Source organism: Tiliqua scincoides, chromosome 4 (genome assembly GCF_035046505.1).
Source record: "Tiliqua scincoides isolate rTilSci1 chromosome 4, rTilSci1.hap2, whole genome shotgun sequence".
In the NCBI taxonomy this organism is placed as follows: Eukaryota; Metazoa; Chordata; class Lepidosauria; order Squamata; family Scincidae; genus Tiliqua; species Tiliqua scincoides.
In genome coordinates, this window is record NC_089824.1 from 79,400,105 (window position 1) to 79,469,950 (window position 69,846).

Below are 69,846 nucleotides of genomic sequence, written 5' to 3' on the forward strand. Positions count from 1 at the left end.
AATGGAAACTTTTTATTACTAAACTTTTCGGAAAACTTATTTGCTTCTCAGCTGCTTTGACATCGTTTCCTTAACTGTTTTCAAAATATCAAATAATCAGAACAAACCAGATTATCTCCTTCTAATTTGTCTGGATGACCTACTGTATAATATTAATAAAGGGCTATTTTCCGCCTGTAGTCCTGTTTTCACTGCAGAAAGCTATGTCAGTCCCATTAAAATACTTTTAATCTATTCAGCTCATGATAGCTGAAGTGCCAGAGCCTTCTGGGCTTTGTAATATAATAGCACCCCTTTATCACGTTCAGTGGTTTATTGGAACCAGCTTGTACAGATGATTTAGTTTACCACGGTGAGGCCACTACTACAGGGCTTAGAAAGCTCAGTTTGGGGATTCTTCTGTCATTTTTAATGGTTGAGAGTTGGGGATGGGAGACTCCTTGCTTTCCGTTGCCCTTTTCTATTGGTTAAATGAGAGTCTGTTTGATTTAAGAGCTGCTTGCATTGTTTATTACTTTGATTCAGCCTTTGCACATGTTGGGAGGAAAAGGAATTGAGAATAGTACATTCTGGGCTGATTGAAACCTTCCAGAACCCTCTATGTACAGTATCCCCCATAAATGCAACCAGGTAAAGGAAGTAACTCCTGAATCAATGTTACTTTACTGATAGGTGTCCTTCCCCAACAGCAAGCAACATAAGCATGGTAGTCCCCCCTTTTTTTATTCCCCAAATGCATACAAATATATATATCAGGCTTCCAGTGTGGCTGGACCAGATAAGGTGTTATATCTTCCACATATTTGCATTCATGGGGAAACTTTGTGTGAAGAGTTTTAGAACCTCTGAATCACACCCCCCCCCCTTTCATGCATGAATACACTCACACTCCATTTTATGCATCACGATCACTGGATAAAGGCACAAATAGAGCATGAGTCAAGCTAGCTGCTCTACTAACTTCTTGGCACTTTTAGCATTTGAAATGCCTCACAAATATGGTAGGATGCACTCACACACTCTTTGATTCAAATCAAATGCCCTCATTATCTAAAATCACTGTCTCTCTTGGTCTGCAACCTTCAGTCTCGAAAGACTATGGTATAAGCCTACAGCACCCGGTATTCCCATGCGGTCTCCCATCCAAGTACTAACCAGGCCTGACCCTGCTTAGCTTCCAAGATCAGACAAGATCGGGCATGTGCAGGGTAACGAAGACACCACTCTTACCATCAAAGTATTGTACCATCTACAACATCATCAGCTGTGAGGAGCTTGGCCAGCAGTCTGTGTGATCCACCTAGCCAAGGACCTGGCAACCAGGAGAGCTCAACAGTTCCTGAAGTGAAATCATTATCAGATCACCAAGGCTAAAGCTATATGAGTACATAGAACAGCATTTTGCAATCAAGGAAACCCTATATTAGATTAGAGAAAATGAGAGAAGATTAGAAGGAAAGAAATCAGGCAAGAGTACCAGCAGTAATAGACCTGGCCCCATGGCACCCCGGGGCACAGGTCTGTGACATGTAGCATGCCACTCCCCCAGGGGATACTCTGTTACTCAGGAATAACAGAGCCTCGCACAATGCTCCCCAGCACTCAAGCCTTCTGAGTCTTCTGGCATGATCTTAAAGAGTTCTTCCAGTTTCCCAAGAAAACCAGAAGTACTCTTTGAAATTGCATTAGAAGCATCAGAAGGCTTTTTGCACATTTCAGAGTGCCATGCGGGGCTTTGCCTGCCTGCAGAATGGCCCCAACAGGCAGAGTGGCACAGCAGGTGGAGGCGACAGCGGTGGGGGCGCAGTGGGTGTGACCCCTGGGCTTTTGTCCCCCTGCCCCCCCCAGGCCCACCATTGAGTACCAGTTACGAGGTCCTACCAGATTGGTCAGGTTTGTACCAAAACAGGAATAATTTCTATATGGTTTCCAGCCAACTGGGAGCCCAGGTATAGCAACCAGTCAGAGACTGGCAAGCCCTTGAAGGAGAAGATCACAGACGTTTTCCCCTTATCTGCAGGGGGATACATTCCCATTCCTCGCAGATACCAAAACTGCAGATTAAAGGGAACCCTATACTTACTGTGGTGCATTGTTTCTCATGTCCTTCACAGCACTTTCTGTTCCAGAATGCAGAATGCAAGAAGCCGTCAGCCAGAATGCTAAAGGATGGAGAGAGCCAGAATGCTTAAAGGAAAAAGGAAATTTCCTGCTTCCTGTTGGCATTCTCTTAGTCTCCCTCCTCTAACCTTCTGGCTGATTGTTTCAGACACTCGTCTGCTAGCGTTCTGTAACAGAAAGGCTGCAAGGAAGGCAGGTAAGTACAACGACCGTGCAGGTGGGTGGGGGTGGGGGACTGCGGATAAGTGAATCTGTGGATATGGAATCCGTGGATGGGGGGGCACCTGAATAAGTAACACTGTGTTATTTCACTTGGAAAAGTTTGTGGATATCTGGCATAGGATATTGCTCTACAAATGGTTTCAGTAGCTGCAGAAAGAATCAAACAAAGTAAGAATGAATTGTACAAATGTTGGGGGGAGAACCCACATGTTAACAAAGTTACAGTAAATCATTACAAGTGTTCATACAAATGAAAATATTACCCTTGCAATGATGCCAAGACCAATCGGAGTTTATGCCATCTCCTTTATAGGCAGATATGTTTCTTGTGGTCTTGCAGAAGCTCATATTTAAATGCACAGTATATTGGAAAATATATTATCATCAAGTGCCCTTGATCTTTTATATCGAGAGGATCCAAAACAGGGTGGACTCTGCCAAATTCAGGGAGTCAGGTGTAATGTGTATAAATTTGTGCTGATAACATGTTGGTAACTGTGTCTACCAAATGGATTACTGTAGCCAACTCCAGCTCTATGTAAATCCAGATTCACAGAGGGAAAAGACAAGTACATAATTCCACTTGACCACATAGCCTCAAGAATGGAAATTAGATTTGGCCAGCCCTACACAACAGAGCTATCAGATGAACTGGTGAAACATACCATAAGAAATCAGATACATCAGCCTGAAGTGAATTACAGCTGGTTTGCCACATACTATAAATACAGATTTGTTGACTTAAAAAAATTATCCTTGCCAGTTACCCAATTGTGGGAAATTACAGAAGAATGCTAGCTTATGGCTCACATACCAACGTGTTATTCTTCAAGTTAGAGCATATGGAAATTATTATGGTTTTAGGCTATACTTCATCTCTCTTTTTTTATCCTAATCCGTAGACCACAGAAGGTCCTATGATATCCTTTCTGGTGACTTTTTTAGGGTCCAAGCCTATGCCTGTCTACTCAGAAGTAAGCCCCATTATAGTCAATGGGGCTTACTCTCTGGTAAGTGTGGATTGGACTGCAGCCTTAAAGAGATAATTGTTGAAGACGCCAATACTTCCAACCTATCCTTTTCGATAGGTTGTTGTTATCCAGTAAAGCCTATACGTTCTTCCACACCTGCTCAAATACTAACAGTCCAAACCTAACGGGACTGCCTGTGCCACGCTACAGTGGTGCCAAAATGGCCACCACCGTATCACACTTGGGCAGAGAGGCAACTGGAGGTCGCGCTAAGGTAAGGAAATGTTTGTTCCCTTATCACAGGGCTTTTCAAACTGGGGTGTCGCGATGCCCCGGCCTGCGGGCACTGGTCCCTGCCACCTTAAGGGGCGGGGGCAGCCTGGAGGCAGGGAGGAGGCAGCGATGCAATCCCCAGGATCCCAAGCCCCTGCAGCCCCCCTGTGTGGCGCGATCCTGGGGATCGTGCCGCTGCCTCCCCCCCCCGCCCACGCAAGAACTTAGTGGCTCTCAAACTCTCCCAGAAAGTTTGAGAACCACTGCCTTACCCCATGTCAAGTTTCAGCAACTCTCTGGGTGTACTCGGATCTGTGCCAGCTCAAGGGCTTTCAGGTCCAGAACAGGGAATAGGATCTGTTCTTTGATGCATCTGCTGTGACATACGCATACATCATCTTAAAACAAAGAATGCTTTTTTTTTTCCTTAAAAACAACATACTGACATGCACATTAAATTGATTAATCAATGAAAAATCCATATGATTCTAAGGCATCTTTAATCAAGTGACAGCTCTACTGAAAATATATTGGAAGGGTGCATTTTCTGAAAATACTTTCCATAATTACTGTTGCCATACCTAAATGATCGATTATCAAATCTGAAATGAGCTGTCAGCCCTCAGATTCTTCTAACTGCCTTGGCAGGAAGATCTCACCAAGCCAAGGACCATCTCCCCCCACCCCCAACTTCAATGGGTTTTGGATTATGTTCTCAAGCTCCAAGCTATTTAAAAAGGGGTTGGCTGCTGGCCAAGGCGAAAATGACTGAAAAATTGCTAAGGGGTCCTAGGGATTGTGAAATGACAGGGGCCATGCTTAAGAATCCCCAGGTTCCCAACGGCAAGAGATTCACTTTACCGTACAGTTGCATTGTGTCTAGCACTCAGTCAAAAAATGAAAATGTAGTGCATTATAACTTTCTATTTATTGTAGCTACTCTATTATGCCTTGTTAAAGTGACTGACTCTTCATCTCAATTGAAGCAAGAGCTTCATCACTAGCTAAAATACACAGCAAATGCAGGTTAAAATGCCTTCTCTCTTCTTTGAGATTTCATTCTAATATGGTAGATTACTACCTTTCATTCAGGAAATGAATTGCGATGTCAGAGAATATTAATATACCACTACCACTTGAACTATCAAACAAGTCCTTAAATAGAGACAATAATACTTTGTGAATAAGAAACACCACCTTGTTGCATCTTTTCACATTCATTTAAATGAACAAAAATGTCAAATAGGTAATTGTTAATTGTGGATTATTGTGTTTTTTATGTATCCCCTGGGGGTTGGGGATAAGAATAGACCCTCAGTTTGGCTGTACTTGTCGTAAGAGGCGACTAAACAGCTACCGGGTAGATGGGACTTGTCAGCCTGGGAAGGCAGCTCATCTGAGAGAAGGAAAACTCTGATCCCAAATCTCCACTGCCTTGTGGCTACATCCAGTTATGGAAAAGGCTTCAGGATCAACCTCGAGGCAAAATCCGGAGCCAGAGTCCCTGAGGCAGTTCATGGCTGAACACAGTCACGTTCTGGCAACTCCTGCGACGCCACTGGAACCAACCGTATTGGCCTCTGCCTTTCCATTGGACCATTTCAGGACGTGGAGAGGGGGGATTTGCTGCATGGGTAACAGCCTATCCTCCATACCTACTTTACCCAGGCTTCGTGCTCTGGAGAGGACACTCTGTTCCAGAGCCACCATTCAGAGGATGACACCATAGTCTTTCGAGACTGAAGGATGCCAACAACTATGTGTGCTTGCAAGAGAAAGAAGCACAAAAAATGAGCATTAGTTGTGATGTGTGATATCTTCCCAGTGCAGTATAGTATAATATCCTTATTTTTATGTTTGTCGGTGTCAGAGCAGGTTGACAAGTTGTCTGTCCAAGGGCTAGCTATGGTCCTGCAGACTATCTTCCTTGTCATGCTCTGTGTTGCCCCTTGTTTTTGACCTATAAATCCCAGAACACTTGGGCCCTCCTCTCCTTCAGAACCATCACTTTCTTCTCTACACACAGTCATGATCACTAAGATTGAGGATAGGAAAATGGTAACTTGTGCCTAATCTTTACCCAAAGGTATTTTTGTCCCTCTCCACTAGTCCTTTCAAATTTTAATCAAGGTGTATTTAAAAGCAAAATGAATTTGCCCACTGTTTCACTTGGAAGGAAAAGAAATTTGATTTTCTGTCTTGGGCTTCTGTGTCTAGGAGAAGCAAGTAAAAATCTTTTTTTCCTTACCTCCCTTTAGGTTGTCCGGCCTCCTCAGACCTCCACCAGCTGTTTTGCTGATATAAGTCTGAGGAGAGTCAAGGCGCAGTATATGGGCCAGGAAGGGGAATAGGATCTCAGCATATATAAATGCTGCTGAGATTCCCCCCCCATCCCTGAAACACTCCTGGCCTGGTCTTTACCCCCAAACTGCCCACAATCCTGAACCACCCCTGTTGCCAACCAACCTGCTCCAGTGGAGGATGGGAGAAGTTCTGTGTGCGAATAGCATGCACATGTGGCCTCCATGAATGAATGAACCCACAGAATGACGAGAGACTTTTGCACTATCATTCTAGTCCAGGGGTGCCCAAACCCCGGCCCAGGGGGCACTTGCGGTCCTCAGGGGCTCCCAATCTGGCCCACAGGGAGCCCCTCATCTCCAATGAGCCTCTGGCCCTCCGGAGACTTACTGGAGCCTGTGCTGGTCTGATGCAACTGCTCTCACTGTGAGGACGACTGTTCGACCTCTCTCCTGAGCTGTGGGATGAGGGCTCCGTCCACTACTTTCTGTTTCACATCTGTGATGCAGCAGTGGCAGTGAAGGAAAGGCTGACTTTGCTTTGTGCAAGGCCTTTTATAGGCCTTGAGCTACTGCAAGACCTTCATTCATTCATATAAGTTCCATCTCTAATATATTCATTTATGTGAATTTATTCAATTTTCAAATGTAAATTAATTTTTTTTTCCTGGCCCCCAACACAGTGTCGGAGAGATGATGTGGCCCTCCTGCCAAAATGTTTGGACACCCCTGTTCTAGTCCTTACAGAGGCAGATCATGAAATCTAAAAGGGATGTAAAGAAGAAGCTTGATGAGTACTTTTCCCCTTTCAAGCTGGTTTTCTATTTTCAGGGAGATTTGGGTTTCTTTTTTAGATGTAAGGGAACACCGAAACATTCGATCCACTACTTGTACTCTCTTAAGCAACAGATAGATATCATGGGACTGCTGATTGTACCAGTTAACTGCAAAATTCTATGCAAGTCTATTCAGAGGTAAGTCCTTTAGTGTTCGATGGGGCTTACTCTCAGGAAAGTGTGGATAGGATTGCAGCCTTAATTTTGTGAGAAACAGCAACCAGAACACAAAGCCCACTAGGAAAAAAAGAATTCACTAAGCTATCATCCTGTCCTAACATCATTTCAAACACAATTTTTTTCAACATTCATATGTTTACCCCAGAATCATCAAGTAATGTACATGCGTGTTTGAATCAACCCTGAGAAATTGAGGGAAGTAAACAATACAATATAAATTCTCCAGAGGAGAATAATATTAATGGGAAAGGAATAATGCTCAGGTATATTTTCTTTAGTTCTTCATAGTTTCAATGAATTTGTCATCTAACTTGGGCGCAGGATCCAATAAAATTGTACCATAGTAACTGGTGATATTTGCTTTCTCAGCAAACTACATAGAGCAGCAAAATAGACTCTGAAACTAGGTCATCCTTCACAGTCATCCTTCAGTAAATTAATTTTAGAGCTTTAAGCTGATGTTCAGACATGCTTTTTTTAACATGAGAAAAAATTTTGTTTCCATCCTTTTATGGAGCTGCCAAGCAAATGTAACCAATACGTTGCAATGGTTCAACTTGCTGACATCTTACAATACAGATTTCTATGTTTTAAGAACTCAGTTTTCTCTGTTAGATAGGTAAAAGCATAGGGGGGGGGGGAAATCAGGGGATCAGCATCAGGTGTCAATTTCTGGAATCTGGGAGAAATGGAAAAGATGAATGATCTTAATCTGATGCCCATCTGCAGCTGAAATGAACAAAGAACCAGCAGCTCAACAGAATTCTACAGTTTCTTGGAAGAGTATTTTAATTTGCTCATCTACCTGACTGGTAGATAACTGTTGAATAAATATCTGTAGCCTGGAATAAACGTCTTTATTCTAGATTGGTGTTTCTCAACCAGTGATCCTCGTACCGCTGGTGGTACTTGTGGTGGTGGTCTGGTGGTACACGTTGCAATGCAACGTGACAAGCAGCAGTGGGAGGGTCAGTTCAGCAGACAGAGCTGCAGTGTGTACTTTTCATGTGCTTTCCTGTCTGCCCTGAGGCTCTTACCAGTGTTTTTTATGTTGCATATAGCCTTCCAATCTGGATGTAACTGGCATTGACATTATCACCAATTGCTTCCAGTGGTACTTCCAATAGGTAGACCATGCAAAGTGGTATGGTGGGGGACAAACCTTGAGAAACACTGTTCTAGAATAATATGGAATGGATCCAAGGTAGGCTTGGATGAAAACTTTGACTTCTTTTTGAGTGCCATATCACTATCTCAAAGTTTAAAAAGTGTGTGATATGGCATGGGGATCCATCACTTGAAAGAAGGAAGTCAGTCAGGGCACTGGGCATGCTGAAGCACATCTCTGGATCCAACCCAAGATCTGGATCCAAACCTATGTCTTAAAAATGGCGCATAAATGTCTTCAGAACACTGTGTTGCTAGACCACAGCTCCTTGGCTACAAACATTGACAATCATAATTTAAAATTTAATTGCACAATCCTATTGTGCCTCTGCACTGGTGGAGCGAGTGCTCCACCAACGCAGACCATAACAAACATGTAAAGCACATTGCAACAGCTTAGGAACTGGCAGCACCAGTGGGAAGGCCTGTGTCATCCCACTGTAGCAGATAAGCTCTGCTCTGATCAGTGGAGGGAAGGGGCCAGAGATGGGTGGATTGGGCTATACATGGGCTACATTAGCTTGAGATCAGTGACTGACATAGGATGAAATGTTTGAATATGAAGCCAAGAAGAACATTAGAGACCCTACCTACAAAGTAGGGGCAGAAAACTGCCCCAACTCCAAAATCATTTAGGGCCCAATCCTATACTGGCTGAGCTCTGGCATTGAAGTCTAGTACCAGTGCTGGATGTCACAAAGCACCCAGAGAGGAGGGACTGCTGGTATTTCTCCAGATGCTGAGAATCTTGGGATAGGGCTATTAGTTGGCCAGATACTACAATCAATAGCATCAAACATCAAAGAAGTCCTGAAGAATCAACAGATGCACAATTGTTCTAGTTCACTCCAAGTGAAGATAAGTGCCCAAGGCAGTTTTGTCACCAACCCCAGGACAGAAAAAAAAAATTGAAATTGATCTAAAAAATCCATTTTACCCAACAGAATCTGGAGCTGCTCAGCAAAAGTAAAAAACTGGCCTATAGTTGTTAAGTCAAAAGGATCAAATTGTTTTCTTTTTTTTTCCACGAAAGGCATATTCCTTACTTCAATGCTTCCTAAATGTACCTTTTCACACCCTGGCACCTGGAAGGAAGTGGCAATGACACACAGTGCAATTGCATGATGACATCATTACCAGATATTTTCAAGTATGGTCCTACAAACAGCAGTGAGAGGCTCTAGGCGGGCAGGAGGACTTTTTCCAGAATGCAAAAACTGCGCACAGGAGCCCTTTCTGCCGAGTCTCCTGCCACTGATTGTAGGGTTGTGTTGTGGTCCCACTGCAAGGCAGCAGGAAGTGCCTTGTGACACCCCAGGGCATACTGATGCACACTTTGGGAACCTCTACCTTATTTTCTACCGTACAAATAAATATATTCTTTCAACAAGGCAATACAAATCTTCTGATCCAGACAGCCCCCTCAAAAAATTCCCTGACACCCTGACACGAATTCATTTAACTGCTGTGGGTTCCGGAACAGAACCCCCACAGTTGTGGGGACATGCCTGTACTCTGCACATTACTCTGACATCTGCCTGTTAACAAGGTATGAAACACTGGTTATATATAACCAAGCAAAGAAAGCAAGGAAGAGCTACCCTTTTTGTTTGCTTAAGGCAGCCATAAGTGGGTTAATGTAAAGGAAAGTCAAGGTATAGCTGGGTTATCATCTTAAACAGATTTAACTCAAAGCCTATAATCAGCAGGATGCTTGCAAACACAAATAGCCTTGAAGGGATAATCGCTGTTTGGAAGTCAAGTTGTGTAAAACACATTTCCTCCTGTGTTAATGCTTCAAGTTGTTTGATTGCACCTAGTACGTGTAAACACCACAACATTAGAGAAGCTTCACCCATCCTGGTTTAGGTTCTGTTTGTTGTAATAGCTACTTAGTGTTTTCAAGGGTTTTCTTGCCTTCTTCCTTTGGTCTTTCTTCATGCAGGTAAACGCTGATAGGACAAGTGTAATTGAGAGAGGGTGAAGAAGCAAGAAGCCAGTTAAAACACTGCCAATTTTTCCTCCCTCAAAATCAAACACCAATGGTGTTGGCACCTGCTAGTCTTTTCCTAAGCAGTTGGTCCAAATTTATCATCAAAGGATGAGCTAGGCATGCAGATTGCACACATATCTCCTTCAAAGGCGAAGCTTGCAAACCTAGATAACTTCACAGTAGCACTTTCTTTTAAATTGCAGATCAAATGAAGGCAGGGGGAGGGGGAATTCCATAACCAAAGAAACACTGTATCTTATTACAGTGTGTAAAAAAAAAAAAATGAAACTGTATCCCCCCCCCCTCCCATTGTTTACAATATCCGCAACACTACATAGAATGGGGCTGTAAATCCTAGTCCCACATACCTGGGAGAGAGCTTCATGGGACATGGTAGGATTTCCAAGTACATGTACATAGAACTGCAAATCCAGTTTCTCTTCGGCCTGCTTGCAAACTGGATGTGAGGTATAGGAAAAGTTTAAAGGAGCCCTTCTTTAGCAAATGGGGGATTTAGCTGGGGGATGCACCTTGTTTGGAGAGCCACTTTGATTACCCATAAAACCATATCAGAGCTGGCTAGGTATTCAGAATTCCTACCCCACTCCATGGAGTTCGAATGCATCTTCAAACAATGCAGTTTGGAATGAACATTGTATATGTTGTTCTACACTGAATGTTTCCACTGTGCTTTATGCATGCCAGGGTGTCAGTGAACTGAATATGACATTTTGTTGGATTCTGTATGAAATCAATCACAGCAATGTCTAGCTCCGTGATTTTTTTAGCCAGTGTTCCGCAGCACTTTGGTATGCTGTGCTGTGAAAGATCAGCTGATGGGACATAGGAGTTTGGAGCACAGCAGCTGAAAATAGCTGAAAAACTCTTCTAGGTTCTGCAGCTCTGTTTCTAAGGCAACTGCCTGTGGTAATGAATGGTTTGTTCCTCTTCCTCTGCCGGCTCTAAGGAGCTGGTGGAGGAAAAGGGACAGATGAGGCATTACTACAGACAGTTCTACCCTGTTCTACCCTAAGAACAGAGCTGCACAACCTGGAAGAGACTCCCAGAAGCTGGAAGTGACATCACAAGAGCAAAGACAATAGAGAAGAGCAGAGTGTGCCATTAAAATTGCTTCTATGGGTCAATAAGGCTGCAATCCTAACCACACTTTCCTGAGAGTAAGCCCCATTGAACAAGGTAGGACTTACTTCTGAGTAGACCTGGTTAGGATTGTGCCCTAAGTGTTTTTGACCCTACTTTACATCTTTCTTACACTCATATCTGTTTCTGTGGTTACCTTTCTGAGAATTCTGTCCATCTTCAACCATGTAAGGGACAAACTACGCATTCCTGTAAATGTATACTTTGCCCGTGTGTTTGTGTTCCTTTCAAATTTGCAGTCCCAGGGTTGGGGGGGGGGGGAATCAGGACTGCAGCATGCAGAAGGAGCAATTTGTGCCTATGGTGTGGTCAGGATGAGAATCGCCCCCACCCAAGCTGCTGTCTTCTCCACGAGGGATGCTGTTGTTGGTTGTACTGCATAATACAGAGAAGGAAGGAGGAACTTGATGCATTTTATTGTTTGTCATTTTTTATTACAGTGCCAGGTTTTGCAGTTCCACCCATTCATTGCTATGTACATTCCATAAGAGGCTGGTTTCTTTTCTTGTAAACATGCTTCCATGTCTAGCACACTTGGTGCTACATCATAACAAGGTGATAATGTATAAGAGAAAAACACACATGCACACTCTACCAGCACAAAATTATCATTGCAATCATTAACCATGAACAGAAAGCCCAGCCTCTTCCATTCACAGAAGTGCAATTTTCTATCTGCAGAACAAGCTGAAATGGTTGGAGGACATACAGTTCCTCATTAGGAAGCAAGTCCTCGTGTCTAGAGCAGCAATTTTCAACCTTTTTCATTTCATGGCGCACTGACAAGCCTCTATAATTGTCAAGGCATACCATCAGTATTTTTACAGTTGACAACACACACTGCACTGCCAGTGGGGAGGTCACATCCCCCATTGGCCCTATTAATAAATGACCCACCCCCAAATCCCACAGCACATCTGCAGACCATTCATGGCACACCAATGTGCCGCAGCACAGTAGTTGAAAACCATTGGTCTAGAATGCATGCAGTTCCCCATTGCAAAGTACTTGCAGCAGTCTCATGAAAGCTCAGCCACTTTAAATCTTCTAGCCAAACCATTGGAGTTGGAAAGGCTGCATTGCATTGGGGAACTGCATGAATCCCAAAGGGGTATTAACACTTGTGCAATAGCTTAAAATAGCACAACTCCTTCTTGCTTCTTCAGATCCAACCCAAGGCCACAATGAGATGTAGCCAATCAGATTTGCCTGTGTGATAACACCGTATGCTGGTTTCATGTTTGTTTTGAATAACGCTGCTTTTCCTAATTTTGTTTTATTAACTGTTGTATTGTAAAAGCCACCTTGAACTTTTTGGAGCGGAAAGGTAAGGCAGAAATCTCTTTAATTAAAAATTAACAAATAACTGATAGGCTAGTATCACGCAGGGCCAACAAGCTTCCCTACCTTCCTCCCACCCTCCCCCATCCAGTGTTGTTGGGATACTGGATGGGGAAAGTGGGGGGAAAGCAAGGAGGTGCAGAGGCCCAGGGCAGAGGCCCAGCACTGACTGGCACTTGCCTCCCTACTACCTCTCCCCTTACAGCTGCTGCAACATGCCTTAGGACACTTTTGCCGCCACCCTGGAATTCAATTGGGTCCTAAAATAAGAAGTCTGCAAGGAATGACATCATAATCAAAGAGGGTGGGGCCCTATTGAAATGCTTATGAAATAAAATTGTGTGTCGTTCTGGCTGAGTTCAACCTCTGGGTGAATGAATGAATGTCGCTTGTATCTCGTTCTTCAATTGTAATAGTGTTAATATCAACTGGTTGACGTGCAAGCGTCAAGCATTTTTCTTGGTTATAGAAAACGGGAATATCTAAAAATCCAATCCTAATGAATGTTTTCTCTTAGTTCTGTACTTTTTCTAAGAGATTAGCAGGCGTTTCTGGGAGAGGCATTGAGAGAGCAACTGCCCAACAAGTTCCACGGAGTCGGCTTCTCCTGAGATTAGCCATCCACTAGCAAGTTTGAACCAGTTGACAGGTTTTTAAATTATGAACTCCTTAGGGTCACATTACTTAATTATAAAGTACATTCAGGGATATGCACAGGGGTCTTTTATGGTAAATGATATGACTGTCTTAAAAACTCATTAATATGTCATTAACCAAGCAGACATTTACTAATTAAACAATTAGCACTTTTCTCATATTCCTTTGTTCCTCCCACAGATACTCAGTTATACAGATCATTAGTTAGGGTTTCTGAATACTTCTTTTCCAACAAAACTATACATATGTCCATGTAAAAGGTGAATATTTGTAATGAATATGTGCATATTTGTTAAGGACAGCTGATTCTCATGATCTTATTCCCAAGTCCTCTGTTTTTACAAGTTTTGCATGTACCAGTCATGTGTTAATTTACCAAAAAAAAAAACAAAAAAAAAACTGATAGTGTAAATCCAGCACAACACTTCCTTATTGTTGGTCCAAGGAGTTATCTAATGGCCCAATCCTATGGTCTGCTGGCATCGCACAGTCCAGCAGAACTGAAACGGTCACCGCTGTCTCCAGAACAACAGCTGGAGGTCTCCTCAGGGTAGGTGAACATCAGTTCCCTCACCCCGTGTAGAGCCCTAGCCCCCCCTCCCCAATGAGTGAGCTGCACCAGTTATTTCGATGGCACAGAACTGAGGAGACTTGGGTTGGGCTCTTAGGTTTAGGACAGGATTTAGCAGCAACCTCTGCTGCCGCCCCACGCCCCTCCTGGACCTAAACTGCCCTCTGGCCTGCCCTCCCCTGTTCCTGACTGGGCAGGGGAGGGCAGCAGAGGGGTGACACCCAAAAACCATTTGCACATGGGGAGGACACATCACTGATCTCTTTCCCAATAAATTTTTGGCAAAAATGCCAAGGTGGCAATTAACATGGCAAGCCAGTTCTAAAAGCATTGTGATGTTCCCAGAATATACGAGAAACATTTTTCAATAGCAACCATATTACTGTGGTGACATAAAATGTCAGTTTAAGGTTGCATGTTACACAGTTACTTGGGAGAAAGTCACATTGAGATCTATGAAATTTACTTTCGAGTAGACATGCCTAGGATTGTGCTGTACATCAAGTTTCTTCTCATAATTCTGCCTCAGGTTTAGAAGTCTACAATCAAAGGCTGTGGTCTAGACATATTCTTGCATATTTATATTGAGTCTAAGAAATGATATACTGGGGGCCGATATTACATTTCACATGTTCCTTTTTTTTTTTCTTTTTAAGAGTACACCTATAGCCTTCTAGCTTGCCAGATACCTGCCTGACAATATGTAACGGTAATGATGAATGACAATGTACCGATAATATATCAAAGTACTTAACTTCATTGAAATGGCTAATGCGCTTCAGTATCTCCTGGGCATTGTTAAGTTGATTTGTGTCCATCTCACTTGCATTTTCACAAAGATGAATCAATTTAACATAAATTAAAAGAAGTTGAATTATATCAGTTAAAGCAAATGATGGGATCTAAAAACCTAAATGAAGGCACATTAATTAATGCAAATTGAACCGTTATGCAGATACACACTAAAGAGGGTTAAGTAGTTAGCTTCTGCAAGTGGTGATGGTAAGATGCAGTGGAGCCAGTGTGGCTTCTCAGCTTGGTCACTAAAGCATGTTCCTGTATGTATGAGAATTGTGGGTGTGGTGAGGCCTGGTTCAGCCAGCCCTCTCACTCTCTCCTCCATTTCTCCATGCTTTGTGGCTCAGGGCCTCTAAGAGGAATCTTATCAGGGGGTACAACATTTCTTTAGGGCCCCTTCCCAAAGAAGGAGGGGGTGAAACACAGTTGCGTGCCTGCCATAGACTTCCCTGGGGCAAATACCCCAGGCACTGGCCGCTAGGTCCCCACGGAAGCCTTTCTGAGGCTCCCAACAGGGGCAGAAACTGTGCTTCCAGTTTACCAGAAACACCATTTATAGCACCAGGGAACCGCACAGGGGTTTCCCCGGTGTGGGAGGAGGTCACGCGAGGCTCCGTGAGCCTCTGGTAAGTAGGAGGGGTGGATTTCTGCACGGAGGGCAGCAGTAGCCCATGGGGGGTGCCATCACAGAGCTTTGCCCAGGGCGCGGGGCTGCGGAGGTCCGCAGCTGGTGAAACAGAGTGGGGGGTGGCAATGGGAGTGAGCAGAATAGGGGGCTAGACAGGCAGGGGGAAAGTGGCAATAGCCAGAATAGTCTTTGGAGCCCAGGTCTACTAGTCTTCCCAATGCAGAGCTCAGGTCTACTTGCCTGCCCGGTGTTGGCTGCTAGATACAGTATGTTTTGCCAGACTCTCAGTCCAAACCACTTAGAGAACCTATGCCCACTCTGAACTAATTAGCGCCCCTTCATCCCCCAACAGTGGCCCAGTTCTCCCCTGCACCACTCCTGGACCCCACCATCAGGGTAGCTCGCCTGTTCTGCAGAGATTCTCCTTCCTCCCCTCTCCTGCCAGCAGCTTTCCCAGCCACCACAGCACTAATGGGAGGGTTGCAGATGGGCGGGGCTCCTGCTTTCCTATGAGTGCGCAGAGCAGTTGCGTCGGGGCAGCGAGGGCTCCGGTGGGTCTCCAGCGGGCCAGGTGCCCATTGGGGAGCTCCCGGGGGGCCTGATTGGGGCCCTTTGTGGGCCACCAGTGGCCCAGGGGCCAGGGTTTGGGCAGCCCTGCTCTAGAACAGCAATTCCCAAACGTTTTAGTGCCATGACTCACCTCGATATCCTCAGTAAGGTGCAATGTGATACTCCTTGTATTGGTCACTCCATTGGCCTCTGTGGGTCCCAGAATGCCCCACAAAAGTGACTTCAGGTCAAACTGGAGGTTGTGTCCACAAACCAGAAGTTGCTTCTGGTCACTTCCCTGGGGCATTCCAGAGCCTGTGGAAGCCAATGGAATGGGTAGTGGCCCTGGCCTGACCTGGCAGCAGCCAGGTCTCCCAAGAAGAAATTACAGCACTACAGGGAGCATCATGTCATGGCCCAGCACATGGGTTTCAAACCCACCACACATGGGGTTGTGACCCGCCAGTGGGTCGCGATCCACAATTTGAGAAATATTGCTATAGAATATGTAAAATGTACATGCTTTCCCAAACAGAAGCAGGAGGGATCTTTAATCATTGGTTCATGGAGCACCTACATTGTGTAATGGCACTTAAGGAATTAAAAGAAGAGACAGGACTCAAGAGTAACTGGTACAAAGTAATGCTGGTTTTTGAGGGATTAATTGCACTATAACAGAGGTGGAGGAAAAGCAATAATGTCAAGAAGAAGCAGTAGAACACAATACATTTTCAAATGAACAGGCAATATAAAAAATCCCTGTTTTCGCAATGGACTATCCTGAGGTAAAAAAAAGAATGCACCAAAAATTCAAACTGGGTCTTCAGGCTGGAGCAATTATAGTCTTCCTCTGTTTGGGCACATGTTCTATTGGTGCTGGCTGCTGCAAAGCAGCCGTAAAGCACCATCTGGCAGCATTGGTAGGAAGGCCGGAGTTTTCCTGCTCATGCCAGCAGATCCATAAAGACCTGTTGGAGCAGGTAAACTGTGCAGGTGTAGTAGAACAGGGCAGGGGAGAATGAAACAGGGAAGGGGTGGACAGAACAAGGTGGTGACAGGTGCAGGGAGGAAGGGGATCAGGCCCAGGGGGGTGGTAGGTTTAGTAGGCAGCAGATCTTCTGGGCTTGGTCCATTTTCATGAATCAACTCGGAATTGCATCAGTGATCAAGTTGGCATAAGCCCACGTTGACCTGTAGGGGCTGCTGCAGCTTACCCTGGGGCAAGGGGACAAATGTTTCCCTTTTCCCAAAGAGACCTCCAGCAGCCAACATTCCCCTGCAGGATACAGCAGAGGCTCTGCCACCACAGCTGCATTGTCACACTGGGAGTTAGTTAAGATCGGGTTGTCATTTTAGCTTTGATGACAGGATGTCACAATGTTTCTGCCATGTGTTTTGAGTCCAGATAGGTCTTCAGCATGAGGTGAAACCACCTTTGAAAAATTTGATCTTCCATGTGGTTTTTCATGAAGATGAGGAAGGGAGGAGAAATGGCTTTTAATCAGTGCTCTCCTGGCATTAATTCTAGTTCAAAAGACACATGTCTGGTGCCCCAGATGAACAGGAAGGCTATATAACAGTTCTTACCACACTCAGGACACCATCCAAAGTGCCCTCTCAGCACTAAGTGTTGCAAAAGTGCCATAAAGCATTTTTGTGCCACTCTTGGGGGAGATAGGCTGGTGCGCAGATGTGTGCTAGCCTCCCTGTGCTGATGCAGGCCCCGGGGCAGGGTGAGTTCACGCCGGCTGAGTCTGGCTAGCGTGGGGGTATGCGGAGTGTAGGCAGGAGGGAGGCATTTCGGGGTGGGGGGAGGGTGGGCAGCAGGCAAAACAGTGGGTGGGCAGGCGGGGAGCAGGATCCAACCAGTTATGCCGAATCCTAGCCCCATTCCTGGACAGCCTGGGTCAGCCCCAGGCTGCTCAGAATTGTGCCATTGATTTAGGTGGTGTGGATCAGAGTAGCCCCATTGGGGATGCTGCAGTAAGGCGTAAGGGGAATTCCTGCAGCCTGCTGGCCTGCCTATTCCAGCACAAGTCAGAATTGCGCTGCCTGACCCCAATCCTATTAGGGCCTTGCACTGTTGGAACTAGTGTTCTAGCAGGTTGAGGTCTTTTGTGGGCCACTGACACAAGCGGGCAGTGGCACTGCTCATACAACAGTGGCTCCAGAGGCCTCCATCTGTCCTGGTGAATTATCAGTGGAGGCATGTCATGGGCACGGAGGGGGAAGGCAGGGATAATTTTGGGAAGGATTGGGGAAAGGCCAGGGCAGGGATGGGGAGGGGGTGGATCTCAACTGCTTCAGCATGCACCAGATCTTCTCCGCTCTTTCCCAAGCCAACCTGTCGTTTTTCTCTCCTTGGACATACGCCAGCAAAATGGCTGGTGTATGTCCAAGAAGATCCATAGGCAATTGGGCAGCCTACCAGGGTCTGAGTAAAAAGTACCTCCTGGTGGCTGTCCAACTGCCCACTATCACCACTGGATGTAGAATGTCCTCGGCCAGTGCGGCTGCATCAACGCCAATGGTGGGGGATAGGACTGGGCAGTTAATTATATATTTTCAGAAATGTGTAGAATGGTATTTACCTGCAAATTGACTACACATATGCACACACAATGCCAATAAAGCCAATTTCAAAATGCAGAGATTAAAGACTAGGAAGTGATAATTCTGAATCACCATATGAAGTTAAACTCCAAAGCAATGCACTGTATTGTTGTCTTTGAAATTCAAAGGGCTTTTAATAATTTTACACACTGTGTTTTCTGCTGATAAATTCTGCTTGATCATGTTTGATGTGTTTTAGCTGCATTTAATGCAAAGATGCAAAGGAGAATTATCAAATACATCAGGCTACAATACAGCAAAGAGCTTGGGGAAAACAAAGTTTCCCCATCCCATCCTAGATTTCTGCTCTCTCCCCCAGAAGTGCTATTTTCTAAACAAAAGATATTAACTGTTATTCCAGTTTGTGTTGTTAGGTAGAACCCAGCACACATTTGTCAGTAAATGTAGCTATTACAGCTGTTAGGGCTGCAGGGTTTAATTGACTGAACTGATAGAGTAGTCAACTAAAAGCCCAATCCTACCTAAATTCCTGCACAGTGATGCAGCGGTGCTGGCACATTTTCTGCTGTATCCCGTGGGGGATGTTTGGCTGCTGAAGGTCTCCTCGGTGTAAGGGGACATTTGTCCCTGGGCCTTGAGGTAATCCTCAGCAGCTGCAATGGGTTGACTTGGACCTGAGCCAGTGATCTCACTGGCACAAGTCCACATTGATCCATGAAAGCGGATCAGGCCTGGGAAGGGCCAAGCCCTCCTCCCTGATCTGATCCACCCACTCCCACCCTACCCATATTGCCACCCTGTTCTGCCCTCCTCTTGCCCTGTTCAACCTGTTCCCCACCCTCCCCCTGCCTCTCTGCTGAATGTATCCAATCTGGTAGACCTTCCCACTGGCGTGCCTAGGCCTCGCACTGTCGCGAAGTGCTTTACAGTGCTTTTGTGACAGACTGTGACAGCAGAATTCACATTTGGCCAGCACAGGCCCTCAACAGGATTAGGTTGTAAAACTTTAGTTGATTAACCATAGAAAAAGATTGTAATCAATACATTTTTCTTTGTGGTTTATTTAGCTTTGTTTTAAGAAGAGTCCGTAACACTTGCACAGCTAATGATGAAGGAATGGTGGGGTCCTATTTTGAAAATATTCCTCAATTCTGATCTCTATTCTACATCAAAACTGCTCTCTCCAATTTCATTTTTTAAATGTAACCTGTAGCACAAATCACACATCACATTTGTAAGTCATACCTCCCTCTAATTGTGACTTACTAGTTGAAATACAGACCATAAGTACAAATTTACCACTTTCTTCCCTAAGGTGGACACCATCTACAAACATTAACAGAATATAAGACATTAACAGATCCCTTTCCCTTGGTCAGGGGCTGGAGGACAGACTAGGCCCTCTTTCTTCACAACAGCCAAAAGGAGGTCAAGAAAATCAGACTTGTTCTTGTAAAAAAAGACAGAAATCTATAGACATTCCTGCTATGATTGAGAAAGAGGAAGATGTTAAAAGTGGAAAGCGGGGACAGATGTATAAATGGGCTTGAGAAGGAGAAGATAAGAAATACCCAGAATACGATTCCTTTCACTGGCTGTTTGGTGGAGTCACTGAAGAGGCTGAATGAATTGAGGTGTATTAACACTACACAATGGCAACAAGTTGTTTTCTTCAATTGTGACTGTCACATTCACAATCATTGTAACAGTCTGTTACTGGCCAAATCAGGAAGTGAACTTTTGATCCTTTGTATTCTATAGAATTACTTCCAAGCTGTGTTCCAGATTATCCTTACAACAGTCCTGTAGGTCAGATGGGGTGAGAAATTGGCCTTCTGCAGTAACCTGGTGAGTTTGCCACATTTGTTGACATTTGAATGGTAGAACTGGCACTGAAATTTCAAACAATAACTGAAATTCAAAGCAAATTTCAGCGTTCCTCTCAAGGAGAAACAGCTGAGAATTTTCAAGGGGAGCTGAACAAGTTTCTAGAAAACAAGTGAAATTTCTCAGTGAGGTTCTGTACATTCTTGGTTAGATGGTGTCGTGTCCCTGCTGAAACATGAAATTGCTGTTACCAATAAGTGGTCAGTAAACAGTAAACAGTGAGGCTGTTGTCTACCATATTTACTGTATAGGAGGACAATGTTCCACCTTAACCACACTACAAAGACAGAGGAGCCAAGTGGTGTTTGCGTGAGAAACATTTTCATAAAGGAAAGATCAATCCCCCTTCCACTAACTGAAGAGAAAATTAATTACTGCATTTGGCAGAGGATAAATGCTTTCCATTTACAGAGTTGTGTAATTATAGCAGCTGCAGAGTCAAAAACTGGCTGCTAACTTTGAACCTCAACCCCAACATGACATATCTTTCTTGTGTTTAGTTCTGCCACTTGTGTGTGTGCCTGTGCGTGTGTATGTTGAAAGTCCTCTCGCTGTGTCATCATAATTATACCCTGGTTCAGAAATAATCATCGGCTCCCATTGCATCCATGAAACCTTATCATCTGGTTAGCAAAAAGGTATGTTGTGTTGCCTTTGAAGTGTCGAAATCCCCGCAGTAGAAAATTTATTAGGAGAAAGTGATGTTATGGCAACACAGTTAATTCTGCCACAACATGTCAAATTAACTGCACTTTTTGGGAATTACGAATTCAAAGAGGAGTTCAAAAGAAATAAGAGTTCTTGTGTATCAAAAACGACAAAGTACAACCTTTGGGTAAAGCCATCCATACATTGTTTTAAAGAGCCATTTCACCCAGCCATGAGATTATTAAGCAGAGAAAGAGAGGGAGAGAATTGTTAAGGAGAAAGGGATATTTCTTTTTCCCAATCAGGAAGGGAGATTTCCATAATGTGTGTATGGAGAATTCTGTTCTCTTTTTGAAGGTAATAGGAAAATTTTAATCTCATCTTTAACTTTAATCCTTTCAAATATGTAGGAGACTTAGAACTGAACAAGGTAAATTTGGCAGGAGATTCGAGTTATGAAAGGAAGATAATTTCTTTCAACTGGTGATTGCCAAGGGAGTTCAAAGCTTGCCATTTAAAACTATCAATCAATTCCACATGCAAGCTGCAATCTTTCCACATTTCCCTCTATTGATCAAAACTATTTGGAAAAGTCAAGCTCCAGCTGCAAATATGTGAGATAATGCAATTAATTAGAAAGACTTTCTGCCCTGCCCCAAATTACACAGGAAGGAAAGGAAAGTTTTCTAGTAACATACCAAGTACAGTCTTACCTTCAAAAGAGCAGGGAATACATTTTGGAAGTCTCATACTCCATGAAACAGCACACTCGAGACATCATTTCTTACGGGGCAGGAAACTGGCACTGATTGACTTGCCACTAACCAGAATGCACTGCTCATGACCTTATTGAAACATCTGCAGTGTTTACCTGTATATTTCCATGAACGATTCAAAGTGCTGCTTATTATCTATGAAGCTCTTAATGATCTGGGTTTTGGATTTCTGAAAGACCATCCCTCCTCACATGTGTCTGCCCATCATGTGAGATCTTCTTGCTGTATTAGATATGTTAGATTAGATCTAATCTAAGATTCATATATATTACAGATATATTTTTTCAATACCATCATCCATTGATCATATAAAATAGGGTGCCCTGGTTCCAACGAGCTCTAAGCACATGTGAATCATATTTATTTAATGACATCAAATATTTATAAACAAATATAGCTGACTTTTTCTTTTCATTTGACTCTAAAATCAACTGTAAGAGTGGTGGTATCTCAGATGCACTGCCACTCTAACTAAGCACTGCCAAATGTGAATTGAACAGCAAAGCTCATGTACATATGCACTGAGGAATTTAGGGGGTCCTCAAGAAACTGCTCTTCTATATGGATAGGCCCTAAAAATTGCTCCACCATCTTGATACAGAGCTAGTCTCAAGGATCAGTAGTGGGCCCTTGGCAGCTGCCCAACAATACAAACCCTTGACACTGGCCCCATACTCATGCATACAGTAATTCATCACTGCTTTATTCATATTCTTTAGACAGGATCAAAGGAAGCTTCCCTATACAATTCAGTCCACCTAGGTCTGTATTGTCAACACAGGTTGGCAGCTATTCTCCAGGGCTTCTGACAGGAATTTTTCTCTGTTCTACCTGGAGATGAACCTCGGATCTTCTGCATATGCTCTTTTACTGAGCCACTGCCCCTCCCTTTATAGGAACACATAACTTGAACAATGGATAATGCCATCTGTCCTCATGACATTGCTTTTATTTTTAAGGCCAGAATTGTGTGCCCAAATACACTCCAGTTCTTCTGCAGAACCATTACAGAGATCTATAATTCTGCTAACTTCAGAAGTTAATACCAAAGTACATAAGAAATCTGGACTCAGTCTTCCAACCATTTTTAGTGCTTTTATTGTGTGTTTACGACAACATGTGCCGCAACTATTCCATATTGCCCACTGCTAAATCCTGAGGCATGCTGGAGAGGTACACTTAGCAGCAAATAATCATTTAGAACTCTTACCACAGAATCCTCCGGAGTCCCATGAAGATGTTTTTACACTCCACGATGGTTGCTTCCCAGGGCGCACATCTACGGTACGTCTTGTTTTTATTATTAGAAGAAAACAGCTTAAGCAGACAAAGGGCAAGATGGAAATGTCACACTCCCATGGATTCAGGTCATCCTAATGCTAACCATGAAGCAGCAAATGTAATACTCTACAGGCTTCAAAGCTGAGTTATTTTCCATTTTGTCACCAACTCAAAAACTGGTTTGGCTTTTAATGTTTCAATGAAAACGTGACCAATTTAAGCAGGATGTGTCAATGTGAAAAACGAAAACTTAAACTGACTCTAATCTCCTAAAATTCATGAACGAACATTTCTTCCCCCTCCCCACCCTCACCAACAGACACACACAGTGCAGACCCCAGGTTACTGGGGTCCCTGGGGCCAAGTCCACCTCTGCCTCACAACATCCCCACCTGCTCCCTGATGATGCATTGGGTGCTACTGCTGCCACTGGTACTGAGTGGTCAAGGGACATTCTTGACCAAGCCCAGTCTGGCCAGCTCCTGATGCCATCCCTGGACATTAACAGCTATGTATTCTCACATAATTGAGCTTTCTTACATTTCTTCTCATGCCAACATTTCATAAATATATTTTTATCTCTCTCAGTAGTGTGAGCAGGGGGGACGGGACCAGCAAGTACTGCAGGTGCCGCAATGCACCATGTAAATGTCCCCTCCCACTCACCGTCAGAGCCATTTCCGGTAGTAATGGCAACATGCAGGCAATACATTTGGTTCAGCAAGGCTCTGCCAGTTGCCATCACTGCCCAGGATGGCTCCGATAGTGAGTGGGAGGTGCTGCTTACATAGCACACTGTGGTGCCTACAGTACTGACAGTTTTGCACCCCCTCTAGCTACACTACTGATCTCTTTCATTTGCATATACATGTCTTTCTCACCTAACACCAACACACAGGTATACACCTTCCTCTCGCAAGCTGTTGTAGCTGTTGTTGTTTGTGTTGTAGAAGCAAACTACATGTTACATGTCAGCGCAGGTAACGAACCTCCAACAATGGTTCCGTTGGCTTGAATTTTTTGCTTTTTTAACTGCAAAACTGCCCAAGAGACTGTGACATTGAGGTGAGGAATGGGATGAGGGAACAGACTAACCCTTTCCTTGTCCACTACACGTCCTTCAAAACCCAGCTGTGTTGCCCTCACAGGGTTCCTAGTCACACCCATTTACCAGACCCATACACCAGACCCATCTGACTAATCGTGGTGCTTGTAATTTAAAAATAAACAAAAATATTCAGTTCTTTGGACCCAGATGCTTCAGGTCCTGGGGGGACGGGGACCTAGACTGGTTGCAACCCCAGGAGCAGTGAAATTGATCATAGTCACAACAACAACAAAAACTGCTGGGACCATCTAATGGTTGAAGGAAGACTTTTGTAAGAATGCAACCCTAATCTTAAAAGCTGCCCCAAAGCAAAGATTACAAGTATGCAGCATCTTAAGATATGCGGACATAGTTGAAGTTCTCATTCCTTTTCAGAAGGGGAAAAAAGATTAAACTTTGACATCAAGTCTTGCATTATTTATAGTGCAAATAGTCTAGGCTTATTTGAAACCTGGAGCAGATGTACATGCATGCCATTATGGGTCCTCAATCCAAAGGGCCACATGGCCATCTTTGAAGAGCTGCAGCTGCCTGTCTTTCCCACAAGAACCATGAGCAGGGTGATAATGTGGGATTCTAAAAGGAGATCACAAGGAACAGCTGGGAAAGGTGGCTCAGCAGGACTCAGATGTTATCTGGCATGTTTGTTGGATACGTGTAACGTGCACATGAGGGTGAGATGACAAGCTGCACTTGCTGAAATTCTCTCTTCTACACAATTGTTAATGGTCCAGGAGCCCTCAAGTTGAAAGGTTGGTCATCCCTGGGTTAAGGGCAAGGGGGCACATAATGAGACAAACAGAGGAGGAGAGAGAGAAGAAGGGACATAGGGAAATCAGGAGGGTCTATCAGGGAAATAGAGGTGGGGTGTGGTAGCAGGAGGAAAGGGAAAGAAGAGACAGGCCAAGAGAAAGGAAAGTGGAAAAAGGAGAGGCATGAAGGTACCAGCAGTGGTGAGAGATTGTGGTTGAGTTGCAGTTCTCTGAATCTGAGCTACAGGCAAAGAATGGACCCTTCAGTGGGCTGTGAGATGACTTGGCTCATAAGCAGTGAGAGGTCTAGTTCAGTTCCTCCCACTGACCAAACTAGCAGGTTCTCCAGGAGAGCAGGCACCCTGGGGGAGGTCCCAATTGTTTAAGTAGCTGGAGTGCCACTTAGGGGAGCCCGTCTGGCTTGAGGCCTGGGGTTAATCTCAAACCTCCCCCTAAACCAGTGAAAAAGACCAACAGACCAAGTCAAAAAAGACACATAGCATTCACACAAAGGGAGAAAAGATAATGGCACTAAGGGTGCAAGCCTATCTACATTTACCTGGGAGTCATCCTCATTAATTATAAAGGGGCTTACTTCTGAGTAAACAAGTCTAGGATTTGGCTATAAGTGTGCCTCCAATTAACTGCACTCAAGACAGTGTTGATAAAGACCAAGGTTACCTATCTGTAGTGGTGTACCTGGAGTGGAATACCTTAGGGCAGGGCTTTTCAAACCAGGACGTTGCAACGCCCCAGCCCCCTTAAGGAGTGGGGGCAGCCTGGAGGCAGGGAGGAGGCACTGCTCAGGGGGCTGCAGGGGCTTCTATTAAGTGTGAGCAATGCCTCAGCAAAAAGGCAAATTCTCCCCAGCAATCCTTTTTCTCAAAGAGACAGCCCCTTCCCATCTTCTCTACAAGTTCCCAGTTCAATGGGCTATACTGGTCTGAGACTGTTAAATAAACTACTACTACTACAGTTCAGCCCATAGCCAGGGAGACACACTAGGGACAGACTGCACTTGCTCCCAGTGTGGAAGGGATTGTCACTCCCGAATGGGCCTTTTCAGCCACACTTGACACTGTTCCAGAACCACTTTTCAGAGCGCAATACCATAGTCTTCCGAGACTGAAGGATGCCAATGAAGGACTACAGTTCAATGGGCTTTCCTCTTTGGCAAGTCAACTGCTACTCTGTTTTCATGTAGAGAGCAAAGCAGTTTAGGTTTATTGGAGACATCTTGGAAATGTACATCTATTGTGAACTGCATGTTGCTATGACTTACAAATCATCTCCCTTTTAAGAAGTAAAGCACTGAAAGCTCTGGGAAGCCTGGTAGACCTGAGATCTGGAGACTTTTCCGGCTGACAGTGCCCTCCCCCTGCCCTGTTTCACCCCATCCCATTCCACCTGCCCACATCAAAGCCTTCCCCCCACCCTGCACTGACACCACCAAACCCTATTGACACCACTGGTTGGTCCTTCGGCAAAATCTTTTTACATCCTACAGTGACCCCTCATTGCCACAGTTTAAGAAACAATCTCTATTAGTGGTGTCTGTAGGTTTCAGATAAGAATGTATGAAGAACCTTCCAGAACAAAATTCACTAAGGTTTAGTGGCATTCATTTGTTTCACCCCAAATTCCTCAGGTGTCTCTCATAATTAGGAGCCTTTCAATTCAACCCAACATTTCACTTTTACTTGAAACGTGGTGACAAACTTATGGCACGAGAGCTGAGATTCATGTCAGAACATACACTGATCACACCAAGAGAAGGAAGAGCCAGCTACTCTTTTGCTGCCACTCATAAGTGTTGCCCTGCTGCAGCAATTTCTAGGAGGGAGGGCATTGCTTCAGAAAAATAAATGCTTTAGAAATCCATCTCTCCATCCCCTGCCTTGACATTATTGCCTTCCTTCATCAAACTCATCTGTGAGGTAATCTGTTTTTGTGCTCTCCTAGAGTCTTTTGCCCATCCTTTATCCACCACAAACAGTCTTAAACTTTAATAGTCTGCAGGACTTTGATTTCCTGCTTCTTTTGTACATTCCTGGGCAAAACTTTTCCCTTGTTTTATGGTCTAACACCAAGGTGATTTGAAAACATGATTGTGGAAGATCGGAAAGCCATTCGCCTTTCATTTACATCCTATGCATATGAGGCCCTAATGCTATTTAAGCTGCAGTTAAAATCACAGCCTTTCAAACAGCAAAGCCATCTATTAAAAACATTGCTCTAGGCAATGTCACAAGGTTTAGACTAGCTTTTTTGGGGGGGCATGACAGTGTAAGGGATAGGCAAGGTTGGGTCATCAAAATGAATGCATTTCACTTCTTTTATTGCAGCCTGGATCACATTGTTTTCCTTTAAAGAAGATTTTGCATGCAAAAATATTTTCTCAATATATGATTTTTGTAATGGAAGTTCACCGAACACTGTAACTTTGAAAGGGGGGGGGGATGCTACACGGAAGAAAGAACAGCAACTAAGATATTGTGATTAATTTGATAGACTTCCAGTAGGAAGTATTTAGTTTATCGGCACATAGTAAATGAATATTAAAATATGCATACCCTCGGGCTGTCAATGAAACTAGATAACAGCTGTTGGTCTAAAATGTGGTTTCATTATGTAGAGATTGGAATAAGCTTGTAATTATGAATTAAAGCTAGATCAGTTAAAAAAAATACGACGATATAGAGGATGCTTGTTCAAATCCATTTAGAACCAGTTTGTTGTTAATAAAATAAAAATAAGCCCCCATCAACTCAAACGAATGTTCCATAACAACTGACATCCTTCACTTCAACTTTTATATCACACTGCAAAGCACATTTCTTCAGATGCAAGTCCCAATCGAACCTTCTCCTCAGCAAGGATACTTACTGCACAATCCTATGTGTGTCTACTCAGAAATACAGGAAAGTATTCCACAGGGGGATGCCATCTTGGATCTTTGCCCTGGGACACAAGGCTGCAGAGACCTGCCACTGAAAAAAAAGCTGAGGCATACAACCTTTTTTGCCATGTTTGCACAGTGCACAAAACCATAGTGTCATGCGTTGGACAGGAAGAGACCACCTAGTCCAAATTCCTCCCTCTTTTTCTTGATGCTAACTTGGATTAGCATTGACTAGGCTTGCTAGGAACAGAACTTCAGGGAGACACCATGATTCACAATCTGTTGGCTGCATGCAAGGCCTTCAAACCAAAGAAAGGGTATAGCTAAGGCTTTGTGTTCACCACCAGAGCTAACAAAGAAAGCATTGGTCACCAAACATAGCTGTCTGAGAAAAAGAAGTTTCTAGTCATTGTGTTTGTGAAAATATGATCAAAGGTATGTGGACAGTGCCTTGCTGAAATCTCAGACCCAAACTGCATAATATATTAGATCAGTGTTTCTCAGACTGTGGGTCAGGACCCACTAGGTGGGTTACAAGCCAATTTCAAATGGATCCCCATTCATTTCAATATTTTATTTTTAATATATTAGATTGGTTTGTGACTGCATTTGGGGAAATGTTACAGACCTGTACTTTTAACAAGCTACTATGTATATTCTTTTAACAATGATAGTAAATAGGACTTACTCCTTGGTAACTGTGGGTAGAATTGCAGCCTAGGAGTGTTAAAAATTTTCCTGCTTGATGATGCCACTTCTGGTTATGTCATCACTTCCAGTCAGTCCTTTCAAATGCCCATTCTGAAAAGTGGGTCCTGGTGCTAAATGTACAAGAACCACTGTATTAGATACATAATTGGCCCTGGTATGTTTGAGTTTTCTTTAACAAATAGCAGTCACACTTGACAATGGATTAGAGATTTATTAGAGATTAATTTGATTTATTCTTTATAGAGAAGATGTATAGTTTGCTGCTTTTGTTGCCGGCTGCAGGCAGTCCATTCTCTACCCTCTCTGGTGGTCTGCAGGTCTCCTGAGTGAGAGCTCCTGCACAGACTACCTGAGAGGGCAGAGAATGAACTGCCCACAGCTGCAGTCGACACTTCAGTACCAGCTGTGGCTGCTGGTAGTCTGTTCTCTGCTCTGTCTGGTGATTCATGGGCAGGACTCAGGAAGTGATCGGTGAGACGCAGGAAGTGATCAAAAGTTATTTTTTTCCCCTGAGACATCACAGGGCACCTGTGCTCCAATTTGTCCATGGACCACAGATTGGGAACCCAGTGGTCTAGATTTTGCTTATATATGGTGTGCTGTACAAGGATGTTGCTGGTACATGATCTTGCCCAACCATGCCATTCCTGTATCAGCATTGCTTTCACTGTTGTGGTAAAAACACAGGTGTTTGTGTTACAGTTATTAAAGTCTTGCTGAAGATAAGGCTGCCTGCAACTTAGAAAGTCAATAGAACACTGATGGAATCCTGAATCAATGGATGTGATCATAGGCAAAGTTTCCATAGAGCAGTGGTTCTCAAATTAGTGGGTCACGACCCACCAGTTCATGTAAAGGTTCTCTTAAAGGGATGGGGAAGGGGAAAGACAAAGGGGGTACTTATGGGGGGCAAAGGGGGCTGCTTTCACTTACTTTATGTAGGTGGGGCTGCAGTAGGCTGCAGGAGGTGCAGGAAGACCTGTGCAGCCCTCCACAGTGCTCCCCGATGCTTGGAATCATCAGTAACAGTGGGTGCAAAGCACTTCTGTTTTGCAGGAGTTGCTTTGCACCCGCTTTTAGTGAACATTCCAAGCTTCGGGAAGCACTGCAGAGGGCTGCGCAGGACTCCCCACACCTGCTGCAGCCCTGCCTACATAAAGTAAGTGAAGCCACTCCCCCTTCACCCCTCCCATAGGGACGTGATCCTGGGGATTGCGTCGCTGCCCTAGCCCCTCCTCCACAAAGACTTACTGAGGGAGTAAAGCTCCTTCAAAGTTTGAGAAACACTGCCGTAGAGACTTACTCTGTTCAGGATATTTCAGGAGCCAAATCAGGGGGTGAATGATATTACAGGACAAGGGCAGGATGAAAGGTGCTCATCAGTCAATCCAGACTGAGCAGGATTTAAGAAGAGGGCAAAGCAAAGCAAAGCAAAAGGAACAAAAATAGTCTAAAGCAACACCAAGGAACTCAAAGCAGGAGATCGTGATCACATGCCAGCAACCTCTTCTTGGTTCTTTTTTAAGGAACAGATTGAGTCAAAAGGGAGTCAGAGAGCTCAATACTTAAAAAAAAAAATAGATGATTTTAATGAGTGTTTTTTGTGGGGCTTTGGGACTCTGAAGATAAAGTGAGATAAAAGCACTTTAAATAATAAACGGTCATAAAAATAAATTTGCCTAAGGTGAGGTTGCATTCCAAGGCAGGGTGTAACTGAAAAGCTGTTCTTGACAGAGGGGATGAGGTTGAGGAAGACTTTTAAAATCTTAAAATTTTTCCCTTAGATATTTTTGGGGGAGTACTTTTGAAGCACATCACCTCAGTAGATAACTTAGGGAGAAACTCTTAAATCATTCTGTGCAGAGGAGATGAGAACATATCCATTATTTAGCTCAAACCTGGTTGATTATGATATCGCTTCTGCAAATGAATGATTTGTACATGAAGGAGACAAGTTTATCTTTACTGATAAACAAAATCAATTAGCCATTTATTATTCGGGACTGGAAAGTTTGCTCTATTGGATTGTTCTTTCCAAATGATTGTTTGATTAAGTTTTCTGCAACAGAAAGGAAATACAGTGATGGGGAATTAAATTACAGAAAAGTTAGTAAATCTTCACAAGTATTTTACAAAATACCACTCTTTACTTAATAAAGGGCATGCAACATATTTTATGATTTCCGCATTCATTCAACAAAGCTATGGTGTTTGTAATTGGGTATATAAAGCCATCCGTCTTCCAGTGCTGTCTTTTAGCTGAGCGAGCCCCAAAGCATCGTCCATTCTGCTGCTGCTGAGATCTGATCAGCATCTTTATAGTTTATCAGCCTTGGGGTTCAATTTTGTTTTGGATGCTTTTATAAATGAGCACAATCACTGGTGAATCTGTTCTTTCCAGATTGCAAAGAGAAAAATTGCGCAAGGAACTTTAGTAGATTACCGTGTCACTGAGGATAAAGTACAAGCACAAGGCATCAAAAGTAGTCTTAGAGATTATTCTGGTGGATGTACATTTTCAGTTTTTATTTCAGTAAAATTAGATGATTGCCTTAGTTATTATTGTTTTTGAAGCTATTTTCTGTCCTCAGGCTAGGTGTATGATCAATGCACTATCTAGCAAAATCAATTGTTTCCAAAGCACCATTTATTTAAAAACAAGGGGGGGACAGAGGGATGAATAGGAGTAATGCATAGCAATATGAAGATTACTTTGAGGGTTTTATCTAGTCAGAATCTCATAGTGAAGACTTTAAGTTGGCCTTGAAGCTGCCTAATGGGGCTGAATTTGTGCTTATGTGGAATACTGTGGAACTGTTGGACTTCATTGTGAGTTCAAATCTCCACTTAGATGTGAAGCTGATTTGGTATTCCTAGAAAGTTCCTGTTTCCCACCCTCACTTACCACAGAGGTTGGCTTGGTGGGTCACAAGTTGGACAGGATATGCTTAGCCATAGACAAAAACTGAAATAGCTGTGAAATGAGACAAATTCAGCATTTTTGATCCTTTTCATTGAGTCACATCAAACCTACCAAGCCTCTCATGCCCATGGTTCTCATGGAGTCCATCTCTTCCACTTGATTTCCACTCCCCCGCCCATTTACCCATGCATCTTTCACATTGGTTGCCATTGATACAAGCATGGCATCAGTTTAAATACATGTCTTCATATGTACAGTCGCATAAATAGGCATGGCAGCCTGGGCTGGCTTCAAGCCAGATGATCACCTTTGAGAAGGCAGGTCAAGGGATGAGTACCCATGGTATGTCTGCATAGTGGTAGTCCTATTTATTTTATTTATTAACTTATATGCCACCTTTTTAAGATCATGCAACTCAAGTCATGGTACACAAGGCTCCTGCAAGGTTAGCCATCAGACTTAGATCTGCTTACGTCCAGCAAGTTGGTTGTATTCTGAGCTCTGGAACCCATAGACGAGTGTCTGAAACTGATCTGACTTTCATGCATCAAGTGTGCAATAGTTCAGTGCCCACTTAGGACCCAATCCTATCCAACTTTCCAGCATCGGTGCTGCATCATGCAGCCCCAAGGTAAGGGAAAAAATGCTCCCTTACCTTGAGGAGGTCTCTATGTCTGCCCTTCCTCCATAGGATGTAGTGCATGCCCCATTGGTACTGGAAAATTACCAGTACCAGTACCAGTAAAAGTAGCGCCAGCACTGGAAAATTGGATAGGATTGGGCTGTTCCTCTTCACATAGGAACTTGTTCAGGTAGCCAGTACACACTATGTGTTCTGCACAGCCCATGTACAATGGGTGGGAGTGCAAAGCTCTTCCGTGACACTCCACAGTGCTTTATTAAGGCTGCAATCCTATACTTACTTACCTGGCAGTAGTAGTGAATTCAATTAGACTTTCTTCTGAGCAGACAGGCATAAGATTGTCCAGAAGAAACAGCTCCTTTGGTTCTGGTTTAGTTTGTGGTATGTCTCCTGCAGCTAAAACTTTATTTTCTGTAGTACCCGCAGTTCTTGGTACTACATGGCATTAGTTGGGTTAGCTTTGTTTGCAGGTATTCATCAGTATTATCAGACACCTGGCCCCAAGGATGGTTTATTCAGTAAAAGAGCAGGATTATTACTACTTGAGATTATGGAAAGCAGTCCTTACCAAGAGACATCTAGAATGAAATGAGAACCTTTTCAGGAAGGGAGTCATTGGCAGAAATTTAGCATACTATTACGTGAAGAGACAATAAAAAATTCAGGAAAAAAATGTGACTTTATTACTTTTTTATTTATTTACTTTATTAACGTGTTTTACAGCCGAATCCTAGCAAGCCTGCCCTATGGCAGAATGTGTGTTCCACCAGTGCATACAATGAGGCCATCACACAGATGGCTGATGGCATCACACACAGACCAGCAGGGAGACCTCCTGCCAGCAGCATAGATAAGCCAGTGGGGGGAGGCAGTGGGTGGGAAGAATGGGGGAAGCAGGGAAGAATGGCTGCGCTTGCATGTGCTGTTATCCTGAGGACTCCCCTTTCCTTTCCCTTCCTCTCCTTCCTCTCCTTTCCCTTAGTCTCCTCAGTTCTGCACCAGCAAAATAGTTGGCACAGATCTGAGGAGACCCACAGAGGTAGCAGAGGCTTATCCCAGGTAAAGGAATGAAAATTCCCTTACCTTGAGGAGACCTCCAGACAGCATGCACTCCATCAGCACAGCTGCATCAGTGGCGAAGGCTTTAGTTAGGATCAGGCCCTTAATTTGGGCTTTCCAGACAAAAATTATCTCCCGAAGTGCACAACATAATATGTTCAACTAACCCCACATTCTGAAGCATTATCCCCAGTTCTAGAAAATACAGAGAAGTAATTTTTTTCTGCACTTTAGCTCGCCCCCCAAAAGCCCCTCTCTCAAACAAAAATATATCAGGATGGGAATGATAGCCAAAATTGCATACTTTATTTACTACATAATATCAGGCAGAAGAAAAGCTTCAGAGAAATAGATGGGTATTTTTGCCTGGCGGTAAAAAAGAAATCACTAATATTTACAAAAGCTAACTATGGTACGTCTTTCAATGTTTTATTTTTCTTTGACCCTGTGGGAACAACTTTGTTTCTTTTGTTGTCGTTGTAGACTGATGTATGTATCTAGCATCATTACCGTGTTTCCCTGTTATTCAGACACAAAGAGGGGGGAAAATATCATTCAGAGCCCCCAGTCTGAAGCAGGATGTGAAACTTCTGCAAAGGGTTCCGTTTCAATTGGTTATGGTCACGCTATCCAAATAGGAAGAAATCTGTTACATATTAAGCATTTTCCTCCTAGTCCAAAAAAATTAATTACATTTTACAGCCATTCCCAGTATTGGGGTGTTCCCCCCCCCCTTAGTTTGGGAGATTTGTCTTTAAAAAAAAAAAAAAGGTTGACCAGACAACAGCATGGAAAGTCAATTACCATGCAAAATTCAGAAAACTATCCCCACCCTACCTGGGGGTTTTTCTGTCCTCATGCTGTCGCAAAGGTCAATTCGCAGAATAAACCAGGAGGGGAAATTATTCCCCAAAGGGTCCCATATTCCTACTGAAGTAAGTTTCTAGAGAACTAGGAATACCTTGATAGGACAGAGAAGCAAAATCTTTCTCATCAGACTCATCTTTCAAGCTCATACTGAAGATCTTATTTGGGGACAATCCAATTGGAGTTAAAACCTTTAAAGCCTCATTGATGTCAATGGGAAATATTTAAGTTTCATACTTCCATCTAGATTAATGAGCCTTACAAGTGCTTTACAATGGCTGGATTTTATCTTTTATTTTGCAAATATGCCAATGTAATGAGCATGAGAATCTTCCTGGTTCCTCCATGTTGGTTTTTTGTTTTTTAAAGCTATTACTTACTTCAAGTATTCTCAGCACCAGTAGGAGGATGACACGCAACTGCCAGGGTAAGTAACACCACCAGGCGGCGGTACGGTTTTTCAGGGCAGGGATGGAGGCTTCCAGGGCAGGAGGAAGGACTGGCAGAATCCTCCTCCACCAGATTCTGTCGGATGAAAAACCCGACACAGAGCACCTCCAGTCTAAATAGCTGATGCAGACTTGATTAGCGCCATTGCAGAGCCTGTGCCCTTACTCGAATGTCCCCTTCTCCTGAGAAAACTCTGGCAGCGTCCGTGGGATGCAGCGCTAGCCATTTTGGCACTGATGCACCAGGCAGTGCCGTGGTGGTCAGGATTTGGCTGCCTGTTGAGAAAACTCAAAGAAAGGGCAGGACCATCACTCGATATAGTGCAGTGTTTGTCAAACTGTGTGTTGGAACTCTTTAGGAGGGTCACAAGCCAATTTCAAGTGGGCTCCCATTCATTTTAATGTGTGTTTTATGTTTATTATACTTGACTTGATGCCACCAAATGTTACAGATCTGTACTTTTAACAGACTACTGTGTATATGCTTTTAACCAAGATAGTTCATGGGGCTTACTCCCAGTCAAGTGTGGATAGGATTGCAGTCTTTGAGATTTGGGGGAAATTTTTTTGAACAGATCAGCAACTGCTTGGGAGGGTAAGGGGGGTTCTTCTTTATTTTAAATAAATTTTTAAACTTATTGTAAACTTTTAATTTACTTGCGTGCAGTACAATCCTATCTTGTGCTGGAACAGGCAGGCTAGGAGGCCTGTACTGCATTCAGTGCAAGATAGGGCCCAAAGTGGGTCAGTCGGAGGTAAGGAGAAACTCTTTCCTTACCCCCATGTAACCCACCACAGCCCCAATGGATCTCCTTGGACTGGCGCCACATCCAGAGGGAATGAGGGCTAGGATCCGGCATATCTTCCCAGTCCCAGCCCCGCCTCCTGCTTCCCGCCTGCCCACCCCCAGGACCGCCCTCCCCCACCCCGGAACACCTCCCTCCCACCTCCTTCCTGCCCACTCCAGAGCCTTGCATCGGCCAAGCTCAGCTGATGCAAGCCTCCCTGCCTGAGTCGGCACGGAGGCTGAATTCAGCCTCCTCGGGCTGGCGCACATCCTTGCACTGTTCAAAGGTTCAAAGTATCCACTGGTAGCGAAATTTTTTTGTTCACCACTCCTCCTGCAAAATGAAAGAACCATAGTTGGTTCATTATTAAAGCACCTATTATTTTGACTAAATGTGTACTTTGAAACCCTGAGGCTGCCACTGATATCAAGCCATTAATTCATTATTTAGCTGTCACAGCATGGGGAGAAAAAGTCAGAGAGCTTGAAGGTTTAAAATGCTTGTAGAATAGTCACATTTGCAAGATTACTTATGAGCTTTAACTCAGTTATTATGTTGTCTTTTTCTTTTTGGTAGCAACACTGCCTGCTATGTGTCCTGTAACTAATCTGGTTCCACCCTGTCCCTTCCTGAATGAAGCCTAAAAGCATTTTAAAATTAAGTCACAGGAAACTGTGAGAGGAAGAGAAGGCTCTCTCAAGACTACCTGGACAATCATTTACCCAAAAAATCTGATGGGCCCAGGTGATACAAGTGACATTCCAAAATCTGACGGAACCCAAGAAGAGCAATGCCGTGAAATCACTTCATCGTAGATGCTTTGAAAGGTAGTTTGGGACAGAAGCGCTCCTTTTTCAATGCCTTAATGATAGATGACACTGCCAATAATGGCTATGCAACCTTATTAGGAAGTGCTGTGATGGGTTCAAATATATGAGTTTCTTATATGGGAGGATTTGAGTATTCATATTACAGTGGAGAAGCTGACACATCCTAGAAGTGGATTGATTCTGGCAATCTATTTGGGTACCAACAAATATCTTCATTATCTAGCATTGCCATAGAAACAAGCAACTGTTACAGGAGCAATCCCTAACCCGTTGTCAGAACTGTCTGATGATTCAAAAGGCACTCTGACATAGGCACCTCGCTGTCTACCTTTGTGAAATGTAATGGGGCAGTTGAGATGCCTTTACCAATTCCCTTCGTTTGGCTGAGCAACTACTAGCAGCTGCCACACGGACTAGAAAGCTGGCGACCAAATGTTTTCCTATCATGGAACACTGCTGCTGACTTGGAAAGATGTGACCACAATGTGTAAGCGCAACAAATATCACTACCCCCACTCACAAGGGTATATGCACCTTCCTCCGGCTCCAGGCAGGAGAGCCCACCAGCCACCAGTATCCTCCGTTTTGCTTTCAACACCAGGAATGGGTCAGACAGCAAGAGGGAGGGGCGGCTTGCATGGCGCATTTAGGCACCCTTAAAAATTTAGAGCTGTGCCCCCCTGTAGGGAGCCCCTGCGTTCAATCAGTAGAAAAATGACTTTTTTCCTTGGCAAACTGTGTGTCCAAACAGGGAAGAGAGGGAAATGGGAAGGGAGTGAGCATGCTAACCACAGATAAGAGTTTTCCCATGGAGTTAACAGTGGTATGACAGACTCAGAGCTGTTGTGTTGCAGACTTACTAGGGTACTGGGAGGTGAGCTCTCCTCCCTCAATGCGTTCTCCAATAGTGGAGGCAATTCCTCCTCGAATCATGCAATTCATCACCCTGCCAGCCTGTCATGGCAGGCAGGGTGATGGTTGGGTCTCATGTCTGAGCATAATGCTGCCCTGCTCCTATTGTGCCAGTGGCCAATCCAGCACAGTGGGTCAGGTCTTGCAGATGGAAGGAGGAGCAGCTTGCCCTGCTCTATGCAAGACCCACAATACCTGCCAAGAAGAAGAGAAATCAGCAAGAGACCGTGGGCCAGAAAACGCTCCAGCCGCTGACAAAGACTGCTGGGAGGAGGGTGAAAAGGGTAGTGAGCAAGCAACTGTTACCCTGCGCATGCCTGATCTCGTCTGATCTCGGAAGCTAAGCAGGGTCAGGCCTGGTTAGTACTTGGATGGGAGACTGCCTGGGAATACCGGGTGCTGTAGGCTTATACCATAGTCTTTCGAGACTGAAGGTTGCCAACCATATAACCCTCTCCCCTCGTTCTCTGATGCACTGCGAGGAGGAAGGAGTAGACAGCACATCTCATTTGTTCTTTCTTTTTAAACTTTGTTTTCAAGTTCAAAATCCTTACTTTGAAAATCCTTAGTTTGGGTAGAGATTCTATGGAGGAGGGGGAGATGGTGTTTATGATAAACAACCATAACTCTTTCTACAACCTTCAGCTTTCTTAAAAACTATTGTCTCCATTCAGTGTGTGATTAGCTTAGGGACAGCTGTAGAGCAGAGAAGATACAGGTTTTTTTGCTGTCCAGTTCCCCAGAACCACTTCTGACTTTGACCGGTCTTATCTAAAGGTCATTGTATTGAGAGCTGCTTCACAAGGGGTGTTGGACTTATATTCTGGTGATTATATTTCTGTAAACTGAACCTGCACAAGTTGTAACCCACAAAGCCAAACACAGCTCAACAGGCTTATGTTATGGCCTTTCAGATAACTGACAGTCTCGCCACACTCCTATCCCTGTGGTTGCAATCCCAAGTAGTCGCTAAAAAGAGGAAGTTGGCTGAGCGCTTTGTAGATTTTCATACATGGCTTGTGGGTCACACATTTGTCAGGTCTGATGAATAGTAAGCAAGTGGGCAAAAGACTGGCAGTACAGAGTGGGCAGCAGAGTACCCAGACTGAGGGAAGGCAACAGATATGAGATCTTAATATCAGACAGTGGCACAGGGTAGGCCCTCTGCTGACTCCTAACTCTTTGTACCAGAATGTTATGTGAATGTTCTAACTACCTGGCATTTCCTCCTCTGATTAGCAGTTTGAAGTCATGCCATTAAAATCCTTTAAACAGCATGAATCCCTTTAAATAGGAAAAGATTCCTGTTTCCTTGGATTAAGGCAAAATGGTTAAATTTTATAAAAGAAGTAAGGCACAAATGCCTGGTTCCTAGAGTAACCCACAAGTGTACACATCACTAAGGAGTTAGGAGTTTTTTTTCATATTAAAATGAAATATTGTTTGTATCATAGGAAATCAAAAACAAGGAAAAGCCCATTTTCAAGTCCTCTCCAAAGCACCAAAAAAATGCTGTGAGCAATTTCTTGTTAAAAATTAAAATCCTAGAAAAACAAAAGACTCAAAAATGCAAAACATTAGCAGGATCACAGGCAAAAGGGGGGAAAAAAACAACTGCAAGTTATTGGACAGATTCTTGGCTTCATTTTTAAATCCAGATATAGAAGAAAAATTACTGATGTTGACCACAGTTATTAGAAAAGACTAATGCAACCAATTCTACAAGCCAGAAAAGCTGGAGTGTTACTTCTAAATGGGTTTAAGTCCTGCTGAAGTAAATGGGGCTGATAATTAATTATACAAACGAGTAATGTGGAGGTGAAAAATACTGACTGCCAAATTTTTCTTGGACAGAATAACTATTTAAAGATGGCAGTGCTATTTTTCTGAGGCAACATCCTGCTGCCTACAGAAGTGCCACAAATCATGGGACAGGAGCCCTGTTGTAGAAGATCAGAACTAAAGATATGTGATCTTGGAGAAGTGGAATATGAATGCTAAAATAAGACAGGGCAAACTGCAGTATCAGTCGTCACTGAACAGTTGATGGACTCGCCCCAAGATTTTCTTCTAACAGAATTTTTTTTTTTTTTTAAGTCCAGTGGTTGCCTTGGAGGTTTGTACATAAGACAATATAAAAATCCAACTTTCAACAAGAGCAAATGTGGTATTACGGACAGAATATCGAGGAGACTGGAATTCAAATTTTCATTTAGATATGAAATCCTTTGGATAGCCGTGGAAAATCTCTCTCTCTCTCTCTCTCTCTCTCTCTCTCTCTCTCTCTCTCTCTCTGCACTCAAGCTTTAGGGATTTTGTGAGGATAAAATGGGATCAGTCTATATAAACTATGACCAGGGCAGGCTTTAGGAGCAGCAGTGCCCAATGCAAAACATTGGGGGGGAGGGGCTACTCACCAGGATGAGCTGCAGCAGCAAGGCACCCAGCAATGGTGTCACTATCAACTGCTTCCGGTGCAGGGGGGGGAGATTTCAAGTCTGTTGGTCCCAGAGGCGGGAGTGAGAGCTGTCCAGTGGCAATGCTCTGCTCACCACACTCTCCTCATAGTGGCTCAGCCCGGAAGATTCCATGCTGAGGCATCAGCTCCAGAGCAATGGGCTGGCTGCGTCTGCAGGTACTCTGCTCGCCACCTCAGTGCAGGGCCCCACCAAGTGCCAAATTTGATCACGTTGGTTAAGCTGCCCTAATGCTGGCTCTGACTATGCCCACTCTCTTCCCACCTCTTCTGTTCAGGCAAACAGAGGGTGTTACCAAATTTGCTATGCGCATCTACCTTTCCGTGAAGACTGAGTGAAGCTTCCATCCTCATGATGTTCATTTGAAAAAAAGTTGTGCAACCACAGACCAGGTGTGTGAGATAATCCACGGTCATTATATGTTCCTTGCTGGATTTCTCTCCTTCATTCAAAAGCACTGAAAGGGTTACTCTACCATTCCCTGGTCTGTATTTTCTTGGTGGTCTTGTGCATGCCAGGTGCATTATGTCCTTAAGCACTGTTAGATCACCAACAACTGCAAATGGTTTGTGGTGATCTCTTTCTTAGCCAAGTCGAAAGAGAAGCATTACGGGGGGGGGGGGGAATGGGGCAATTCTGGTTTGCATTTTAGTGTTTGGGTTACTCATGTTTCTGAAATACCGCACAAAAGTCACAGGAATTAACGCTGAACTCCACTTAAAAGTTTATATGGTACATTTGTCTTCAGTATTCTCCTATCTAGCTGCAAAACAGATGCACAATACACACAACCTACCCTAAGCCGTCAGCGCTCTAGCATTTGCTGCTCATTGCCATGTTATTATAGCTGCTCCTAACGAACCATGGAAGAGGCAAGTTGCTTATATAAGCAAACTAGGTTATCTGATTGATAACCCTGAGAAAGAATTTGAGATGAACATTGGAGAATTACTCACAGGCCAATCCACAAAGTGCTGAAAATTGATTAGTTGGAGTAAGCCGATTTTGTACAAGCGACTTCAGTGGGAGGCAACAGGCTTAAATCCTGTTAACCCCCCCCCCCCCCAATAAGCTTGTGATTCATACCGGAACACTGGAGTCAAACGACAACAATGAAGACAATATGAAGATGAATATTTGTTATTTGTTGAGCACCTACCATAAGTAGGCAATATGCAAAAACATAAAATGGGGCCCTGCCTAAAAGCTGAAATCTACAAAGCACACACACAAGGGAAAAAAATCTACATCTCACTTATGCAAGGATGCCTGCAGTTATTTAAGCTGTTGGGGTCAAACTGAAGTCAATTGAACTCAGTCAATATGAGCTCTTCTATATAATTATCAGCAACTAGAAAACTTTGAAAGATACTGCCATTTACTTTCACTATTATGGCTTCTGTCACCATGAATGCCTCTTTAGTTAATGAGGCACTCTTTTGGCATGCTTTTGATACACTCTGGGCGCAGTCCTAACCAACTTTCCAGCACTGAGGTAAATGCAATGCAACTCTGAGGTATGGGAACAAACATTGCTTTACCTTGAGGAGGCCTCCGTGGCAACTGCAGGATGCAGCACATGCCCCACTGGCACAGCTTTGCAGGTGCTGGAAAGTTGGTTAGAATTGTGCCCTCTGTGTCTGAAGCCATGGACATTATGGTTTAATTGCAGGCCACGTGGATGAGAAAGAATGGCTACCTGGAGAGGAAGGCCCACTATCACTGAGTATCAGGGATGCTTTATTCACAAATGAATGAATTAGGGAAGAAGTCTTCCTTGCACCCCAACTTGGAAAACATACTATGTTACTGGAAAATTGAATTTCAAGGGATGTTACGCAATATGATGTGCAAGAGAAGATGGGTCTGAGGATTCCAATTTGTTGGAATGTATTGATCCGTGCAGGCGAGTTGGGCGCAGGAAGGGCCTCAGAATTTGATGTGCACTGCCACCAATCTCACCCTTCCTCTGCCCCATTCTACCCCCTGTGCCAGGCTTATCTGCTCCAGTGGGCTTCTCAATAACCATGTGCAGGAAGGCTCTGGCCTTCCCCCTGGTGCGCCAGCTGCTTGTGCTACTGCAAAGCATTTTACAGCTGCTTTGCGGCAGCCTGCACCAGCAGAACATATTTTCCACTGGCACACTTGTTAGATAGGATTGGATTGACAGTCACTTTTTCTTCTAATACTTGTTTTACTGTCTTTTTGGGAGACATGCCATTATCATTGGCCCATCCACATGTGATTTCTTTTTCACATCTTATACATATGTTCCTAGAACTGCATGGGGAGAAGCTATTGGAAAAATTGCTTGCACGTTATTGATTTTGAGCTTTTAGAAAGTTCCAAATACACACACACACACACACACAGGTCTAAGAGCATCCTGACAAAAATCGATATCATGTTTGTCGCTAATTGAAGATTATCTAAAAGGTATGAACAGAATATGTACATGGTACATTTATGCAATTGAAATGGTTAGCTATCTAACGATAAGGTGTTCTGAGGCATATTTTACATTGCTTCATTAAACCTTGCCCCAGGTGTGCTCAACCACTCGAGGTGAGTATTAATGGACCAATAAAAAAGACCCTGGGGCACCTTAGTGCTAAAATACTGTGGCAATGCGAGTTTAAATTAATTTTTTAACATAGGTTTTAAAAACTATTTCCCCTCATTTAATATACCTTTCCACTATTAAAAATTCAGAACAGAAAAATGGAAAGTTTTTTTGAAAAAGATCTTTAGGAGACTCTGCCGTGTCTTTTTCAGGGCATCTTAATAGAATTCAATCATGTTCTGCTTTGGTGTCATGCAATTTATTTTTAACTCTCTATGTGGCATTCTTTCTTATAGTTATGATTCCCTTCCAGTATATTCAGGTCCCAATCCTGTTAAACTTTCCAGTGCCAAGGCCAACAGAGCTTGCACTGCATCCTGCAGTGGGGGGACAGTCATGGAAGCCTATTCAAGGCAAGTCAACATTCGTTCCCTTACCTTGGGGCTGCATTGCAGCTGCATCAGCACCAGAAAGTTGGATAGGATTGGGCCCTCAAAGGCTTATGATGGCAGCCATCATAGCATTGAATAGCAATGATGCAAAAGTGTTGATCTTTGAGGCAAATTCAGTACTCTTGCAGAACTTTTAAGAACATAAGAGCCATACAAGGTCAAGCCAATGGCCAATTTAGTTGAGTGTCTTGTTTCTTACAGTAGCCCACTTGCTGCCTCTGGGAAGCCCACAGGCAGGAGAGAAAGACAGACCTCTTCCCACCATTGCTGCCTTGCAACTGGGATTCAGAAGGAAGTGCCATTTGATGGTTATAGATAACTGTTAATAAGCCTCTAATTAAATTAGTTAATTTAACTAATCCAGTGGTTCTCAGTTTGGCAGTTCCCTTGACCTACTGAACCATTGGCTGTGGCTCCCTGTTAGGGCTACAATCCTATACATTGTATGGGGCAGAAGGTTTTTCACAAAGATTCCCCTGGCTGGTTTCTGCAGCTCCCTGAGGAGCTATGGCTAACAGTTTGGAAACCACTGAGCGAAACCCTATTTCAAGCCACCAACAACAGTGAGGTGGCTAAGTTTGCAGATGACACCAAACGTTTCTGAGTGGTGAAGACCAGAAGTGATTGTGAGGAGCTCCAGAAGGATCTCTCCAGACTGGCAGAATGGGCAGCAAAATGGCAGATGCATTTCAATGTCAGTAAGTGTAAGGTCATGCACATTAGAGCAAAAAATCAAAACTTCACATATAGGCTGATGGGTTCTGAGCTGTCTGTGACCCCTGCTAATTGGGTAAGAGGCCCTTTTTCAAGTGGGTGCTCCTTTTTTTAGCAGGGGGAGAGTAACTGGCCCACCTCACCCCAGCAGTGTCTGTTCAAGTGGCTGTCTGCTGGTATTCATTTGCATCTTTTTAGATTGTGAGCACTTTTGGGACAGGGAGCCATTTAGTTATGTGATTTTTCTCTGTAAAACGCTTTGTGAACTTTTAGTTGAAAAGTGGTATATAAATAATAATAATAATAATAATAATAATAATAATAATAATAATAATAATAATAATAATAATAAGGAGAGAGATCTTGGGGTGGTGGTGGACAGGTCAATGAAAGTGTCGACCCAATGTGCGGCGGCAGTGAAGAAGGCCAATTCTATGCTTGGGATCATTAGGAAGGGTATTGAGAACAAAACGGCTAATATTATAATGCCGTTGTACAAATCTATGGTAAGGCCACACCTGGAGTATTGTGTCCAGTTCTGGTCGCCGCATCTCAAAAAAGACATAGTGGAAATGGAAAAGGTGCAAAAGAGAGCGACTAAGATGATTACGGGGCTGGGGCACCTTCCTTATGAGGAAAGGCTATGGCGTTTGGGTCTCTTCAGCCTAGAAAAGAGACGCCTGAGGGGGGACATGATTGAGACATACAAAATTATGCAGGGAATGGACAGAGTGGATAGGGAGATGCTCTTTACACTCTCACATAACACCAGAATCAGGGGACATCCACTAAAATGGAGTGTTGGGAGAGTTGGGACAGACAAAAAAAAATATTTCTTTACTCAGCGTGTGGTTGGACTGTGGAACTCCTTGTCACAGGATGTGGTGACGGCATCTGGCCTGGATGCCTTTAAAAGGGGATTGGACAAGTTTCTGGAGGAAAAATCAATTACGGGTTACAAGCCATGATGCGTATGTGCAACCTCCTGATTTTAGAAATGGGCTATGTCAGCTGCAAGGGAGGGCACCAGGATGCAGGTCTTTTGTTATCAGGTGTGCTCCCTGGGGCATTTGGTGGGGCCGCTGTGAGATACAGGAAGCTGGACTAGATGGGCCTATGGACTGATTCAATGGGGCTGTTCTTATGTTCTTATCTAAGCATCTCCATAACTCATGCCATCTAATTCCATACATTAATTGTGTCTTATCTGCAGAAGTACTTTCCCCAGCCTATCCTATATCTCCTGCCATTCCATTTCAGTTGGTAGCTCCAAATTCTAGTACTGTGAGAGAGGGAGAAATACTTCTCCTCATCCACTTTCTCCATGTTCATGCATAATATTATAAAGGTCTATTATGACCCCTTTCTGTTGCCTTTTTTTCTGAATGAAAGAACCCCGAACTCTTTCACCTTTCCTTACAGGGAAGGTTCTCCAGCCTCCTGACCATTTTGGTTGCACTTTTCTGTACCTGTCAGCAGTAGTGTAGCTAAGGGGGTGCAGGGGGTAGCAAATTCACCGGGCTACAGGGTGGGAAGGGCTACAGCGTGCGGGCAACAATGCCCACATGCCTATCGAGCTGCTGCAAGGCATACACAGGAGGAGAGAGGCTGCTGCACACAGCATCAATCCCATCCAGATTATACAACTATACAACAAGAAAATCAAATTTAAATTTCTTCATTAGTTTTCTTCTCCTGAAGAAAACCATTTCAAAACTTCTTATATCTCATTTAAAGATTGTGCTCATTTCATACCAAACTCTTGGAGTGGGTTGCAAAATATTCCCCTAAGCAAATTTCTTACTTTTCCTCTTGCTAAGCCTGGTATTTCTTTTTCTCTAAGGTCCTTTGAAAAAATTTCTATGGCAGCACCAGAACACTCCTGCTGATAACATCACCCATCTGCTGCAGATGTCCCAGCTCTGCTCTCCATTCCTATTCAACGATCCTCCTGTTAAGGGTTAAATGTTAACCTGACCTCAACTACCTTCCTATTGTACGCTGCATCAATGTCATTTTTTTCTTAGTTGGAGTGTACGGTTTGTCAGTGTTGATGTGACCCCCTGCACATTAAACCAATTAACTTATTTTAACCCGGCCCCCAGGTCTACACATTAGGTTCCTGTTGTGTATATGCAACATTGGATATATGCAATGTGTATATGCAAAAATGGCTTTAAAAGGTTTGATTGAACTAGAAGCTTCTGATCTTATAGCTACATTTTTACAGCCCAATCCTAACCAACTTTCCAACACTGATGCAACTGTGCCAAAGGAGTATGCACTGCATCCTGCAGTGGGAGAGCAGTCAAGGAGGCCTCCTCAAGGAAAGGAACATTTGCCCCCTTGCCTTGGGGCTGCATTGTGGTTGCATCAGCACTGGAAAGTTGGTTAGGATTGGGCTATTAGCCACTGCACAAGGCCTGCACACGTTTGATCCAACACATGACAAAATAAGGTGACAAAGAAATCAAAAGCGTTACATGTTCATAAACAGATCGTGAATGTGGCACAAAGCCAAATAAGATGTGCTTTTTACAGTGAGGCGACTTCCTATAATCTTTATTTAAGTCTTGAAGAACACAATAACATTTGTTAATGAATTCCCAGTTGCAATACTGCCATTCTCTCTGTTAAGTGACCCTACCGTTATCACCGGAGGTGCAGGCAAATCAGAATGAAATACGCCAGCACTTCTGCCATCTTTTTTCTTCATTTATTGCCATCTCCTATAAAGAGATCCCACTACGAGCTGTATTTCTAGTATAGGCACTTGAAATCACATTAGATTTATCTCATCCTATAAAAACACAATTCATTAAACAGTCTGATAAAAACTGGTCTGTTTAAACTAAGACAACTTTATCACAGTCATTTCAATTATTTAACTGCACTTTCTTAAATAAGTGTTTCACACTTGCGTTTGACAAGTAGGCTTTTTGGTTTGTATTTCCAAGAATGCGGAAATGATGCATGAAAATATCCAAGACTGTTAATAGATGTTTTCAAGACATCTCTTTTTCTGCTGGCTTTATGTATCTTGTTCTTGCAAAAATGCCTAGGCAAACGATTATGCCTCAACTTCCCCACCGCTACCTGTCTGTAATATGGGGATAAGAATACTAGCTTGCCTTACAATGTTATTTTTCAGGGTTATGGGATAATGTATGTAAGTGTTTTGGATGGTTGATACAGAAATGCTAAACTATAATAAAGTATTATTAAGGACCATTACACCAAGATATATATATATCACTTCACAAATATTGAAATGAAAACTCAAAACCATATTTTCTTTAGAAAACCACAAACAAATTGTGGCAACTACAATATCTGAATCCATGACTGCAGAGGCAGAAAGCAAGATATGAAGTGGCACCATGACACACTTTCCACACTTGGAGGGGTGGTAGAGAATGTAGCATGTAATCTGAAGTTCTACTTGAAAGGCAGTATTATGTACACTTGTATTTCGACCACTTGTATTTTCTTGAGCACCTGCAATATACAAGACTGACTCTTCTCGATTTACAAGGTCTTGAGTTACACGTTTTTGGAATAGTGCAATTTGCGAATTAATACTGGAATTTATGTGCACAGTTTTTGAAATAGCACAATCATTTCCTTGCAAAGCCACTCCAGAAAACACAGAGATGTTATGTGGCATTTGTCAGCTTTGGAATGCAATTAATGATTTACTAAATTAAATTATCTGCTAATGAGCAACCCTGTTAGATGCTGGCAGTTTCCTGTGGCAGAAGCGGGGGAAGCTTCTATTCTAAATCCAGAAGATAAAATATAGAGAAGGAAAGAGTGTTCGCAGAGCTACTGCTTATGCTTTCTCAGATTCCTTACCACCATCTTTGTTTTCCTCATTGCTTTCTCACCCATCAGCATCAGTAACCACTCCCAGTAGCCTCCCTCCTCAACCCTCCCCCTCTGCCATCTTGGGCAAACAGAAGTCACCATTAGTTAGCATAAGTGTTCAATGACTTTTCTCCTAATCCAGTGGTTCTCAAAGTCCTACTCAAACTTTGACCATGGTAAGCATTTGAAAGGGTAGGGATGACCTGACAGGGCTGCAGCAATTATGGTGCCACCAAGACCAAGGGGTTTCTACACATACCTGGGGGACTCACACTGGCCTCCAAGAGGGTCCGGTAGGCTCACAGCCCTCTATGCAAGCCTCCCAACTGCTGCAAATAGCTCCAATTGCTAATCAGAGCAGGGGGCTGCAAGCCTCCCAGACTCTCTCAGAGGCCAGCACAACCCCCCAGGTACATATAAAAGGCCTTGGTCCCAGGAGCGCCTTCGGGGCACCCACTTCTGGACCACTCCCCTTAAAGGGGAATTACACTCTTCTAGTTCCCCTGGTGGGTCATGACCCACCAGTTTGGGAACAACTGCTTTACAGCATACTAGTTTTCTACTGCAGCCATGGGGCAGGCATAAGGTTGTTGATAGATAAATCAATGCAAAGAAAGTTTCTTGGAGATAATGAGTTTGAAAACCACTGAAAACCACTCACTACTTACTTGCTTTGGGCAAAAATAACAGGGACTCAGGTCCTTTTCCTCCAGGTTTTGCCCTCAAACCTGCTTCCCAGCTGGCCTTTTAACCCATATTGTTTCTCAACCAAAAAGGAGATGTATAACCAGAGCTACCTAGAAAGAAAGCCTGTTCATGCACAATTGTTTATGCCTGTCTTCTGCATGCCATCAGTGAGTGATATATAGCCTTTGACAAAGAAATGGATTTATTGTAATGGCATCCTGGGCCACTTGTGTGGTATAAATATACATACTGCTAAATATATAGCAGGCGCAAGCACACACATACAAAAACATATCTATAAGCAGTAAGTCTTAGTTATATGAGAACTAGAGGGAAGACAATGCCTTCTGGCTTACCGGGAAAACGTAATTTCTGTAATGAATGGTTTGTATCCTTAATATGTTAGACCCAAGCAGTTCTGCAGAAGTTTTGTAAGCGAAACTGGGACAGTGGCAATATCATTAACAAGAGAATGGACCCCAAACAAATGAATGCTATATCGTCAAGAATCCACAGAAGGCACACAATTGTTGCTTTATAAAAAAGTGGCACCATTTTCAGTGCTCATCAGTAGCCAACAACAAAAAAGCAACAAAAACACCCACAACAAAACAGCCATTAGTTTTTATTGATGATAACGAGATATGCTTCCGTTAGTAATCCTAAACCAGCCCTGCAATGCTAATGTTTATTATTACTCTTTCTAGCTTTAGGCTGCTGAATGCCTCGTATGTCTTAGCCCTTATATCATCATTTTAAAAAGATTAATCTTTAGACAATGATCTTCAAATACCATTAATCTTGGTCTCGGACTTGTTTGTTGTTCTTGCAGAGTAATCATGAGAGTGTCAAAAAAAAAATCCAGGCAAAAAAGAAAACAGTGCTCCACAGGAGCTGGAGACAAAGGGTCCCCTTTCAGTGCTGACTTACACCTTGGTTACTTGGGATGCTGTGGCAAAGTGGGTGGAATCTGGGAATCCAGGAAGACCACCCACTTGGGGAGTTGAGAGGAGAGTTGCAGAGGCAACTAGGAAGGTGAGAGCAATGCCATAAGGAGGGTGACCACACTGTATTCAGCAGACATGAATGGTGAACCATTGGAGTTCAAGCAAGGAACATGTAAAGAGTATCTTTAAACACATGTTGGGAATCCTTATTGGGCCACAGTTGTCAGATGTCTGCACCTGCGTATCTAAAGACCCAGGGATGTTATCCACACATCATTTTTTACTGCAGGAAATATTAGTGACTAAGCAGCTGTAGTGTTTACTGTTTAAAGTTTAAAAGCTCTATGAAGATTGGGCCAGAAACAGAAGTTCTAGAGAATGTATGACTGTCTCAGGGAACAGAAGTTCCATGTCTCCCATCCACACCTCAGCATCTGGTCATACGAAACATGTGATGTTCTCTGTGCCATCATGCTTCAAATTCCTTTGTCCCCTCACTCATCATCACTGGATATGATTTGTGGGGGGGGGGGGGGGGAGGACTTGGGACATAATAATATAATATCACATATTTTGTACTACTAAATGTTACCAGGAGAAGCAGAAGTGGGTAGGCAGGACTGCTGCATTTGAAAGCCCATGCTTTGATGGATGCCACAAATCCTCCACAATGACAAAATGCAGCCTTGGTATCATCAGCCTGAGTTCATGATCCATCGGGAATGTCAGCATAATTAACTCATGTGCATAGGGCAGGCCACTCAATATCACTCTTGATTTTATTTCATTTTTATCCCACAAGTTGCCTGATCCAGCAATGTTCTTCTTATGTTCTTCCTTCAAGGGGCTCAGGCCAGCAAACATAGTTTGTCCACCAACCCTGGGAGATAGGTTGGGCTGACAGAGAGTGTCTGGCCCAAAGTAACTCAGGGCGCAATCCTAACGCACTGGCATAGCTGTGCCAGTGGGGCATGTGCTAAATCCTGCAGTTGGGAAGCAGTCACAGAGGCCTCCTCAAGCTAAGGCAATGTTTATTCCATTACCCTAGAGTTGCACTGCTCTTACCTCAGTGCTGGAAAATGGGTTAGGATTGCACCCTCAGTGAGCTTCATGGCTGAGGGGTAATTTGAACCCATGCCTTCCAGGTCCTAGTTCAACATTTTAACTCCATCATTCCCATTCCCATCATTCCCAAACCGCTTTGTGAACATTTGTTGAAAAGTGGTATATAAATATTGATTATGATGATGATGATGATGATGATGATGATGATGATGATGATGATGACGACGACAGTGTGTGAGGCATGCACAGCTCCTGCATTTCAGACAATGACTAGCACGCTGCAGCAGAATCTGGCTGAGGACCATGCAGGGGAGGGAGAATGAAACGAGATAGATTATGCCCTTAAATGTGTCCCTTTCCTATCATGGGATTGAGCAAATATAAATTGACTGGAAAGCAAAACAAAAAATTTAAAATAAACCAAATGGCAATTCTCTTGCAAGACTTGAACAGTCAAATTCTGCCATCCTAAAACATGTGCAGAAAAGTGATCCAGCTTTAGTATTTCCAAAATGAGAAAGAGCAATTAACAGTTGTGCTACTAAATCTAGATTGATAGAGTTCAATTCAGGGTATCAGCTCATAAATCTCAATGGAGTCAAGCAGATTTACAAGCTCATAAGTAGTTCCTGGACTGAATAGGATTTGCAAAGCTCTGCATCATCCTGAGCGTCCAGCTACATTTTCCACAATGTGACAAGAGACATATTTAAATGGTTCTGATTTGTATTTTCTCTCTCTAATTTCCAAAGCACATGTTTAACGCTGAGGTTCAAAACTAATTACTTCCTCACCTATATTAGCACATGCATCATATGCTCGGAAAGAAAGAGGCCCATGAATCTGAAAAGATCACTGTGATATTTCACCTCACTATGTTTTAAACTAGAATCATTGGTTCATCCACTACAGCTTCAACATTTCAATAGGAAAAAAAATTAATCAGTGTTTTAAGCAAGCTACAGAGTAGAGAACTACTTGAATTAGGACATATGCCAGTGGTTCCCAAACTTTTTTGACTGGCAGGTCCCTTGAGGGCCATTGTCCACAGCTCCCCATTAGGGCTACTATTCTATATGCTGTATAGTATGGCAGATTTTTTGCAAGGATTCCACAGGTCCCCAGGGAGCCACAGCTCACAGTTTGGGAACCACTGGCATAAGCTCTTTATGCATATTTAGCAAATTTGTAAAATCTAGGGCCCAATCTTACTGGGCCTGGCACCAGCACTATACTCACGCCACTGGCCCAACTATTGCAAAAAGTGCTGTAAGGCACTTTTGTGTCAGAGGTACAGGTGCACCTCTGGCACTGGGCCCAGCGGCATTTGGCACAGAACTGCAGCACAAGAGGACACACAGTGAGGGCTCCTGGTGGTAAGTTTTGCCCCTGGCCAGCGACAGGACATTTTGAAGCCGGGGGAGGAGCAGGTCCAGAACGGGGACAGAGACAGCGCCAGGCTCTGCCGCCATATCCTAACCCTCTCCCGGACTGGGAAACCCAACATGGATCTCCTTGAATCTGCACCCGTTCAACTGTGGATGCATATCTGAGGAGACCCATTGGGGCTGCCTGGGTCTTGCAAGGGGTAAGGGAATGTAAGTTGTAAGCTGGTGATGTTTCACTGGCCCCATTGGATGCAGCAATATCACTTTGTGTGCTCCTTTTTGGAATATTTTTTATGTTAAGAAAGAAATCACAGTTGTATCAGCAGAAGCCCAGTAGAACATCTATCTAGCATCAGCAGATACAAAACAGCCATTCTCAAAGACCCATCAGAAAAGTAACACCTTTGCTATGTATCTGATACACGACAACAGGGAAATAACAATGTAAACCTTTCTAGGCAAGGCAGTCTACATGGTTGCCCAGAATGGCTCCGATGGCAAGTAGAGGGGCCACTTACATGGTACACTGTAGTGCCTGCAGTACTTACCACGCTGCCGCCCCCTGTAGCTACACCACTGGCGGGAGAGGCTATTTTAAATTGCTGTATAGAGTTGGGCTACCAACACAAGATAGGTGAATCATGTTGCAGAAGTTCACCATGCGGTCAACGCCATTTTCTCCATGCCATTACAGATGGAGGGGGGGGGAGAGAGAGAGAGAGAGAGAGAGAGAGAGAGACTTATATTTAGCCACTCAGCCAACCAACCATTGGATGCGGCATGGAAAAAATTGCCAAGTCTACAGGGGAGCCATTGCACTTTAACTGGGAACGCATGATGATGATTGCCGTGTGGAATGACTTCAAATACAGTATGTGTTGTTAAGAGTTGCTGTAATCGTGTTTGTACTATCCCAAAGAGCTGTGAGGGTGCGGGTGTCCAGGAGGAAGAACAGGCTGCTTATTGGCAAGAGTTCTTACAGAGTGTGCATGATCACATATTGTATAGCTGAAAGAATAATGGAGGTGGGCAGTTAGCCCTCTTTGCACACCCTAAAGACACACACCTGTATTTAGAATGTGTTTGAGCTATTTAAGTGGCCTTTTAGCACTTGGTTTAGGCTAATATAAAGTGAACTAATGCAGGCCACATGCACAGTTCTTTTGAGAAAAGAGAATGGTTTAAAAAAAAAAAATGATAACCATCATTTCAACAGGCCTTAATTTGAGCTGGAGTAAGCTCCAAACCTATGAACACAACTCTGAATCTAGTTTCCATGCCACAACTCAGGCAAGAAAACCATGATATACTAAATAAGTGAACACCTCTGAACATGTACAGGATACATTTCTCTCTTCATAAATCATTGGGTGATCTGTTCACATGGTCATCAGTCTGCTTCCGTCCCCATTGACGGCTTCCACTCAGATGTTTGGAAAAGGCTGTTAGGGAGGAAAATCAACATCAAACTGACATTTCAAATGACTGGGCTATCACCTGACAACTGTTATCGCCACCCAAAAAAAGTGCTCTACCAAGTCTTGCTTGCTAAAATCTGCCAGTGCATAGACCTTGCTGCAAATTTGTGTTTTTTTTATTTTTAAACCCTGTTAAAACACTTCTAAACTATGCAAGCAATGACTTTGAGAAGAAGTAATTGTGATATTAAATTTTATTGAAATTTCCCTGGCACTGATTTGTGTATGGGCTCCAACTCTGAATACCCACGAAGCTGTAAAACGTTTAAAATACTGTCTGTGCAAATGCAAAATTTATGAATTCACACATCTCTGGTTGATTTATGTGAAATAATAATGCACTATTTAATGCTTAAACATGGCTAGGAGCAATGCTAGGCTATCAAGATGTACAATGGAATAATAGATTTATAAGACGGATAACCTTCCTGCCTAGAGAAGCTTGTTTAAAGGTGTTGTACAGATATATTAAACTATATGTAATTTTATACTAACTTAATGCTGTAGGCCTATACTGGAAGCAGTAAAAGATTACAGCCACAGCATTTGCAATAATAAAATGAGTTGGCTATCCAACATAATAGTGTCTGAGGAGTAAAAAAAAAAAAAAAGTTCTTTACAACTGCAAACTTTTTGCTCCTGTCTAAAATCTTAATGGCTGCTCACATGACCACATCAAAACTCTTTGTCCATGAGCACTGATTGAATTTCACAAATTTTGCATCTGCAGGGCTAATGTGCTATCTCTTTCCTTGTGATCCCATAAGTTTCTCATTGAAATGAATGGGACTCCATATGGGAACTGATGGTTCTCAAGAGTAGAAAAATGATCAGAAGCTGACTTTTATGTGGAGAAGTGGAAGGAGAGTTTAAAGTCAGAACAAATGGTTAGTCAGAGAATGTAGTTCAGAGGCTGGTGACACGAATGTTGCTAGCTAGGACAGGGGAATAATATGAGATTAATATGAGAACAGCACAATCCTATGCACATTTACTCAGAAGTAATCCTTATTGTGTTCAATGAGACTTGCTCCCAGAAAGCAGGCATAGGATTTTAGCCTTACTTTTCACATTTACCTTGGAGTAAGGGCCCAATGCTTACTGGCCTTGGGTGAGTGAGGGTGTGGGGAGAGATGGGGAGGAGGTGTTCCCGGGTGGGGGGAGGGGGGAAGTTGGGCAGAGGGTGGGGAGAGGGAGTGAGCCATGACAAGGGAGGGAGCAGGGCAAGAGGAGGGCAGGACTGGTGGAGCTGGGCTCCACTGGATCCTGAGCCCTGTGAGGGGCCGCATGGCCTGACATGGGAGGTTCTGATTCTGCACTGACTCCAGAGCTGCCGCAGAATCGAGTAGCCCCATTGCAAGGCTACATCCCTTTCCACACAGAGTCACTACGGGCTGCCCAGTTGCACTCAGGATGCCACGGTAGCAATTTTGGCACCATGGCAGCCCCATGCTCCAGGCAGCTCAGGATTAGGCTGCCCGTCCCATTCAACTCAGTCGGAAGTACTTCTGAGTAGACATGCATGGGATTGAGCTGTTACTTTACATAATGATTTGGAAACCAGCTGAGATTCTCCAAACTGTTATTTGAGCCAGTTTAGATAGCTTCAATGCAGGATAATCTCAAACGCTTTTGCTTGTGATGTCAACTATATAAAAAGAATAGAATGGCAACAATTCAACTTAAGAAAATAGAATTTCTGAACTATCTTAATGTTTGTAGAAAGTTTTTACAAAGCATACAACAGGATAAAAAACAGCAGTAGGTAAATATTAACAATAATAATTTTAAAAATCAAGAAAATAAAACAATTGCAAAATGTTTGCATGATTGTTGAACCACTTATTTTGAACTAATTATGACTTTGAGTTCTTAGGAATTCAGTTCAAGGCAACTAAAAAATTTAGGTAGAGTGGGGAAAAAAACCTCTGAAATTTGGAGGTTGGGAGCAGGGTTGATTTAGGGTTCAGAAAAGAGTTATGGCTCAGTGAGCAAGCAGATTTTTCGTATACAGAAGTTCCAGGTTCAATCTCCAGATAGGACAGAGTGGGAAAAGGCTCATTTGAAATGCTGGAGAGCTACTGACAGTATGACCCAGAATAGAGTCGAGCAAACCGTGGCCCAGGGGCCAGATCTAGCAATCACGCGGATTCATCTGCCCAATGAGTGGACCATTTGGTTCCGCCTGGGTGACATGTGACGTTCCCCTCAATTGGGAGACAGGGATGCTCTGAACAGTCACGTCTGCCCGGACGTCATGTTGCACTGCCTTCTGGGACGCTGGGCAGACAACGCAACTGCCCAGAGCATCCCTGTCCTCCAAATGAGAAGGACTTTGCACAGTAGTCTGGGTGGGATGCTTAGATATGGTCTGGACAGAGACCACATTCCAGGTGTGTAGCAGGCGCAACTTTTGAGTGCCGCTGACCTAGATGGACTCAGTATAAGGCAACTTCCTATAAGCCTTCAAATTATTTCAAGGGCTGATTCAAACTTTAGTTCCTTCAGCTATGAACATAATAGGCAGAGGGGCAAAATATAATGTTTGGGCCTGTCAAAAGTTTATGGGTCACAGCCATGGAAACTTTGATGAGCTAGGAAGTTCCTTTTAACTTCAGACATCATGGAATTTATTGCAACTGATTTTCATGAAATTCTGGATCACACAAGGTTCATGTCAAGATTGTACCCATTTCCAGTCTGAACTACCATCTGGCAGCAGTATAACTACTGGATGCTGAAATAAAACTATTTTGTGCACTGTGGTCACTTGAAACCTGCTTGCTCCTTCACTAGGTCCACATCACTGGGGTGGACCAGCAGGGGTCCAGACTGGTGATGACCACAAAAGTTTCTTGGGGGAAAGTGTCTACTTTTCTCTTGGGTCCCCTTCGAAAGCAACAGGTATGGATACAACAGTCAAAGGACCATGCTTGGTTGCAATGCCCTTTTGAGTATACTCTTGGTAACAGACCTCTGCATCATGTGTGAATTGGCAAACACTCTCACTACAAACTGTAGTACTTAAATTTTAAACTCTGGCTTCAGCCCAATTGACTTCAACATTATGTTTTGTGTAATGTTCTCTAATTGTGCCCCGATTGGGTTCCATATGATCCAACCAGGAGCATGGAAAACTGCTGTCTCTGGATTTGCCCAAAGACAGAATTCTGGCCTCACTTATCTGAAGAAATTAAGCAAATTGTTTCAGATTGACACCATTTTAACAGAGATCAGAGAAAGGCACTTTTATTTAACTCCACAAAAAAATGCTTTCATTTCCACTTACACAAATCAAAAACTGCTGAACTTTCCAAGAAAATGCTCCATTAGGCTATGACTAAGAACGTACAGTTTCTGAGCCCAGAAGGGAATTTTGCAAAGTTACAAGCAATTGAACATTTGAACATTTCCACTACAATTAATTGTGTGCCTGGAAAATGTGCATTTCAAATAATTAAATATACTCGGTATGGCATTTCCAAATGATCATAACATGAAGTGTAACTCTTTCATTTTAGGCGTTGTAAGTGAATATTTCTCTTCAAAGACGACTGAATATCTGTCATTTCCTTGCAAGGAAAGAAAACTGAACATCTTTTGGGCTGGCTAGAACAAAACACCTCTGATTTTTTATAGTGCCTTAGAATTTTTTTGAGTTAGTTTTCAAAGAAGGCAGCAATGTTTGCAACCGTTAGGAAGCCGATTCTAGCAGAGGAATTTCATTTGTTGAAGACCTAGGTGACTTCTAAAATTCTATTCTTAACTAAAGACCACAATTTTAACTTCCTTAACGAAACAACAGTGTTGGGAACTCGAGTCAGATGACTCGGACTCGAGTCGCAAAAATGCGTGTTTTTCAGTGACTCTGCAACTCATGAATCACGTGGAAGACTCTGAAAAAGACTCGAGTCAGGGCCCCCCTGACTCGGCACTCGTTCCCACATATGCTGACTTGAGTCTGCCTGTGCCTGTGTGTGCTTGCTTACTGTTCTCACCACATGAAAAATGTCATGGGGCCAGCATTCTGACAGTGAGCAGCAGGGAGGTTCCAGCCAGGAAGTAGGGAAGGGTTAATGAATCTAGGTGGGGGAGGCGGGAGTGAGCTCTTTTCCCCCATCTCTGATAGGAAGGAAGGAATGGATGATCATTGGTAAAGGATGGGCATTTGGATATTTTTATTGGCTGAGGGAGAGCAGGAGGAGGAGCCCAAGGGGTTTCTTGCCTTACAATTGACTGCAGAAGCCCAGGGAGGCGGGAGAAAACTCTTTTGCCCAATTCTGCTTTCCAACCTTATGACTTCTTGGCTCTGATGTTACTTGGGTGAGCAAGCCTCATTGAATGACCGGCTACAATGGGACTACTTCTGAATAGGGCTGCAAAGGATCTATCGGGTCACCTAGGTAAGTCTCCCAGTGCTGCGTGTGACCCTCTTCCCTCTCACCGCTTCTGTCCTGGCTCTCTCAAAGTTCTTCCCTCCCAACCTCCCTGCCCTCTTTACATATAGGCAGGGACAGCAGGGGAGTGAGTAAAGAGAACTCCGACACATACACAGAGCCTGGCAGCAGCCAAGTTTTTTCCGAGGCAGGCTTTTTAAAGGGGGGGGGGCGAATGGAGTCGAGTCCATTAGAGTCACTAAAGGGTGACTCAGAGACTTGGAAAGTGTCCCTGTTAGGACCCTTTTTCAAGTCAAGTCATGGGGAGGCAGTGACTCTGTGACTCGACTCAAGCCACACTGGGTTTTCCCAACACTGCTAAACAATCTTAACTGAAATTCTAATCTAAAGACCACAAAAAAGTCAGCAGTCCCAGCAATTTTTGAGGATCATGTTCAACAGACTGTTCTCACTGCTGATACAAGTCCAAGTGGATCTGCATTGGCAAATCAGACCCAGAAAGGGGGATAGGATATGGTGTGTGACAGTGTCACAGATCCTGCCCCCCCAGGGCCAATCTGATGACCCCCTGCCCCTCCCCACCCACCCCTGTGCTGCCTAGAGGGAATGTACCTGCTCTGGCATGCTGTTACCTGTGCTGGCACTGGCAATATGGCACAGACCCTCCTTCTGGCAGGCCTGGAACCTGTGTTGTCGCAACATGCTTTATGGCATGTTTGCAACAATCTGGGCTGGTGGAGCACATGCTTTGCTGGTGCAGGAGGTGGACAGGATGGTGCCATTAGACTGCAATCCTATACAGTTCCTGAGAGTAAGCTCAACCGAACACAATGAGACTTACTTCTGAGTAAACATACATAGGATTGTGCTGCTTCTTGTTTCATATTACAGATTGGATGAAAGTAGTTAAGAGGTTCTGTGCACTAGTTTGGATTGCAGCTGTGTGAAAATGCTCTATAAATGATCACAAATGAGATCAGACTATAGCTCACCCTTCAGTGATGTCTCTCCCCCCCCAAAAAAAAAAAAAATTGGGGGGAGTTCAAACCTGTTCAAAATTGTTTTGCACCTGATTGCAAGCATCTTGGGGCAGAGGCTTCTTTTTTTGCTTATATTACTTTATGAGTAATCTGCAAGAGGGATCTGAAGGCCTTAGGGATGGACCTCAACAAGTGGGAAACCCTGGCCTCTGAGCGGCCCGCTTGGAGGCAGGCTGTGCAGCATGGCCTTTCCCAGTTTGAAGAGACACTTTGCCAACAGTCTGAGGCTAAGAGGCAAAGAAGGAAGGCCCATAGCCAGGGAGACAGACCAGGGACAGACTGCACTTGCTCCCGGTGTGGAAGGGATTGTCACTCCCGGATTGGCCTTTTCAGCCACACTAGACGCTGTGCCAGAACCACCTTTCAGAGCGCGATACCATAGTCTTTCGAGACTGAAGGTTGCCAATATGTATGTACTTTATGAGGTGCCTTAAAAATAATAGATGTTTCTTATTTTGAAAGTTACAGTCAAATATCAATTCCTTTCTTTTTTAGGAGCTACAAATTTACAAAATTGTAAATTTGCACCAATCTGCAAAATTGTAAATTTGCAATCAAAATTTACAAATTTACAAAATTACAAATGATACAAAATTGAATCAGCAGCAGTGAGAAACAATTGACATTACTCATGTCTGCATTCCAGCATCATTAGGAACACAGCACCTCACTTACCATCCTAAGGGCAAGCTGTGGCTACAGGCTTCTGCACCTCTTCAAAGTTACAGAATGGCATCCTGACAACTTAGAGGATAATCTCAGGCACATTGTGAAGCTCAACAAGTTAAGACCAGTTCAAAGCGGATTCTTACCAAGAAAGGGAGGGGACTTATCTTAGAATTTAGAGACACACATTATTTAAAGTAGGTATTTAAGGTTTGACTGATTGGGCAGAACATCAGAAAGATATTTACAGGTATTGGCTGTGCTTTTTAAGAACACAGAAATTGCCATGCTGGATCCGACCAAATGAGTTATTAAAAACCAACAGCATCTCACAGGGGCTGACCAGATATCTTGAAGATGTCCATAAACAGAGTATGGTGGTGATGATCATTTTGTATTCAGTGGCTTATTGGTAAATTTTGAAGTGAAGGAGCCTGCCATCTCTCTCTCTCTCTCTCTCTCTCTCTCTCTCTCTCACACACACACACACACACACACACACACACACACACACACACAACACACACACGTGTGTGGCTGGCCTGTCCATGATACAAACATTGGGCAGCAGATTGGAGGAGCAGCATACAGATGCTCACCCCTTTCCTCCAGTCTGCCACCAATATAACTGGACCCTGTACCTCATTCCTTCCTCCACGTGGGCTCTTCATTCAAATCAAGGAATGTAGAAAAGGCTGGGCAGCTCCCAACACATTCTGCCTAACCTGCTTTATCTAAAGAGCTTTATGACCCTTGGCACTCAATGTGTGTTGTTGTTTAAAGGGCCTGATGGAGGAAGGAGCAAGGTAGGGACTAGACTGCCATACTCTGAGGAGTAAAATGCAGCAGTACCACACCCTTAGCTTGCTCTTTCCTCTGTGCAAAAACCTTAAACCAACCATTTCTAACCCATGGTCTGCAGACCCCCTGTGGTCCATGAGACCCTGGGAAGTGATCCGCAAAGTCACAGAAAAAAAAATAGATTGCCTTCAATCACTTCCAGCATCTCGCCATGTGTCTTGTCTGCGCAGCTCCCCCACAGACCACCAGAGAGGGTAGAGAACCGACTGCCCACAACCGGCAACAAAAGCAGCAACCCACAAATCTTCTCTAGAAATATTAAATCTCTAATGGGTTTGGCAACCTTCAGTCTCGAAAGACTATGGTATAAGCCTACAGCACCCGGTATTCCCAGGCGGTCTCCCATCCAAGTACTAACCAGGCCTGACCCTGCTTAGCTTCTAAGATCAGACGAGATTGGGCATGTGCAGGGTAACAATACATCTTCTCTAACTATTATAAATTTAATTGTATTTTTTGTGTGCAGGGATGGGGGGATTGCACACAGTCCACAATGATTCCAATTTTTTCCTCAGTGGTCTGTGGGTTCCTAAAGATTGGGAACTACTGCTTTAAACAAAGGAGGCATGGAGAGAGTCCTAGCATGCTTTGCACTTCCTACTTTGATAAAGAGCCTATGTGGATGAAGGAGTAGAAATGGGGGGCATGACTTTGGGGAGACATGGCAGCACCGAGGGCGACACCACTGGCCTGACTCATGCAGCCCAGTAGCTTCCACCAGCCCTGCACACACCCCATAGCCGTGTCCCACAACCACTATGACTATACAACAACAAAAAACCGACTTTAAATACCTTCATCTGAATGTTTTCTTCTCTTGCCATGAATTCCTACTTTGAAACTTATTCTACTTCATGTAGAGATCTAGCTCATTTATTCCCAAATTCTTGAAGCGGGCTGCAATAGTTTAAAACAAACCTATAAAAACTGAACAACGGACTAAAAATATCCCGGGTAAATATAAAAGGTAAGTGATAACTGCTGCATGTTTACACAGAAGTACATCCTACTCTGTTCAGTAAGACTCATAGCTCAATCCTATGCATGTCTACTCAGAAGTAGACATGCTGTCTACTCAGAAGTAGACATGCGTTCAATGAGACCTACTACCAGGTAAGTGTCTATAGGATGCATAGGATTGTAACCTAATGAAACATGAGCTATACACTGGCTCTTGGTCAGCCTTGGGGAAAGCTAACATTCTCTAAACAAGTGATTCTCAAACTGTGGGTCTGGTACCCACCAGTGGGTCATGACCCAGTGGGTCATGACCAAATTCCATAAGCAACTCCATAAGGGAGTTGTGCATCACACAGGGATTGAATTGTACAGTAGTCATAGAACAGGTCTTCAAAACAATCTAGCATTAGTTTCAGATTGCAAAACACTGTTACAGTTTTGATGATAAGAGTTTATATTCTATACACATGACTGAATTTCCAAAGCTGCTGTGCATCTAACAGGTTGTACAGGACAAGATGGAGGCCAGATCTGAGGATACTCCATCTGTTGCTAGAGGTACACTATGCAGTGACACTGCAACCTGTAGATTCAGAATCTTGGTACTCCAAGGCTATTTATGGTAGGGTAGTGGCTAAGGCTGCAGTCCGTTACAGTGGGCCCTCGGTATCTGTGGGGGATCTGTTTTAGGACACCCTGCAGATACCAAAATCCATGGGTAATAATTTATCTGGCGGGTCATGCCCAGCCCTCCAGAGGTTGCATGTGGTCTCCCAGCCTCCTCAGAAGACCTCCTGGATGTGACTAGAAGCCATTTCCATCATCCAATAAACCACTTCTGGCTTCCTTCCAATAAGGAGGGCCCACGGAACTCAATGGGACTTACTTCTGAGTGGTCATGTATATCAAGGGTGCCCAAACCCCGACCCAGGGACCATTTGCAGCCCTCGGGGACCTCCAATTTGGTCCATGGGGAGTCCTTCATCTCCATTGAGCTTCTGGCCCTTGGGAGACCTACTGAAGCCAGCCCTAGCCTGACACAACTACTCACAGCATGAAGGCCAACTGTTAGACCTCTCGCACAAGCTGTGGGCCAAAAGTCCCCTCCACTGCTTGCTGTTTCACGACTGTGAAGCAGCAACAGCAGGAAAGGAAAGGCTGGCCTTGCTTTGCGTTAGGCCTTTTATAGGCCTTGAGCTATCGCGAAATCATCATCCATTCAAATAAGTTCCATCTCTAATATATTCATTTATGTAAATTTATTCAAATTTTAAATGTAAATTAATTATTTTCCCCCGGCCCCCAACACAACATCAGAGAGATGATGTGGCCATCCTGCCTATGGCCTGATCCAGTGGGGCTGTTCTTATGTTCTTATGTTCTAAGTTTCAACACCCTTGATGTATAGGATAGTGCTATAAGAGCTGTGCATCAGAACACAGCTCTGTGTTCTGTGGTTCTCTATGGTTCTCTGTGTTCTGAGGTTCTTTATGTCATGGTTCAAATGTTCATCATGTCTTTTAGGACCACTAGTGAGCAAGCCACCTTAAACTCTCCACCCCCACCCCATTTACAAAGTAGATATAATAATACTGTCCTACCTTACTGGGCTGCTGTACAGATTACAACCAGTCAATGCACTCTGAACACATGAAGTCTGTTCTTGAAATGATAAATATTATCATTCAGATTGACTCTGGCTTTTTGCATTATTATCAGCATTCAGATGTCATAAGAGGAAAGCAGGTATAGGTGAAATAAATATTCTTTGAACACTCAGTGTGATCATAAGCAGTTAAGGAGGCCACTCCACAATTCCTATAAACACATGATGTCTGAACAGCTGAATAGGTAATGGCATAAAAAAGTCAGAAAGAATGTGAATGAAGTGTAGTTATGTCCTCCAGGGAGAATTCACACTTTCAGCCCAGTGTTTGAAATGCATAAGCAGTCATTGTTTGGAGAGGCTATCCAAAGGAGACTGATTTAGTGAAATGTGCTGTCTGCAAGACTGCCCTGAAGTCTGATTGGAGGCTGCAGAAAACCATGACTAGGCACTATGAGCATATTCAGACAGCGCTCCAGGGTTTGCAGTAGCTTCCAGTGGTCAATTTAAGTGGCTTCAAAGCAACAGCAAGCCATAAATAGCCAAGACTTTACTTATATTGCAGAGATTGTGTTCTTCAATATGTCCATTCACTGTTACTATTAAGCTCAACTATGCATGTCCTCTTCAAAGGGCCATCTGTAGACTTTAAAACAAAGCAAGTTCCTGTAAGTACATGTTTCTGTAGCTCTCCATTCATACAGCCACAAAGCACGTTTGGTGACCTTGGGGCAGTCACTATCTTTCCTGCTCACCTACCTCACAGGATTATGGTGAGAATAAAAGGAGAGAGAGGAGCCATGCATACAACCCAGAGTTACTGTGGAGGAAGGGTGGCATGTACATGAGAAAAAGAGATAATAAATATAGCAATAATCAGAATCGTGAAGGCAAGTGTTGTATGGCTGAAGGGAAGAGCAAAAGAATTCAGAAATGGGCTATCTTGTAAAAGATTCAGTTCAATGTCAGCAACCCACACTGTATTGTACTTGTATTGCTGTCAATAAAACAGTATGCAACATGGTCCTAAGAACTCCTTTTCAGCTGAGATGTGTGACCTGCCAAATATTGCAAATTCAGTATTGCAAGTGGAAGAGTTTTGATTTGGAATTCAATAGGATTTGTAGTCAGTGTAACTGGTTGTCTTCCATTTGCTATTCAAGCACATGAAAAACAAAGCCCAACTTGTGAAAGCACAACTTGTGAAACCAGCATATCCCTTTATGCTGCAGCCTCTTTACTTCCCCATGTGTCCAACCATACAGATGTGGAACTTACAACCCATGCAAGCAACCTGCATAGAAGCCCCAGACAGAGTGCAGTTGCCTCCCTCTTCTGGTCAAAGCTAGGAATGACAGCCATCTTCTTTATGGCCAAGAAAAATTAGTTGCGTAGACAAAGATGATTCAGAAAATTGTTTCACTGTGAAAATCACTGCCTATAACCCCTGACGGCCAGGCAATTAAGCCAAAATGCAGATAAAAATAATATGCAGCTTCTGCAGCACCTCATTCACCATTTTCCTCCCTCATCAGCCATATCAACTGAACCTCCAGCTCTGCTTCACAGGAGCTGGGAAAGAAGCTAGGACAATGGACTACTATGGTCCAGGGAACATCATGTGTGTTCTGGCCAGAGATATTAAAGCTATGTGTGTCATAAACTGACAAACCTATCAGTTCACACATGGGCACACACATAGTACATATAGGAGTACTCCTTAGGGTAGCAATTTTCAACCTTTTTCACTTCATGGCACACTGACAAGGTGCTAAAATTTCAAAGCACACCATCAGTTTTGTTCTTTTTAACAATTGACAAAACACACTGCACTGATGGCAGGGGGCTTACATTCCCCCATTGACCATACTAACAAATGACCCTTCCCAAAACTCCCACAACACACCTACAGACCATTAGCAGCACACCAATGTGCTGCAGCACTGCCTTGGGGTCTATTTATATGTTACCCCTCTCTCCCGGGACAAACAAATGCTCCTGTTGTTTCCTCTATTATAACCCACTTTGTTTAGAAAAGTATGTTCTGAGAGGTGTTGCTAAGTATTATGTTGGACACATGATATGCACCCCTAGATCAGAGGTGCCCAAACCCCGGCCCAGGGGACACTTGCGGCCCTCAGGGGCTCTCAGTCAGGCCCTCAGGGAGCCCCCAGTCTCCAATGAGTCTCTGGCCCTCCAGAGACTTTTTGGAGCCTGTGCTGGCCCAATGCAACTGCTGTCAGCAAGAGGACGACTGTTTGACTTCTCACCTGAGCTGTGGGACAAGGGCTCCCTCCACTACTTGCTGTTTCATGTCTGGAATGCAGCAGTGGCAGTGAAGGAAAGGCTGGCCTTGCTTTGTGCGAGGCCTTTTATAGGCCTTGAGCTACTGTAAGACCTTCATTTATTCATATAAGTTCCATCTCTAGTATATTCATTTATGTAAATTTATTCAAATTTGAAATGTAAATTAATTCAGCCCCTGGACACAGTGTCAGAGAGATTATGTGGCCCTCCTGCCAAAAAGTTTGGACACTGCTGCCCTAGATTGAAGACTCCTTTATTTCTCCCAGTATGGGCTAACCTGCTCAGCAAACTTGATTAATTCCAGATTATTAAACTGGGGAGGCTAGCAACATCACTTCCAAACAAACAAACAAACAAACAAGATTTATTCCAACCCTTTAGAGGACTCAGTGAATGTTACATAACCCCTATATCTATGACCTCTCAGCACCTTTAGCCATAGCCACTATACTTGGCAGGCGGGGTTAAAAAGAAAACTAGCAGAGGCTGCTTCAAACTGAATTTCAAGGGCTAGTAGTCACACACTCAACATAGTTTTTACACATGACATGCCATAGGTCCAAGTTCTTCCTCATTGTGCTTTAGTAGCAACCTGGGGCCTATACACATGATAGGGTTGCCAGCCTTGATGGAAGCTATTTCTAGAAAGTTCTCCCCTCCCCAAAAGGCATAATGTTGAACATTCCTGCAGAGCCTGGTCAAATCTCAGCTGACACCTGCTGATTGATGCTGATTCCTCAAGACTTCAGCCCATTCCTGGAAGGTTAGCGACCCTTTCACATGAACACCCATGCTGTTAATAGGCCCCACTCATACAATAATGCAATCCATCTATCCCTCCCACCCACTCTTTTTTTTTGCAGTGAGTTCATGGCTCAAGGCACATAAGCCCTGTTTCACCATGAACATGGGTACATAAACTCATACCCTGTATGTGGAAAACTGTGATATGGTAGAGTCATGTATGAATTGGACCAAACAGTAAAATAAAGAATACATCTGACTGGATGTTCACATTGATAAATGTACATTCTGACAGACACATTATTATTCAAGTTCAGTATGCTTGTTGAGCATTTGCCTCTAATAAGAATGCAAAATGTTTCATATTGTGAACTGGATTAATGCACATATTTACGTTACGTCTATTGTAAGAGTAAAAGCGCCATATTGACATACTTTACAAATAAGTCAAGTGGATATCAACTTTTGTGAGATCCTGAGGTCCATCTTATTAAAAAGAAAAGTGAACTCTGTTGACTTTTAAGTTTCACGATCAGGAAAAAATCTAAGCCAAATACCATCCTCCTTCCCCTCCACAGTCATTTTAAAGCAATCTATTGTATTCCTTGGGAGATTACACTTCACCATCTTTTTAACCTTATCAGGAAGGCACTAGAAGGAAAAATTTGTGCAGTGCAATTTTCTCCATATATCATATCTATATCTCAGAGTTATCTGGATCACAGGGCATTTACTGAAAACTGTGATGTTATGGAAGTTCAGAGTGTACTACATCAATGATTTGTGATTGAATAGAACTGTGATAGCTGCACTTCCCAACAAACTGAAGAGGGTTGAACTGGTGGTGAGGAAAGGCATAAAAACAGCTGATAGTGGACCCAGAGCATGTGATTTAAGGGAAGAAATCTTGGGCAGACCTAGAGTGAGAAAAGTGATCATCCCAAATAAAACACTGTTATTAGTTTCTCAGTATCATCAAGTTTATATCACTGAAACTGCAAAAACATATAGTGATTGCACATTTCATTGCAGATAGTTGCACTGCCCCAATGGGTTCTTGTTCATGCATATTTCACTCACAGGTTACATTGCATCATGGGACTTGCCATCTTAAAATATCTAGAAACATTTCATTGTTTACTCATGTGCATATTCATTCTTATGGCCAAATATTACCCCCTACCATCTTTCGTCATACATTTGCACCAATGGAGTGCAAGGTGCATGCAACAGTGGAGGGGCTATCAGACAGTGAGGGCGCAATCCTAACCCCTTATGTCAGTGGTTTCCAGCACTGACATAAGGGCAATGCAGCTCTGAGGTAAGGGAACAAACATTCCCTTACTTTGAGGAGGCCTCTGTGAGTGACACCCAACTGCAGGATGCAGTACACGCCCCATTGGCACCGCTATGCCAGTGCTGGAAAGCACTGACATAAGGGGTTAGGATTGCGCCCTCAGTGAGAGGAAAGTAAAATATATATTTTACTTACTTCCTGGTAGGCCACTTGGTTAGCAGTGGGTTTCCCTGGACTCACGTCACTATTTTGCTGGTGTAAGTCTGAGGAGAGGAAGGGGGCAGGGCAGGCTGGAAAAATGGGGATAGTATCCTTGGACACACTGTTATTGCTGAGATCCAACCCCTCCAGTCATCAAACTGCCCTCTGGCCTCCCCCTCCTCTCCCTCCCCCACCAGGCGGGGATCTGTCAGTGGTGGGCACACAGAGCTGCATGCTGTTTGCTCCAGTGGCTCTGATACGAATGGCAATGACATACAATTTATGGTGCCACTGCCACCTTTATGACAGTGGAATGTAGGATCTGCTGTTGTAAAGTTTCCACCCAACTGGACAGTAAGTCACACTTGATAATGCAGAATTCACTGAGATTACAGGGCATATGAAAAGGGCATATGAAATAATAATAATAACAACAACAACAACAACTTTATTTTTACCCCGCCTTTCTCCCCGAAGGGACTCAAGGCGGCTTACAACATATTAAAAACATAATTTAAAAACAAATAAAAACATATTAACACATCATAAAAAACAGCAGTCAGAGTAAAAACTAGGTAAAAAGAGCATAGAGCAGCAGCAAGTCATAAAAGAATCAGGCCTGTAAAAAATATTAAAAGATGTTAAAAAGATGTTAAAAGGCCGAGAACTCAGAAGGCTTGTTTAAACAGAAGGGTCTTCAGGCCTCGCCAAAAGGTCTCAAGAGAGGGAGCCATTCTTAAGTCAAGGGGAAGGGAGTTCCATAGCGTTGGTGCCACTACTGAGATGGCCCTATTTCTTGCAGCCGCCCCACGTACCTCCCTAGGCGGCGGCACTTGTAAAAAGGCCTGAAATATTGCATGAATGTGGATAATCAAGAATTCATAATGATCTTTGATGACAATGACTGGCCATCTCAATTTAGAATGGGATGAGAATTTCTCGGTCTTCTTGAAGAACTCTTAGGAAAAGATAAAGAAGGGCAGGTCCTCCGTTCTCACCAGCCCTTTCATCTGCCAGTTCCTCTCTTCCACTTCCCATATTTTCCCAAATTTACCAAACCAAGATAGGGGAAGAGGGAAAATGACAGATGAAAATGCAGGCGAAGCCAGAAGCCCTTTCTAAGTTGCTATGATTTTTGACTCGGTAATGAAAGATTAACATGGCTGAAGCTATCTCATTGCTGATGAGAACATGAGATGAAAAAATGTACGGGATTTCAAAATTCTTCCAGGAAGGTCAAGAATCATGGAAACTTAGTAAGGACCTCAGGTTTTGCCTGCCCTCTGGTCTAGTTTCCCTTGTTTACCTCCCCATCCCTGCTTTTGTAATTTTGGCTAAGTATGACAAAGGTGAGAGGATGGAACAGGCAGATGAATAGTCTGGCAATGGTAGGGGGGTTGGTGCCAAGCCATTTTTTCCAAGCTGAGCTGAAATTCAGAGCAATGTTGGGCTCCACTTGTAATGGCCCTGGTATTTCTAAACCCATGGAGTTCATTTCCAACTCCCATCAAGTCTGAAATGTGCTGCCCACCACTACTAAGTATGAGAGCAATAAAATGTTGCTGGCCCAGGGTGACCTTGCAGTGAATTTCCTGAAAAGTGAATTTCACTGTGGTCACTGATATTTTTGGAGCATGATTCAGAATTGCTGGAAACACAATATTTGACTCTAATGTAGGGGTTTTTTTTACAAATTTTAGTGACAAGGCTAGCATTTAACCTTTCTGTTTATCCAGAGGAAAATCTGTGAAGATGTTCTTATATTTTTATGCCAATCTAAGTTATTCCAATAAAAATATGAGGGGGGGGCCTAATCCACAAATCCACAATTTGCCAAGCCACTTCAGTCAGTGGAACCTGCCAGACTGTGGCAGAAGCCAGTGGTGAAGGAGAAGGATCCAGGAGTAAGTGTTCTGATCATCTAAGGCAAGGGTGTCCAAACTTTTTGGCTGGAGGGCTACATATTCTCTCTAACACTGTGTTGGGGGCCAGGAAAAAAAAAGAATTAATTTGCATGTCAAATTTGAATAAATTTACATAAATGAATATCTTACAGGTGGAACTTATATGAATGAATGAAGGTCTTGCAATACCTCAAGGCCTATAAAAGGCCTTGCACAAAGCAAGGCTGGCCTTTCCTTCACTGCCACTGCTGCATCACACACTTGAAACAGCAAGCAGTGGAGGGAGCCCTCATCCCACAGCTCATGTAAAAGGTCAAACAGTCACCCTCACACTGAGAGCAGTTGTGTTGGGCCAGCATGGGCTCCAGCAAGTCTCCAGAGGGCCAGAAACTCATTTCTCATTGGAGACTGGGGGCACTCCATGGGCCATTTGCTCCTCCTTTGCATTTTTTTTGGTTTGTTTTAAATCGCGCTTCGCAAGATGAAATTTTCGCAATACGAAACGACTCTCGGAACGAATTAATTTCGTCTTGCGAGGCATCACTGTATTTTCTTTTGTCTGTTTTAACTCTCCCAACACTCAATTTTAGTGGATGTCCCCTGGTTCTGGTGTTATGTGAGAGTGTAAAGAGCATCTCTCTATCCACTCTGTCCATCCCCTGCATAATTTTGTATATCTCAATCATGTCCCCCCTCAGGCGCCTCTTTTCTAGGCTAAAGAGGCCCAAACGCCATAGCCTTTCCTCATAAGGAAGGTGCCCCAGCCCAGTAATCATCTTAGTCGCTCTCTTTTGCACCTTTTCCATTTCCACTATGTCTTTTTTGAGATGCAGCGACCAGAACTGGACACAATACTCCAGGTGTGGCCTTACCATCAATTTGTACAATGGCATTATAATATTAACTGTTTTGTTCTCAATACCTTTGTCTAATGATCCCAAGCATAGAATTGGCCTTCTTCACTGCCGCCGCACATTGGGTCGACACTTTCATCGACCTGTCCAACACCACCCCAAGATCTCTCTCCTGATCTGTCACAGACAGCTCAGAACCCATCAGCCTATATGTGAAGTTTTGATTTTTTTGCTCCAATGTGCATGACCTTACACTTACTGACATTGAAGCGCATCTGCCATTTTGCTGCCCATTCTGCCAGTCTGGAGAGATCCTTCTGGAGCTCCTCACAATCACTTCTGGTCTTCACCATTCGGAAAAGTTTAGTGTTGTCTGGCCCACTGCTCCAATCAGCAACTGGAGCAGGTGAGTTCATGCTGGCCAAGAGAGACCAGTGCCCGGTGGGGGGTGGGAGAGGGTGACAAGAAGGTGAAACAGAGGTGGAGAGGGGGC

At 43.6% G+C, this 69,846-nt stretch overlaps 2 pseudogenes; one reads left to right on the top strand and one right to left on the bottom strand.

Annotated features, from left to right (window-relative positions):
* Positions 1-1,106: 1,106 nt before the first annotated feature.
* On the bottom strand, positions 1,107-1,219 carry LOC136650005 (5S ribosomal RNA; annotated as a pseudogene).
* A 35,950-nt stretch (positions 1,220-37,169) lies between these two features.
* Positions 37,170-37,286, top strand: LOC136649904 (5S ribosomal RNA; annotated as a pseudogene).
* The last annotated feature ends 32,560 nt before the right edge of the window (positions 37,287-69,846 follow it).